General features: G+C 36.6%; 1 protein-coding gene across 1 annotated transcript; it reads left to right on the forward strand.

The window, feature by feature from the left end:
• Positions 1 to 34,981: 34,981 nt before the first annotated feature.
• Positions 34,982 to 50,197, forward strand: LOC145688486 (uncharacterized). Its single transcript, XM_081762794.1, has 6 exons — positions 34,982 to 35,517; positions 38,909 to 39,143; positions 40,462 to 40,686; positions 42,034 to 42,264; positions 44,804 to 45,043; positions 48,634 to 50,197. Exons 1-6 carry the CDS (start codon positions 35,410 to 35,412, stop codon positions 48,861 to 48,863), a joined length of 1,269 nt encoding a protein of 422 aa, XP_081618920.1. The 5' UTR covers positions 34,982 to 35,409; the 3' UTR covers positions 48,864 to 50,197.
• Positions 50,198 to 72,089: the final 21,892 nt, after the last annotated feature.

The raw sequence follows: 72,089 nt of genomic DNA on the forward strand, positions 1-72,089 counted from the left end.
CTTTGTACTATGTAGCTATGTTTTTATTCTTTTCTGGTGAGATTTTTTTTTTTTTACATTACAACTCCCTTTCTTCCATTGTTTCAACGAATACTTATAAACCTCTTCACTTGGCAACATTAAAACAACGCTATTCTTATGATGTTAATTCTCAACTGATTACTGCATATTTTGCAATTAATTAATTACTCTACAGAATACATGATCTTCATTTCTTAGAGACCCATTCAGAATTTTTTTTACCATTATTAAGTAGAAACGCTTTCGAAGTCTTGACTGGTAGACCCATAGGAAAACGTCCATTAGGAAGACCTAGGCGCAGATGGGAGGATAATATTAAGGTGGATCTCGCAGAGATAGGAATACAAAGTAGAAACTGGATCCAATTAGCTAAGAATAGAAGTCAGTGGAGAGCTTTTGTGAACGCGGCATTGAACCTCCAGGTTCCATAGGCCATAGAGTTAGTTAGTTAGTTATTATTATGTTTGGGAAGATCTATAAACCATAAAACAGGTTAAATGAGAAAGTTGTCCATTGAAAGACACTTATTCAAAAATACAGGGGGAAGACAGTGACTCAGTGGTACAACGCTCTCCTTTGGTGCATCGAGTCCCTGGTTCAATCCCCGGTCAACTATGTTTGTGGTGGATAGCATCGTGTCTGAGGATTTACTCGAGTATTCCTGTTTCCTCCCACATTCTGATTCCACTAATTCCCTGTTCCATCATCATTTACTTGCCTTAACCATCCATCTTCCTTAGCCTAAAGGATATAATCGTGGCACGTTAAACCAAAATATTTCATTTTCATCTTCAAAAGTACAGGAGAGGGGTAACGTTCTGTTTTTGTCTATTGTTGGCGAGTGTATGACGACATTAATCATTCCCATTCATAAAAGGTATTTGATAATCCAACCTAGACAAATTTATTCAGACGGTGACGAGTAGAAAGCGATGATCATAATCATGTTACAAAATACAATAAACAGATAACAAAGTAACAAATAAATAAATATAAAAGTAACATAACAGCATAAGAACTTATTTCATTACGCTCCTGGATGTTCAAAAGCCACTAGCAAGGTAAATGTAACTTTGTAAATCTACAAGTAAGGGCGACTTACAGTGCTTTACTGGTTAGATGGGTGAAATAGTTCTTGAACGTTTCAAGTATTTCCATGAGCTGATAGTCTTCGGCACCTGTTGCCATTGGTGGAAGAAAAAATAGGATTTAAAAAAAAATAAAGAGGCGTATTGAATATACGAAGGGGAACCGAATAGAAACCGGATTGAAAGAGCGCCACCGTTCCTAAGCGTAGTAGACAGTTCTCCCGCTAGTGATTTTAGTAGAGTCCTTTCCAAATCAGTTGGCCAAGCAGGGACTGCGTAGGAAGTTAACGTTTGATCGTATTATTCTTTTTCTCAACTGTTCTCGTTTGCCAGCTGCAAAATCGTTATTTCAGATTCAAAGGAACAAAGAGTGTGTTTGAAATTTTGCTTCCTACTTGAAAAGTTGGAAACGAAACTTACCAAATGCTTCAACAGGCTTTCAAGAAGGATACTATAAACCGCTCACAAATTTTTGAGTGGTTTGGATGCTTTAAGTGTGATGAGATGAGTGTTGAAGATCATGCTCGATCTTGGTGCTCTTCATCATTTCGAAACGACGAAAACATCGAAAAAATATGTCAAAAAATTAACGAGGATCGTCATTTTATGATCGATGTTATTTTCAAAACAGACAGGAATGAGTTGGAGCTCGTGCCAGCGTGAAGTTTCCCAAATGAAACTTGTTGTCGCTAAGTTTGTTTCTCGCCTGCTCACACAGGGTCAGAAGCATTTGTCTGAATTTGAGCCAGGACTTTAAAATCAGATTGAAAGTGATGTAAACTTTTTGACCAATGTGATGATAGTTTCCGAGGATTAAAAAAAATCTAAAAAGAAAGTGTTTTGATGGTGTAGAAGCCATAAAAAGAACTTCGCAGAGCGCACTGGACGATATAAAAATTGAGGAGTTCCAGAGATGCTTCAAACAGTGAGGAAGAAGACTGGAGAAATGAATCGCATTTCGTGAAGAGTACTTTGAAGGACACTGAAAGAACTTCGTAAAAAAAAAAAAAAAAAAAAAAACTTAATAAATTTTTTTAGAGCAAAAGTCCGGTTTCTTTTGGGTCCCCCTCGTATGCCGTTGCAATTTGAAGCTAAATAAAATGTTGAAATTACAATAATTTTATCGTATTATGCCTATGAGAAACTAAGATGGACATTTAGTACATGAAATGTTTTTATACTATAGAAATAATTTCCACTACTTATCATTTGAAAAGTACAAACTAATACGTAGGTAAATGCTATGCCAATTAAAATTAACATTCAACACACTTCTCTCCTTCCTTTAATAACTATCGTTTTCTGATGTTCTTCCAATTTCAGATTACATGCCAAACAGAAAATTTATTCGTCGGATTGTAACTTAGGTGCTGAACTTGGTTCTCGTGAATGCATACACACATTATCAGTCTGACCAACATTCATACCCCAAGCTATCTGCACAAAATATGTAAAAGAATCCACATTCATATTAATACGAGGGTTGTTACAAAAGTTCTAAGCCTACCTATGAACGGAGCTGCAGAGAGTTTATGATTGGTGTTACTTTATAACATAGTCCCCTGATGAGTCAACACATTTTGCCCATCGTTGTTCAAGTGCGTTAATACCGATGGTAAAAAATGATTTGTCAAAGGCGTGTAAAATTTCATCTGTAGGATGCATGACGTCATCAGTGTCAAAATAAGTACCTTCCAACTTCTTTTTGAGCTTTGGAAAGAGATGAAAGTCATAATGTGCCAAATCAGGTGAATGAGGTGGATGGAAAACTAATGCGTAGCCACAAACGTGAATTGCTACCATTGCGAAGACTGACTTGTGGGTAGGGGCGTTGTCTTGTTGGAGAACCATACCTGCTGTTAGTTTCCAGGTCGCTTCTGTAGAATATCATCATGCAGCTGTCCTAGAAGACCAGCATGGTACTCCCCAGTCACTGTTTCCCTCCTTGGAAAACAATCAACCATCACTATCCCTTTCGAATCCCAGAAAACTGTAGCCATCACTTTTCCACATTAGGACACTGACTTGGCCTTCTTCAGAGGAGGGATGAGGAGTATTTCCATTGCTTGGAAATATTTTTGGACTCTGGTAATGGTAGACCATGTTTTATCTACTGTTATGAATGAAGTGCGAAACACATCTGAATTTGTCCAAAAGAGAAGAAAATTGTCGATTGAAATATTGTATGTACTAATTTTGATCAGATGTCAGCGGTTTTGGTACCCATCTCGCGGAAACCTTGCTCATTCCCAGATGCTGGGTGATAATTCGTCAACGCTTGCAGTAGATAAATCCACTATTTCAGCAATCTGTCTGATGGTCATACCCGATCACTCATGATTTCATGCACTTTGCCAATGTTCTTCTAAGTTAGTACTTTCACGGCCTTCCTGATCGAGTGTCATCTTCAATGGAGGTTTTCTTTCCTCTGAAATTCGGCTGCCTATTTCTTCACTGTCGCATATGAAAGGGCACTATCATCTAAAGTAGAAACCCTGTTGGCGTGGATCTCCTGCGGATTTATACCTTTCTGTGGAGATATTCAATCATATTTTTCGCCTTTAATTTCTCCATTTGAAGCTACACTTCGCTCATTCTTCTGTTTTTCTAGACCTGTAACAACAAAATAAATGTCAATAATTATACCAAATTTGGTATGACATCATAGGAAGATTCAATAAATACAGCCTAAAAATATTAGATGTCTACTTCGAATATTCCTAGGTTAGGCTTAGCATTTATGTAACAATCCTCGTATTCTAAAATAGAATGAAACACTGCTTATCACGTAAATTTGATTTTAAATACATTAGCACTTTATAATCCGTGTTATAAGAATAAAATCGCTTATAAGTTAGACTATACTTTTGACTTATTCGATATAACAGCTAGTGTTCATGCTTTTTTTTTTTTTTTTTTAACTTCGACTGTGCCTTGCCTAGGAAGATAGATAAGCTACCCTTCGAGTCTCGCTAAGCAGGAGGTAACTAGGGTGGGAGGTAGGTAACACACTCCACAAGTAGTACATGCGAAGGGTGCTGAGGAGTTATCCTGAAACTTCTTAAAACTTTCCTAAAGAATTTAACTTTACTAATTTACTATATGCCCATTGGAACGTCAAACTTAATGCCTCCTTTTTACTTCTCTGCCGTAACTTTGCTTCGACACACCATGACGAACTACGTCTATACATCATACATCATACACACCTCAAGTTAACTGCAATAGACGTTCGTCAGGAGTCATAATAACCCTTGTTCCCTTAAGAAGGGCGTGGGAAAGAGACGAGTAAAAATAATAAAGAAAATTACATTGTAAGTGTCGAGTTCATCATTCTCGGTGTCACTGGGACGGATAGTGACACTCCAGATGCCTTAGAAACCCAAGTTCATCCCTTGTTAGCACCTCTAGGGCTGGTGGGAAGGCGGTGGAACGTAAAACAATAATCGGAAACAACTGACATTGTGTCGCTGAGATAAATAATGACTCTTCCGATGCCATTTGAGTTGAAGTTTACCCTCAGTGAGGTACGACTTCAGAGCACTCCCAGGAAGGGATTGGGAAGGGAAAATGTGTAAAAATAATAATAAGAAGACCGATATTAGTATTCGAATCCATGTTTGCGGGATTGCTTGATGAATAATGACACTCGCTTTTATGTTTAGCTTCAAGTTCAGTCCCATTTACATGAGAGCATTACTATGAGATCTTAATTTCAAGGTTCGACAAAGGGTGAAAAATAAAATGTTTAAAATCACTAGATTAGTGCCCTATTCATATTTCTCGGGATCACTATGCTGATTTGTGATATTTCCGATTATATTTAAGCCCAATTAAAGTTACGATGGGCAATTCAACTGACTCGGGAATTGACAGGAGCAACATCAAAGGCCCATATCAGGTTTAGACCACAAGTATATAAGGTAGTCGGGTATATAAGGTTTCTACTGAAAGGGTAGAACTCCGAGGAAATCCACGCACATAGTATTTGTCCGCTACAAAGCCCACTTGGTGCGAGTTGGGATCAAACCAGGGACCCATGCACCAGAGATGAACGCTCTACCACTGAGCCACCGTGGCCCCTAATTGTGCATTCGTGTTCCAAGTCCATAGTATATGAGTCACAGCGTGTCAAGCCTAACTTCGTTTGAAACTGACAACTGAAGTTTAGAGGTGTGCAAAAACTCGAGCCATTTCTGAAGTAGTGGTAAGCAGGGCTGAAAAGTAGATAACCTACTACAACAATGTGTAAAAGAAATCGTCAACAGAGAAGCTCCACAGTCTGTGGCAAAGCCAACATTAACACCCTGGGATATTTTGCTGTGTTTGGTGGGATTGGAATAGTATCGTGCATCACGAGCTTCTGCGTTGGACAGAAATATATACTCGGGCCAATACTGTTAACAATTAGAGCCAGTGCACCAAACAATTCAAAAGAAAATGCGGGAACTGATCAACAGAAAGGATGTCGTATACCAATCTGACAACGCCAGACCGCACATATATTTGACCTGTTAGAAATTGCGAGAACTTGGCAGAGATATTTTATGCATCCATCGTATAGCATTAACATAGCACTATCAGACTATCATTTATTTTGGTTTCTGTAGAACTTTCTAAATGGTGTTAAGGAGCTTGTGGAAACCACTTGTATACAATTTTTGATCAAAGAACACAGAAGTTGTATCGCGACGGAATTACGGCATTATCTGATAAATGGAAGATCATAGAACAAAATGGAGCATATGTGCTTTTATAGTGATATATTCAAATCAAAATAAATATATTTCCAACGCTGATTTCCAAAGACTGAATACTTTTAGACAACCTGATAAATGGATACGTGTGTGCTGCATTTTCCAGCATAACTGGAATACCAGGATCAATTTCAACGAAACTTGGCACATATACGAGTTGTTCAGATACAATCGTATTATTTACAATCTTAAAAAAATACTGTGGGAATAAGCTCTCCAAGGAGTGGGAGATGGGAAGAGGGTAACATGTAAAGATAATCGAAAACAGCCGGTATTAGCACCGGATTTTTTTTTTTTTTTTTTTTTTTTTGCAAAGGTGAACAGTGACATCCAGATACCGTTTAAATCGAAGTTCAACCCCAACCAACATTGATCTGAGAAGAGATGAGAAGTGAAATATCCGAAATGACAGATTAGTGTCGGATGTATCATTTTTGAGGTCGGGTAAAAGGCTGACCCGTTAGAAGTTACTTCGGAACTTGGTCACTACCTATCCCAGCTTTTTTTTTATGGCACTTTGATTAAAGAGATTATTCCAAGGGGTAAAATGTTTCAAAATTTATTACAAAATCTTATTCTAAGGAGGTAGAAGTGGGGGATTTTTAGCATTATACGTTCATTGAAATGTATATCCTAAGCGAAAAGAGGATTCAAATATTTTCCTTAAATCTATTCTCAACGCGTGAACAACGAGTGTTTCAGTTCATATATACTGTGTTTTGGTAAAATCGTCTTCTAGTGCCATAAAATTATGTTAGCAATTTTTCATTTATATTAGGTATACATAGATATTTCATTTATGTTAATCTGTTTCTTTTATACATCAGTGGGATTATTGGGAGTCCGAGGATATGGGGGCAGGAGAGTCCAACAGTTAGGGCGCCAGAAGCACAGCCGAGAATTTATTTGTGGCTTAGAGTATCATTGTGAAGTATATGTAAGGTATTGAAGTCTGTATACAGAGCCCAGGGATTCTTTTAAGAAATGTTGTAAAGTTGTAATCTTTACATCTTTGTTTTCTATCTTATTGCTTTAATTAGAAACACTTGTCCTGCATATATATGATCAATATGAATTGACCTTTCACAATAAAAATAGATGAAAATTTGGGGTTAATGTTTAGCAGAAGGGGTCCAGTAATTGTTTCTAAAAAAAAAATGTTACAATTTCGGTAATTTCCGTCGACATTAGGTTAGTTTAGGTGAGTTTAGGTTAGATTAGTTTATGTTAGATTATGTTAGTGTAGGGATCCAGCATAATTTTCCAAAAAATGATAGAATTTTGCTTATTTCTACGAATATTTGGTTAGTTTTTGTTAGCTTAGGATAGTTTAGGTTAGGTTAGATTATATTTGGTTACGTTATGTTAGGTCTAAGTACTTACATCATACATTTCTCCTCTAAATTTTGTGTTTTTTACGTTCTTCTGGACTCCTTCTGCTAAACATAACCCAACTTTCGTTATCTTGGTTGTTCAGCTACATTATTTTTTCATATGATATTCACACATTAATATAAATATTTGGTACACATATGGGAACAGATTTTCGAAATTTTACGGAGAAAAGTACATAAAAAATTCATCTTTACACCTTACACATTATGCGCTTCCCAAAGTGTTTTAAAATATGTTCACTCCAAATAATGGTATTTTCGGTACCATAAGCCTCTTGTTATATGCCTGTATTTATTTCAACGTGCTACGAAATTCCTATTTTAAATTTGCACTGTCGTTAATAGCGCCTGCAGTAGTGCCTTCGGCACCCTAATCTCAATGCTACTGGTCTCCAGTTGTATCATGAAGCATAACGTTGCGTGAGCATACCTAGTAAAAAATGGGAAGTTAGCAATTAATTGTTATCTTTTAGGTTATTAGTAGCTGAATTTGAGGATAATACGATACGTGCAGGAGTTAACACTTTTATGCTCTGCCATTCTTAGTGTGCACATAGGACACGCGAAATAACAAACAATTTTAGATGCGCTGATGGCATATACGCTCTGAAGCTGTTAGCAGAGAGGAAAATTCTATATTTTTAGTCAATATTCGGTTGCCACCACTTCTAAATATGCATGATTCTATACTTTGCAATTATGCTAATTTATCTTTAACATCTAGTATTTTTTTTTTTTTTTTTTTGCATTTGTTTTTATTGTTTTGACTAGAACACATAATACTCCTTTTTTTTTTTTGATTGATTCATGTTCCGTCACGGTGTGGCGCTGGAAGAGTATGGATCAAAGATTAATTTGTCGAATAGGCACTAGATGTCCTATACTACAGGCTTAGATAATTATATAGTTTAATTCATAATTTAGGACCCAATCACCTAATAACTTTAAAAAATGATAGCAGAAGTATACTTTTCGCATAATCCATTACTAAATCAGCTTGAAATGTATTGCTTTCACGCCATTTTCAAACACTAAATCCATACAACAGTAACGCTTCACCCTTTATTCTGATCTTTCTATAAGACATTATTATGGAAGTCTTCAGTATTTAAAGATAATATTAAGTTTCAAATTTTATATTTTCCTCTTCTCAATACATTTTACAACCAATAACATTTCCTCAAAATTACAAATTAGAAAACCATAGGCCTATGTATTTACTACAAATTAGTTCATAGATATATCAGACAAAATGAGCGCTTTGTCGGGGTGAGCCCCAGTTGAATGAATTCGCTCGCCCCCTGTCGGGAGCATTGTTTGGACAAAAAGGGGCCACTAATGAATTCAAAAGTCGCTCACATTTTTACTGTTACGTCCTTAAGTGTTTTTCTTTCGTTTTAAACTTATTCCCGCATAAACCACTACCAAATTAATTTTTTTACAGCCAGTTAATATGCGCACTCGTTCTGAAGCGATACATGTGTTTGTCATCGGTTCGAACCCATCCCAAGTATTGTATTATTTTTTTTATTGTCCGTTGTTAAGTACTGTGTCAATGGGACATAAGTAATTTTGTTTAATACTATAATAATAATAATAATAATAAGAAGAAGAAGAAGAATAAGAATAAGAATAATAATAATATAATCGTTTTCCATATGCTATCCATATGCTTTCAGTATTTGGTCGTAATTGGCTCAAAAAATAAATGAATTGACTTCCATTTAATAAGTGGAGTAGGCAAGGGTAGACTTCGGAGTTTAACCCTTTTAAATTTTATCTTAAATTTTTATGCGATAGGGTAGTATCTTCATTATTCGATTTAAAACGAAGTAGAAATAAAGTTTTTTAACCTTGTTTTTTTTTCTCAAGCTTGGAGGCATTGTAGAACGCGTTACGCAAACCTTCACGCCTTTCTGCCTCGAGACATAGGCTCTGATGACGTCATAATTTTAATAACTTTAATTTTTTGTTATGCCTATTTTTATTGCTTTTAGACGGGCTTACTTTTGTACTAGATGATTGAAATTTTCCACACACATTCAGAGCACCACTCAGTATTTTTCGGATTTTTTTTAGATCTCTGCGTTAAAACAGGGATCCATAGGGATAAAAATTGAAAAAAGAATATTTTTCACAAAAAAATCCTTTTTTTTTTTATTTTCCCACCTCAGATACACGATAGAGACATCCGAATGATGCAATTTGAAAGGATGTTTTATTCTCAAGAGAATGATGTAGGAACAATGATCGTAGGATAAATAGGAATGTTCCAGGAATTTTTTTTACCTGAGATCCTGTTTTATACGGGAATCTGGGATATTGTAGGAATGTTATTTTTTGACGGGATTAATTTTGCACCTAGAAGATTGAAATTCTGTACACACATTTCGTGCACCCTTTAGTATTTTTTAGATTTTTTTCAGAACTCTTCGTTAAAACAGGGGGTCCAGAGAGAAAAAGGTATATTTTTAAGAAAAAAATATCTTTTTTTCGCGATTTTTGAACCTGAAATACATGATGGAGACATCTCAAAGTATCGTTTGAAAGAATGTTCTATTCTGGAAAGAATGGTGTACGAACCATGATCCTAGGATAAATAGGGATGTCTCATTATTTTTTTTTTATACGGCAATCTGGGTCATTCTTGGAATATTATGTTTGGCGGGCTTACTTTTGCATCTAGAATAATTAAATTTAGGTTTAAGTTTCTCAGATCTCTGCGTTAAAACAGAGGGGTCTAAAGGGGCAAAATGTTACAAAAGAGGGATTTTTAACACAAATTCTTTTTTCGCAATTTTCCCGCCTCAGATACACTATGGAGACTTGTAAGTGGTACCATTTTAAAGAGTGTTCTATTTTGAAGAATATGACGTACAAACCATAATTCTAGTATAAATAAGCAAGTCTCAGGAAAATTTTACCTGAGACCCTGTTTTATACAGAAATCTGAGGTATAGTGGAATATTATTTTTTGGCGGCCTCACTTTGGCACCTAGAAGATTGAAAGTTTTTACACACATTCAGCTCAACGCTTAGTATTTTTTCAGATTTGCTTCAGATCTCTTTGTTAAACAGGGGTGTCCAGAGGAGCAAAAACGAAATGAAAGGGATAGTTTTAACAAACAAAATCCATTTTTCGCGATTTTCCCGCCAATGAGTGATGGAGACATGTGAATAGTACCGTTCGAAAAGCTGTTCTATTCTAAAGAAACTGATGTAAGAATCATGATCCTAGAATAAATACGGATGTTTCAGGAGATTTTTATATTACATCCGGTTCTTTTGGAGTAATCTTCGGCTTTGTGGAGCTCATTGATAAATATTTTTTTCCGCCCTTATTATTCAAGATAGAAACTTGAAATTTTGTGCACGTATTTAAAACGCACCTTAAAATTTTTCAGTTGATTTTGAGATCTGTGTGTTAACACAGAGGGTCCAGAGGGGTTCATTTTCTTTTTTTTTTCTTTTTTTTTTTTTTTTAGAAAAATCACGATTTCTCTCAAAATTTCCCGCCTCAGAGACATGATAGGGAAATTTCAATGATGCTATTTGAAAGACTGTTCTATTTAAAGAGAATGAGGTACGAACCATGATCCTAGGATAAATACGGATGATGCTGTAGCTGCTTGACTGAAAGTCTATAATTTACGTTAAAAAAGCAATAATTTTAAAGAGTTAAATCCCCTTGAGCAAAATACTATGCAAAAATAATCAATCCACACTTCCTTCACATTTACGAATTTAGGTATTTCACTTGAAGGAGTACGAGAATTGCAACAAACTCATTGTGGCAAGTACACGGGGAAGGGGAAGTATAATTTCTTGAAGAACTGGATTCTGAAGAGCGACTTTGAACGTGTTATTAAATTCCAGTCAGTTGCATATCCTGCTAACAAATTTATCGAGTCAGAAAGAAAAATATATTTTGCAGTTTTCAAACACTTTCCAGAATTATGCCTCCTGTTAGCAGGTAAGAAGTGGAAATTTATATTACGTTTGCTACTATAACACTAAATACAAAAAAAGTTATAATACTAAGAAGATATATGCATTACTGCTCAGGATTAGTATTATAAGGAATCAAAGGTCCCAGTACCAAATTGCCTTATAAATATCAATATCTGCAGCTCAAGCGCGTTGACAATCAGAGGAACGCAATGCCTGCTTCTTAACTGCAGTAAATTTCAGTTTTGTGGTAGACAACATGATTAGATTACAAATACTTTAATTTACAAGTACCAAAACAAAGATTGCGCATTTTGTTACTAAGCAATAATATATGCAAACAAAGTATAAATTCTAAAATAGCTCAGGCAAATCAGGAATTGTAAGAAAAGCAGGAAGTTCTAAGCAGAAACATCGACATATATTTTTTTTAAAGTTTAACGTCCCATGGTTTGCCGTTTTGGCGATTACCCCCTTGAAATTACGGCTTTTTTAAAGATAAATTATAGATTTGCAGTCAAGCAGCTACAGCATCATCCCTATTTATCATCGTTCGTACCTCATTCTTTTCAGAATAGAAGATTCTTTCAAACAGTACATCTACATTTCCCTTTCATGTACCTAAGGCCGGAAATTTTGATAGAAATCTGGATCTTTTCTGTTTTTTTTTTTTTTTAATTTTGAGCTTTTCTGGACCGCCTCTCTACGTTAACGCTTAAATCTCAAAATCAACTGAAAGATACTAAGGAGTGTACTAAATGTGTGTCTAGATTTATAAGCTCCCATCTTGAATAGTAAGGACGAGAAAAAAAATATTTACCAGTGAGCCAAGAACATCACCACAAAGAACCAGATGACCTTGAAGTAATATAAAAATTTCCTGAGACATTCCTATTTATCCTAGGATCATGGTTAGTACATCATTTGCTTTAGAATAAAACATAGTTTCAAACGATATCATTCACATTTCTCTATCGTGTATCTGAGGCGATAAAATTGCGAAAAAGGGATTTCTTGTTAAACATATATATATATATATATATATATATATATATATATATATATTATTTTTGTCCCTTTGAACCCCTTATTTTAACGCAGAGATCTGAAACAAATCTGAAAAATACTAAGGGTGCGCTGAATGTGTGTACAAAATTTTAATTTTCTGGGTGCAAAAATAAGCCCACCAAAAATAATTTTCTCACAATACCCCAGATTTCCGTATAAAACAAAATCACACGTTAAAATTTCCTGAGACATCCCTATTTATTCTAGGATCATGGTTCATACATCATTCTCTTTAGAATGGAACAGCCTTTCAAACGGTACCATTCACATGTCCTCATCATGTATCTGAAGCGGAAAAATCGCTGAAAAATTTATTTTTTGTTAAAAAATATTCCTTCTTTTCACGTTCTTGCCCCTCTGCCCCCGTTTTAAAGCAGAGATCTGAAAAATCTGTAAAATATTAATAGTACATTGAATGTGTGTGATATTTCAATCTTCTAGGTGCAAAAGTGATCTAAAAAAATAATAAAAATAGGCATAATAAAAATATTTTAAAAGTTGTGACGTCATCATGCAGAAAGGTGTGAAAGCATGCGTAACGTTTTCTACAATGCCTCCAGGCTTAAAAAACAGAAGAAAACGAAGTAAAAAGCTTTATTGGTACTTTTTAAATCGAATAATTAAGCTTCTACACTATCAGCTAAAAATATGTGATATAATTTAAAAGGGTTAATGGAAAGGAATGACTGTGAAATTATTTTTTGTGTGTGTGTTCTCCCACCGGGAATTGAACTCGATACCTCATTCGCTATAGAATTGAAGAAAATGATTATGAAAACATACGTATGGAGTGTGGCGTCATATAAATGTCATGCATGGACTCTACGAGAAGAGGAAAAACAAAGAATGAAAGTCCCTGAAATGTGGTTCTAGGGAAGAATGCTGAAAATTAGATTACCGGATAAGGCGCCAAGTGAAAGAGTAGTAGAAATGCCAGGAGAGAAAAATATCATATTGAAAAATATTTCCAAAACAAGAAAAAAGTTTAATTGGACATATTATGAGACATTGAGGAGTAGCTATGGAAGGAGTAACAAACCAAGTGGGACATGGACCAAATCTTACAATATTTAGGGGAGGAAGTACAGGGAAGTGAAAAGAGTGACTCATGGTAAGGAAGATCGCAAGGCTGTGTGAAACGAATCGAAAGTTTGCTGACCTCAGAGAAAGGCCCTTAGCCGAAAGGGGTCTAGGGAAGTCAGGGCCAATGTTAATTTTCGTTGCTCATAGAATTTTAATTAGGGAAGCTAGGTGGTCAAACGTTGGGACCACTAAAAACGCAAACTTTTTGTGTTCCTTTTCTCCACCGGGTAAACGTTTTCGTTTGGAACTTACGCTCATGTATCGTGTTCCATTTGACATCGATTCGCATCAATGACGTTCTAGAAATCCCAATCACCACAGACTGTTATGATCTTGAGTTTATAATATTTGTGTTCGTGGGAAAACAGATTCCATTCTATCACATTCTGGCGTGTATGACCAGAGTACATAACTTTCAGGGGCTATGGTGGAAAGATCATTCTACTTCCGGTTTGACGACGTTGCGAATCGTAAGAGTAAGCATATTTCCATCTTTCAATATGTTCTTACACTTGTGCAAGTTTCAATGCGATACTCGTCGAGGAGTTGGATAGCTTTCCTTGTAAGTCAAACGTCCTGGAAACGAAAATGCAGTCAGTTTTTTCGTATCACTCTTAGACTTTCTGCTATAAAAATAATGATGATAACAGCTGACACGAGTAAATGTAATTTGAGATATAAATAAAACAGGGGCGGATCTAGGACCGACTTCTGCGGAGGGGGGCGGTGGGTTGTCATACTCCTACTTTTAAGGGCTCCAAACTTGGGATGGGTTTTATTTATATATATAAAATAAGAAAGTTTCCTCTTCTGGAGGGCGATCGCCCCGTTCGCCCCCCTGGATCCGCCCCTGAAATAAAAGTTGTTTATGAAGATTCCATACGTTTTAATGAATACATGTATGTGATAGTAAACAATGCAAACCATCATTTACGAACTTATGTATATATCTTTATTACATATTCATCATAAACTTCGCATATGTGTTCAGAACCTCAATACAAGAAAAAAATGTAAACTCTTAATTACGGAGATAGGGATAATAAAAGGGTAAGAGGAATGACCAATTTCATTAATTACTTTTAATTAGCTCTGTCTCCGTAATTAAGCATTTCGAACCAAAGTCGCATTTTTTTTTCGTATTAGAATCCTGAACAGATATGGTAAATTTGTCAATTTATCACCGGAACACCCTGCATGCTCGCTTATAAGCTTGATTAAGAAAAATTATTAACGGCAAAGACAGTTTTGAAACATTTTCCCGTTTCTATGTTGTGGAGTAATCTTACAGGAGGAATTAACATTAATATCTCATCATGGAGGGGCCGCGGTGGCTCAGTGGTAGAGCGTTCACCTCTGGTGCTTGGGGTCCCGATCCCAGCCCCCGCCTATTGAACTTTGTGGTGGACAAACACTGTGTGCATGGGTTTTCTCGGGATTTTCCCACTTTCTTCATTCCACCATTTCAATCATTACTCATCATCACCGTCTCCTTTAGCCTAACCGGCAGAACCGTGGGACGTAAAACTCAAAGATTTCATTTTTTCTCATCATGGACAGGTCTCATTTCCCTTTACAACGTTTTTCCCTCTGCAAAATGTTTTGATAAAAACGCTCATTGCTTATAGCAACTAATTTTTCAGAAAAATAACTCAAATGGAAATGCAGAGAGTGAATGAAATTTTAAAATACATGCTTCATCCTTGTGGATCGCATTTTTTTTCAAGAAGTTTCTGTACCAGTATTTCATAGTTTTCTCCCCTTACAAGTAAACCAATCAATGTCGAAATCTAGTTTCTTTACCAAACTTGGCAGAGAAGTGTGAAATATCAAGAAACAAGCGAAAGCAAAATTTAAAGTGCTTCCTTACCTAAAGACGGCCGCAGCGGCCAAAAACATGATTGATCAGAATAATCCATAACAATGTGTTTCAAATTTCAAAATTTCATTTTATTTGTAAAGCGGATAAAGGAATAAAAACAAAAACACATTAACCGACACTGGGAGGGAGTAGATATGTATTTGAAGGTATGTTTATCATGACCGGCATCTTAAATTAGGTCATTTTGTATCTCGCTCGACTTTCTTAAATAGGAAGGGGGTCATGTAATATATTAAATTGGGCTAGAATTTTACGAGAAATACAATGGGGAAGTCCATGTTTCCATAAGTTTATATTTGTAAGTCACAATATAGCTATAATAAGAGAAACGATATGCAAAGAAGTCGCACTGAGGCTGATTTATATGATACCATCTCGGTATTCATGGCAGTATAACATGACAATCAGTAAGAACGCCAGGAACTTTCACTTAGTAGGGTGTTCAAAATAAAAGAGAGTGTGCACCCAGAATAATGATATACATTTTTACACAAACTCAAAGAAAACAATATTTTTACTCCCAGGGGTGTGTGTAAGAAAATTTGGGTGAGTGTTGGGGGTGCTGGGTGTTCAGAATACTCCCTGGACATAATCCGCCTTATGCAGAGTCGTTTTGACGTATGATTAGCGCCATACTAAAGGCTTGGCTACTGTAGGAAACATGTTAATCGAACTCTTTACTATGGCATTAATCATGCGTCAGAACGACTACACATAAGGTTCATTATCTATTTTTACAAGAGAAGCTGTAAACATAAAAAAAGTAAACTACTGCAGCATTAAATTCACAAAATATTTGTTTATGCCCGGAAGCTTAATACAAACTATTTATTTTCTTGTTACATTGAGAAAAAAATGTAGGTTGCGTACTTAAAAAGATAGGTTACCTGCGTAATTCCTGTAGTTTTTGGGCTTAACGTACAACAGACGTATAACTGAAAATGCACGTTTTATAATGCTTTCTGTATAAGTGTTGGCATCTATACGTACTTTCCGTATGAAACAATGTAAGCGGTCAGGATCTCACATACAAATGGACGTATATAACATATAGCTGACGAAGGTAACATAAGTATATGCATGTGATATACGGAAAACTCTTAGATGTCAGACATCCTGCAACGGCATAATGTATCATCTAAGAGCAGTGCCTCTGCAGCATACGGATAACGTATGCTCCGTACTGATTTCTATAGTAAGCAAGAGGATACCATATATTTGTACAATATACTGATGTCCGGAGAACGGATTTTTCTCTGTGTAGGGAGAGGCCATACCATCCCTTGTAGAGTCCATGGATGTAACTGTATTGAAATATGTTGTTGTGTGTACTTGACAACCGAGAATAGCAAAGCTATCTTAACGGTGTCATAGCCAGTTGGCCGGGGGCTCCGCACGTAAAATGGCATGTATTAATTACATGTAACTATTAGGAGCAAAATTTAGTTATAGGGACCACAACACACTTGTTTGCTCTGGGATGTAATATGCTGTTAAAACAGCATTGGAGAGTAGAGTAGACGATACTATCACGGGGCCCCCTTAGGCGCGGGGACCGATTGGAAGCAATCGGCTTAAGGCCGGCCCTGTTCTCTGCATTTAATTATTATTGCTTTTTAAATAATAGCAATAATATATCTACAAGATTAGGTCTTTTTTTAACATTGAAGCTATATGCTATATGAGACGTAGACTTAAAAAAATAAAATAAAATTCAGTTTACCTATGTTCTCTCCAGAAAGAGAACACAACTCTTTATAGATTGAACACACACCATAGATTGAACACAATTATATAACTTCAATTAAGTTTGTAATATTACTGTTGTTACAATCAAAAACAATAGTTTTCGTATGTAGGCCTATCATATAAGAACGTCACATCATTAGTTTTAGCTAAATATTTACTGCGTTAACTTGCATAATTAAATTGCGTAAAATGTATGTAAAAATAATACAATTGATATTACACATAAACACATCGTTACACAGGAGTATCTATTTTTCGCAATTAAGAAATCTGTTATTCCTTTTCACGTATAGAAACTAACGCCGCCTAGTAGCAAATGTATAAAACAGTCACATTTTAACAAATAACGCAAAATGCAGGCACAAGCCCTGCCGGATCCGGGATTGTCTGAGGTTGGTGCACCAATAACTACCAAAATAACCAATCATATTGAAACTCTTCAAAGTGACATGTGGCAATATTTTTTACGCCTGTCAACACTGATGCATAGAACGGAGGAAAGTATTTTGCAGAACGGACGGCTGCACGCAGGGGCGTCATTTAGGGGACAGGGTAGGGCAATTGCCCCCTTCCCCTGAGTTTGAGATTTATATAGATTTTATCAATAAAATTATAGTAAATCAGTGAAAAACGCGAAATTTTACTTATATCAAGGGGTCTTGCCCCCAAGCAAAATCTGAAATGACGCTCCTGGCTGCAAGTATTATGCAGGAAAAAAATGTTCTCTCCTGGGTTGTGTTTTCTTCCCTACTTAACAATGTTATATTGTTTTGATTGGTGAATTCTTTTCCTTATACCTTTAGAAAATCGACTTAAACTTTTGCTTTTGCAAAGTTCTGCTTTCTTTTAAGCCTCAAACGGAAATATGATGGCAGTAAGTTTCCGAAAGTGTTGCTATTTTCACTGCTAGCTTTTTATTTTAAATAGTGTATATTTACAATAGTGTATATTTTACCCCCCTAAATCCGGCCCTGGGCACAAGACAGTGCTGTCATCTTTGCTATTCTTTTTAGGTTCATATTAACGACGACAGCGCTACGCTGTGCATACATTTTCCATTATTAGTGTAAATGCGATTATTTTATACATTTGCTACTAGGCGGCGCTAATTATGTGAACAATAGTCTTATTAAGCACGAAGCGATTCTGATTCGATCTCTCGTGGCGCAACCTGAAGAATAAGGTATAAATTTGAATTCGAAGATTTTAAATCAAAACCTGATGGTCTAACTTCGTGGTTTAATTTCACCGATTGTCTATACCTACATTTTACCGGACTAACAGAAAGTCGTAACTGGCAAATTTTTCACTCCCAAAAATGTGTACTATGCACGTAGTCTATAAACAACATTTAGATTAGTTACTGAGGAACAATTGAATTGTTTAGAGTATTGATCATCACGTAATAAAGATAATGCCATTTTTTTCTCAGGAGCCGTCAAATTTGTCTATAATATGATAATACGCCTATTAGCTTTTCCTAACGGTGTACATAACAATGTGGTGAAATATGTACTGTGTTAGTCGTCATTCTGACTAAACAAACATGATAGAGAAGTCCCAGCCATTGTTCCTTTCAGAGATGTTTCTGGGGGCACTGCACCCCGGACCTCTGAGAGTGCCCCCCGGAGGAGACCAAAATAATACGTCTATAAATATAATAAATAGAATAGTGCCAGCAGTGCTCTTCGGAATCCTAAGTGTGCCTTCCCGGAACATTATTCCTGAAAGAGTCCCTCCCATTTATGTATGCATTCGATTATATATTTCAGATTCCCCGGAGAACTATAAATATTTAAATATATGGATGGTTAAGGTAGTACTGTAGAAGCACTGTTAAAACACATTGAGCATGATTGAATATATGCCTCAGGGAAAAATTCTCCCGTGTCACTCTCTGAAATCATCACTGATGATAACACTTCCAATTTATTCTCCAGACACCACGAAAAAGAAAATAAGTAATCTTATTTGGATAACCTTGGTATGGGTTAGTATTTCCTCTAGAGTTTAGCCAAAATCCAAACCCAAACCATTGAGTAAGTAGCACACGCCCCTGTATATTCGGTTCCCTAACCATCTTTTCTGCTTTGAATACTTCCAGGTGGATCACTTAAACCCCGTATTAAATAGCTAATAGAATACGAGTTTTTAAGACATTATTACTAAGTGTTCTGCCTTTTTTCAGGTCCTAGGACTAATGAGGCGGTTTCTTTTCTGTCTTTCTATTTTTTTAATTAGGTTTCTTCCACATTTCTCGATCTTCAATTTCCTCTTTTACCTTCCAATATTTTCTTCAATTTTTCAACTCATTGATCAGTTGTGATCTTTGTACTCTTCGCTTTCGTTCCAGCTTTCCTTCTATGGCGGTATGAAGAAGATAATTTCTTCGCAAGATATGTCCAATCCATTCGAAAGAGCTGGCTAAAAGCGTTCTCTTCTCTCCTATCTGTTTTAGAGTATCTTTGTTCGTTATTTTCTCTGTCCATTTTATCTTGTCCATTCCTCTATAACAGACGAAATTTCCAGAAATATCGAGTTTCTAACCTTACTTTATGATCCTTCCTCGTATTAAATGTTTATTTTCTACATCATGTTTCTCAAGGAAGGTTAAAGCCCGAAATCCCCTTAGGTGCGCCACTGGTTCCACCCACATGACAAATCGAACTAAGGACACTTTTGCTGTAGAGACAAGTCTTTTAGTTCTGAATGTGTATTAACAAAGAAAAAAATACGCAGGAAAAATAGGAAAAAAAGTATGACTGAAGAATGTCATTAAAGGTTGTTGTGTGTAAGAAGAAATCGAGAGCAAAAATGTTATAGTGATAATTCTAATGAATAAAGTGATAATTCTTGTGCTTAATGAATAGTTTATATACCAGTGGCGGACCCAGGGGGGCGATTGCCCCCAGAAGAGGAAACTTTTTTATTTTATATATATAAATAAAACCCTCCCAGAGTTTGAAGCTGTTAAAAGTAGTTCTAAGTAGCAGTATGACAACCCACCGCCCCCGCCCAGAGTCGGTCCTGGATCCGCCCCTGTTATATACCAAGTTCTATTCCCAAACTTGAAAGCTTCCTGGGATAGCCTATTTCCTGTAAAAAAAAAAAAAAAAAAAAAAAAAATATATTGATTCTCCACCCCCTAAAGAGAGGCAATTTAATGAAAATATCATGGTAAAAACCCAGCTGTAGATAGGTACTATGTTGAGAAATTTGTATCACACGGTCTAGCTGTTTTTCCATTATGATTTAACGTGTAACGTCTTTTTCATTATTGCAGTACGTATAGACTGCCTAAAATGCCCATTCTTTGCACTGGGACAATAGATTAATGATGACTATTTGAACTCTTTCTCTACCCTTAGAAGATGCATTTTAATGTAAGTGCAACGGTAAAAACCATGCGCGCCGACTACATGGGTGCTCCGGGGCTTCAGTACCCACAAAAAATAATCTTGTGGGTGCGTCGCATCCACAGGACTTTTAGATAGAATCAAAATAAAATAAATACTTCTCACTTGCCATTATCAAAAAATAAACAATTAAAACATTGAGATGCAAGTTAAAAATTCTAACTTTTAAACCATAATTGTTTCAAATGTGTGTGTGCAAAGGCAACCAAGCAAGACACTTCCTCCTTCCTTCCCTGTCTCTGGCCTGGTCAAAGGCAGTCTATACAATGAAAAGTGGAACTATATTGTGAATAGAATCGAGCACAGCCCTTTATGACAGTGTTCATAAAAGATTTTAACTTAAAGGAAATAATAAAACAAAATATCGAGAGTCCCCTGGAAACAAATAACACGCTCCGCCATTGATATGCACCCACATAAATTTTGGAAAGTTGGCGCCGTTGATAAAAACCCGTAATGTTCTAACTACCACTAACCCTTCTCACCTCCCATGGAAAAGAATGCCCCTATTCATCACAGCAACTCCAGAAACTATAGACTGCACACTAATATAAGTCCTTTTCAATTATTTTAAGTTTCACGCCCTTCCCTCATTCTCCATGCCAATGCAGGACGAAATTTGATTTAAAGGGTATTGCTCACTATCAATCTGAACGATCCAGAAAACAATGGATATGACACTATTATCGGTCCTTTTCGATTATTTTTACATGTATGCGCCCTCAACATGACTAAAATGTAACGGAAACCTGAATCAGGTCAGGGTTCATTCATATATATATATATATAAATTCTCACAATTGATTCAGTTGTCTAGGCAGGATTAGAAGCCAAATATACATATTTTAACATGTCAACCACCTCAACCGTCCTTGCCGGAAATGTACTAAACATTTAAATTAAATGAAATGAAATTTTTGAGTTTTACGTCCCACGATTATGCCAGTTAGGCTAAAGAAGACGTTGATTATGAGAAATGAATGAAATGGTGGAATGAAGAAAGTGGGAGGAAACGGGAGAATCCCGAGGAAACTTACGCACAGGGTGTTTGTCCACCACAAAGTTCACTTGGCGCGAGCTGGGATCAAACCAGGAACCCGAAGCACCAGAGGTGAACGCTCTACCACTGCTGAACGTTTAAGTTAGGCCACGGTGCACTTATACCAAACGTAGTCAAAATCGGTGAGTGATCTAAGAGTAGTTCCTCCCCCCAAAAAAATAGTTACATTTATTTTAATTTATATGAATATAAATGGAATTGTGGCAGATTTCCAAAAGGATTTACTCAAAAGATGTCCAAACTTTGAAGCAAATGTCTCTCTTTAATTAATACTGTTGAAATTTTGTTTATTAACAGTGAAAAACAATAACCTAACCTCTGCTGTAATTGTCTTCAAGATATAATTTCATTTGCTTTTAATTCAAATTATGTACTCACTACAACAGCATCTATCGATTGTAAATTGTAACAAAATCTCATCATGTTACATCAGTAGCTTTCAGCAAATGCTCTTAGGTGGCGCCTGTATCGTGTCTGTTAGTTATTATAAAATTTCAAACCATCAACACGGTACATTCAATTTTCGTTATATGTATTTCACCTACCACATCATCTGTTGTCTGTAATTTGTAACAATGGTTCGTCATGTTGTTTGAGTAGCTTACAGTAAATGCAATTAGGTGGCGCCTATATAAGTAATTACTAATAAATGAAGGCGTACATATTACACACTTACTATTCTGTGTGTGGGGGAAGAAAACTTTGAAGCAATTGTCTCTCCTAAATTCATACTGTTGATTTTTTTTATTGTCAGTGAAAAATAACCTGATCTCTGCTGTAATTGTCTTCAAGGTATAACAGCTATTTGCGTTTAATTTTCCTTGTGCATCTCAACACAACAGTATCAATTGATTGTAATTTGTAATGTTACTTCAGTAGCTTGCAACAAATGCTCCTAGGTGGCGCATATGTTGTTAATATTAAACCATCAAAACAGTAACTTTATTTTAAATCTCAAATATTATTGTTGTATTTGTGATGTTAGAAGCAATTACTGACAAATGAGAATTAGAAAATGTACAATTCTGTGAGTAGGGGAAGGAAAATTGAGCACTCTGGTCAAATGGGTATACACGTGTAATCACAAACAAAATAATGGCAAAATATAAATTAAAATACGACTATATTTTGTTTACAATTACATTTTTGTTGCATGCAATTAAAAATAAATATGGCTTCAGTTGTATGTAAACTGGATGCAACGCAAAACGTAGAAATGTTTAATGTTAGTTTTAAATTAAATTATACTATTTTCTTTAAAAAAAAAAAAAAGACCTTAGCTTTCATCTGAAACTTAAATTGAGCAAATTGCAAATTAAAAAAAAAAATGCATATCCTAGCATGGTTTGAACTTTCGACCTTGTCCGTGGGAAAAAGAAAGCGGTTGGTGGTAGTGGCTCACATAGGTGGAGTAAGTTGTCCCTGCTAAAGGCAGCATTAGGTAGGGGGAGGCAGGGACCTCATGCAGCACCTCATGAGACTCCGGACGCTATGTGCACCTGATCTCCCCCAGGGAACCGGAGGTGATCTTACCATTTCCGATTCCCAGGCTCCATGCACGCTGGATTACAGGTGTTCGCCACAACACCCAGCCACCAAACAACAATCAAATTCCTCTACTTAAGTAGATTTGATTTGGTGTAAGAAGCGATGATAGTAATTTCCATACCAGTAGGCTTACATATCGCTATAAATGAAACAATGGTCGCATAATGAGCAGATAAGACTGCTAGAAACTCTAGCGACCGAAGCTATAGGCCTACTGTAGATAATTGTTCGTGTACATAGAATGAAAGTCAAATTTTATTGCTACAACAAATGTGTGCAGATTAACAATACATCGGCCAACATATGACTACAAATTCATTGTTTTCTTGAAAGATAAACTTGGAGATGAAGATATAAGGCCAACAAATAATAATTATAAATACACTTTTTAAAGGCTTTGGTTATTTAAAAAAAAAAAAGATTAGAAATAATTCCTCAAAAAATTAGTGTTCTTTTATGAAATATTTCGGCATACTGCTACTTTTGGATTTGGGGGGGGGGAGAATATTTTGCTTAAATTCCGTGCTTTCTTGTTATATTTTCTGTATTTTTTGATGGTTTAGGTTAGTTTAGGTTAGGATTTTTGAATTTTTAGGGCTAGAATTCTTTGCTTAAAATTCGTACTTTCTTCCTATATTTTCTGTTTTTGATGGTTTAGGCTAGTTTAGGTTAGATTATGTTATTTAGGTTAGGTTAGGTACTTAGTACTTAGTAATTACATAGTAGTAATGTTAGTACTTAGTTATTACATTTACATAACATCAACTAATTTTTCCTATAAACATGATGATTTTACCTGATTTTGGCCTCCCAGTTCCAAAAATTATCTCAATATTTCTCATTACATTTAGGAAAGAAAAGAAACTGATTTTTTTTTTCGGTTTAATGTCACAATTATACCCTTAGGCTAAGTGAGACGATATTTAATGCAAATGAGTGATGATGGAAAAATTAGTAGAATAAGAATGTGGGAGGAAACTGTAGTACCTAGGGAAAACTCACAGACACGATGTTCTCCACTGCGAACTTACTTGGATGGGGATCGAACGAATTACCCTCCCATTGCAGAAGATATGCACAGTTTAATATGGTATTACTTTTATAGGTGGGTGTGATGTTTAACTGCTACTACAGTTGTGCATAGTTTTTAGCAACATAGTATATACTAATGCATTATAACCTGGTACCCAACTAACGTCTTTTATTTGTAGCGGTAGAGTTGAAAATGGCTATATATGATTAATGTAGAAATAAAATGTTTGAAAAAATAGTTGTTTATTACCTTAAAAGCTCGTGTTCTACAAATAAATTTCTATTTGTGTTAGATATACTAGCATTAGAGGATTTGTTTCGTGACGCACCATAAGGTGTAATGGTCGGACGTCGCGAAGGTAGGCGAGTAACTCATGCAGTTTGGGCGCCAAAGGCAGCTGGTGAAGCATTATTAGAAGTCTTGGTTGTTCCTCCCTAAAGTAAAATTTTGCATCTTTAAATTGGTGCAGGTTTACAATACGTCATTCTAAATTTCGTTATTTTACAGTTAAAATGAGTGAGTGAATGCATATCAGAGAGAACTGTCTAGGATATAAAATTCCTCTGGCAGAGCACTTCTGTACAATATGGGAAACCGGTATTTTACAAGTGTGAAACAATTACAAGTGCTATAACCATTATAACGGTTAAAATGAATGAGTGCCTATGAAAGACGACTGTATAACATTAATTGCCAGCTCAGAGTGTTTCTGCACGATGTATGGAACGTGTATTTTATGGTCACAAGTACACAGTTACTAGTGTGAAAATATGACAAGTGATATAACCTATACCAGGGTTGCTACTGCTCAAGGAAGTCAGGAAAGAAGACTGAAAATCAGGGAAAGTCAGAGATTTTATAAAATATTTTTTTTTAACATTGATTGTACACCAATTTCAGCTTAGCCAACAATTAATGATCACAGTATGGAACGTTGCTCAGCTTTTTATGGGTGGTAAGTGGAATGTACGTATGAGCAATTGATTACTATAGAATAAACGTTCTCATATATAAATATTAACCGTTATTTATTCCTTATTTATATGTCAATGTCATCCGACATCTGTCATGAAATTCAGGGAATTTCGTACCAGAAGTCAGGGAAATAGATTTCTCCAGATCACTAGGAGCCCTGTATAAAAGTACGCTGTAGGTGTAAAATGTTTTTTCCACTATCCTCATTTATGCGCCTACCTTTGTCGCTGACGCGCTCACTCCCTACTGACCTCCTCCCCCGCGGACTCCCTTCTGATTCTATCGTTAAGAATTTCATGTTGACAGCAGTGAAATCGCCAACAATGATGTTGCTCTTTGACCGGTTCAGTGGTCTGTAACTTCTGTTCAATTAACATCCAAGCTAATGCTACGAGCTTTGTGTTCCGTGTTTTTTGTTTAAGTTTATTGCAATTTTTATTCACGAATAAATGCACCTCTTCCTACAATATTGGGCTTAATAAATTGTTCCCTGCAAACACTGGTCGAAGAACCGTTGATTTGCACATGTGCAACAGGTGTATCCCGCTTTATGCTTATCGAAAGGTAGCAACCCTAGATTTGAATCACTGTAGTGCGTTATACTCTTTCCCACCAGGAATCGAACTGGGGTTCTTATGCACTAAGAGTACGCGCCTAGGCCATAAGGCGAGGAAGGAGACCTTTTTTTTCCTTTTCAAAAATAGATATGAAACGTGTGAGAACCTAAGTTGTAAGACATGCGTATTCAGAGAGTCGTAAAAGAAGAATGGATTGCCATTGCTATTCTTCGGCTCGTAGAACACGAAACGTGAGTTGTGGAAGGAACTGAGGCAGCAGTAATCTTGGGAGGACAGCTACACGAAATGAGGAACAAAAGGTATTGCTTTTTCTAACAAGTCCAATATTGTGGTTTATGAATTATCATGTTTAAAAAATATGTTTCTATAAATGATGAAAAACAAAAACAAATAATAATAATAAATATAATAATAATAATAATAATAATAATAATAATAATAATAATAAAATAAACATATTAAAACAATTAGGTAAAAACACAAAGGCGCATATCACGATGGCAGAGCCTTTTTATTTCAAGTGTGCCCTCGGAAAATATCTGAAACATACTTCGGCCCCACCCCACCATCCTCTTACGAAGGAAACCTCCCCTTTGCTTAGAGAAAAGAAGTGAATGACCTCAGCTGTGTTGTCTATTTGTCATTCAGTCGTGTGGTCTTGGCTAGTGAAGATCGTAGAATACTTAGAATTGCTAACAAAACGGTGCACACTGAAGTCCGTGAAGTAATTGAATGTGGCAACCCTGTCCGCATCCAACCATTGAAGGATATCGGCCACAGCAATTTGTTCCTCCTCTTTCAAAGGAGGTACGGGAGAACACACAATGACAGCAGCTTCTGCAGGGGCACAGTTGAAATAGAAAGGCTCTAGTTGATACGCCAATCTATTGTGTTCACACAGAGTTTTTTTTTTTTTTTTTTTTTTTTTTATTCGCAGCGACCAAGTCGGAAGCCGACGCTACGAACAAATGAACAAGGATATTCCTAGCGTAGAACTGGATTCAGCACAGTTGAAAATGGATTTTGATTATATTGATAAATACTTGATATTGGCCTTACTAATACACTGAAGATGGAATAGACAAAAAAAAAAAAGTGTGTTTCTAGATTTACTGATTAGGAATATATCATATAATACGCAATTAGTTAGAATCTCGCAAGTCAATTTTTGAAATAAAGTAGTTTAAGACTTCGAAATATGGCACGCAAAAGTACGGAAAGCCTAGAACCACCCTCTCCGTTCATTCGTCTATCAACAGGTATGGCAGTGAAAACTATTAGAGATAACAATATTAAAAAGTAAAAATAGATTTAGTGTGTAAAGAACAAGTTCTATATTAGTTTTATTCCTCTATGGAAACCGGAAGTGATAGATTTAACCAGTTCCGGTTTCAATATTGGATCCGTATAGAGCAAAAATGGTATGAGATAGCAGGGCAATGCATTTAGAGTTCCAAGAGCAGCTTCCACCATGGCCGGCTCTACCATATGTGCAAAGCGGCAAAATCTGTCATAACTATATTATTTAAAATAAATATTTCTTGTTGGAAACAGATTTCATGATGGTGGTTGTTAAATTTACTAAGCTGGCCTTCTATTTGAATACTACATTCATAAATCACGTTTAGGTCGCATTAGTTTAAGGTCACCTGGACAGTACTAAAGCAAATGGTCGAACAAATTCCAGCATCAATTGCTTGATTGTTGTCAAATACAAGAACTCAATTCTCGAACAGTAACGAACACCTGTTCCATTTAGTTAGTTATCACAGTTTTGATATGAAAACTAGTCTTATCTTTGTCACAAACAAGTTCCTTATCATTAAAGATGGAAACAAGATTTTTTAAAAACCTTTTAACAAATGTAGAAAGAAAACCATGAAATAAAGATAAAAGAGATAGTTGAACTGCAATTGCAAACTGATATATTGAAATTGAAGTATGATATTGAATTCTATAAAAAAGATTATCATCTTTCCTCTGCAGGTGTATTTGCTTTACTTTTTACTAACATAATAGATTATTATTTAAAGAAAAAAAGCAGACACGGCGACGTTGTATTTGTAGTGTATAGACCTTTCTAAGTGCGAGTTCCTTCGCTCTCTTATTTGCTCATGATGGGGTAACATACTTAAAATCGTGATTTTTAAGATTTGTTCTTTCTGGAGAAAGGGGGAGGTAACAAATGATGCCATTGTACGGGGCGGTAAATTACCTAGGGCCGGCCCTGGCTTCCATCTCCTCCTTTATTCTTGTATTGAATTGACTTGATTTTGAGTTTAACGTGCCGTTCAGCAGCGAGGCTATATGAGACGTAGACCTACTGGAATCCGAACCACATGAGCTCCCGCCGGGAATCAAACCCGGGCCTCCCACGCCAAAGGCGCGTACGCTAACCGCTTAGCCATGGAGGAGCCCACTTTATTCCTGTATTGAAACAAGCAAGATCATATCTTTCTTATTCTAATGAAACTGTCTTCCCTTCACTCTTATCAAAGTCCATTATACTGATTCTGCAATACTTCTATAAAAAATTGAAAAATCCATAGTGATCGACTTAAAGTTCCCTCTACAGATCTCGGATATTAAGACGACAACTTGAAAGCCATCTGGTGAGGGATTTTGGAAACCTGACTTATGTTTCTTCACAAAAAAAAAAAAGAAAAAAAAATGCATAGTAGATCTATTAATCCAATATTTTTAGTAATATAGTAATATTAATATTTCAGTAAATATAAATTTACTTTCTTAATTTCTATCTTCCTGGTGAACATAGCTTGTCTACAAAGCACATCTGAGAAGACTGTTCGCACACTTTGTTGGTTTCCTTCCAGCTTTTCACGTTTCTGTTCCTCCTCTTAATATATATATTATTTTTGATGCGAGTTTTGGTCTACTTGCTCTTCGATTTTCCTGATTATTTGAATCCAATATTTGCTTGACTAGGTCCTTTTTTTCTGTATTGTTTTTACTCCCCATACATCCCTCTGGACCTTGATGTTTGTTACAACACTACTGCATGATTAGAATAGTGTTTCTCGTGGAAATTTGCGATTTTGAAGAATAAATAGTTTCCAGCGAAAGCATGCACACGATCTCAGGAATATTACCATTAAATTTAATTATAAAAGTTCAAACAAGTATTTTAATCTACAAAATTATAAATTCCCAGACACACATTAATCTGAAGCTTTAAAAAAAATAACGATATTCATGAATAAAATACAAGACGTAGATATGCATTACATATAAGAAGAACGAACTCAACTATTTATGGCACAGAGAGTGTCAATCAAAACGTATAACAAACTTTCAGATAAATTTTAAAAATATTGTAGTGAGTATATATTTAAGGAACATTTAAATCAGTATTACTGGGAGTACTATAAAGCTGATTGTGAGTAACTACCACGCTATATGACATTTTCCTAAGTTTTGTTCTTAGTGTAAATTACATATATATATAATCCATAACTATGTTACGTTCCGGTTCATATATTTCATATATTTTTATTCTAGTTAATATTTTATGCAATATTCTAAATTTCTATTATTTTTTTGTGTATTTTATTGTGTATATGGAATATATCCTATTCATGTTTTTCCTACTTATTTACATTATGTAGCTAATTATTCTGTATTTCAATTAGTGTTTCTGCATTTATGTATCTGTTTGCTTAGTACATTGATGGGTATTTAGTGATGACCATTTCTTTCCTTTTCTAATATACAGGGTGTTAATGAACTATACCGACAAACTGTAAGAGGTGATTCCTCACATTAAAATAACAAAAAAATTCATATGGACCTATGGCTAAAACTGCATAGTTTCAGAGCTAGGGGTTTCCAAACTCGCGAAAAAGCTAAATTTCAACAGGCCCTATTTCGAATTCCAGAAACTGTGGATGGTCGTCCTTATCAGCGTAAAGCAAGCCCCATATACACAATCCAAAGTGCATATTTCATCAATTTTCAATAAGTGTACAGGGTATTCCCTACAAGGTGTAATCTCAGATATGCTCTCAATAGAGTCTTCAGATATACCCTGATTTCAAGGAGGGTCCAAAGTAGGCAGGAGGTAAGCCTTGACAACAATGGACATCTAATGCTTCGGAGGGGAGTTGGAAGTGTTAAGAACCGGCAGCTCCATTTTTTTTTCGGAATAACGTGTGATGCGATGTATTTCGTCATGGTATAATTTACTTTCCTCCACTTGAATTATAAGCGTAAAAGAAAACATCCCAGCATGCGTTTTCCCGAGTACGAGAGACCGTGCTGCTGAAGATCCCTAACACTTCCGACATCGTGCTAAATGATTCCGTGTTCACTGCTATCAAGGCTTATCATTTGCCTAGTTTGGACCAATCATAAAGTCAGAGCATATCTCAAAATTCGGTTGATGACATGTTTGGGAAGTTCACCCTACAGAGAATACTCTGTACACCAATTGAACGTTAATGAAATATGTATTTTTGGATCGCGTGTGCGTGACTTCCTTTACGCTGATAAGGAACACCATCATATGGTTCTCCTTGAAATTTGGCTTTTTTTTTTTTTTGCGATTTTGGACAGCCCTATCTCTGAAACTATGGACTTTTCCATACAGGCCCATATGAATTTTTCTTTTATTTCGATGTAAGTAATCACCTCTTACAGTTTGTCGGTATAGTTCATTGTACTTATTTCCATTATTGTTTGTAGTAGTGTTTCTTTATATATATATATATATATATATATATATATATATATATATATATATGTATATATATATACAGGGCCGGAGCACGTGCACCCCCTTCTGTTCTGAATATACACTATCTAAAATGAGAAACTGGCGGTGGAAATAGCAATACTTTCCTAAAATTTCATGTCATGTTTCCGTTTCAGGCTTAAAAGAAAGCGGTTTTGCTAAACACAATAGTTTAAGTCAGTTCCTCATACACATCACAGATGCCTAAATGCATTTAAAAAAAGTTAAATTTGATTCAAATGTACTGATAGTTATTGGTGCACACCCCTCAGAAAATCCTCGATCCGGTCATGTATATAGCTCGTTGGGGCCAATGAAAAGTGCATAAATAAATTTTAAAAAGTAATGAAATGTACTAGTATTTAACAAAGCTGTAAATCAATATAAGAGTGCTCTTGTCTGTCAAGGGCTGCAATATATCTGTGCGGAGGGAATATCGACACCACTATTCTCGCACGATGTGTTGAGCGCAGCTTGGCTGCTGATGGAAGATTGTTAAAATTCTCTGACTGACGACCGTCCTGGAGAAATCGCCGAGTTAACACACCTTCTTTCATCACCAGGAGTTTCCATGAAGGATATAATGCATGAGAGAGCAAGGGCTACCTCGGATATCTTCACTGTGGAAATAAGTATCGATAACTCATTAGATCCGCCTAAAACGCCGCAATTCTGAAACAGTTATGAAGTAATAACAGAAATCCCATTAGATAGCCCCGAATATGATTTTAGAGTATATTATTCTGATTGAGGTTAGTTTCTTCAAATGTTATAATATTTTAACATTTGTTTAGAATGATTTTCACCTCAATTTTAGACAGATCAAAATAAAAAAAATATATAGTTTTGTAAACTGGTTTCTTTGTGGAGATCCATACCAAAAAATCCAGCGGGTGTTCGATTGAGAAACCTATGAGAGTATTCTATTTCTCACAGTGAGATATGAGATGGGAAACATCTAACCAGATGCTTACTATAGCGGAAGAAAGTGGAGCGATTCTCAGTTCCTATGTCAAACGGAAACTTCAGTTAGAAATTATTCTTCCAGCACTAACATGTAATTATCTTCCAACAGTTCCACTACTTTTGGCTCATCTTATATTTCAATCAATGAAATTAAATATAAATCTTTAGTTCCACATCCCACGCTTCTGTCTTATTGATTAAATGACACTGACTATAAACGAAAGTGAATGTATGGAAGAATTGATGGACAGGGTGCGAAATCGTAAAAGTTGAAGCGGGGGGTGGGGTAGTAGTAAAAATTTCGCACTGGAATGTTTCGACATAGAGAGTTTACATATTTAAACATCTAAGACTATGTAACCTCTAATTCGCGCATTACATATGGATTAATGTAATTAACTTTGAAACTTATAATAAAGTGTCACTTTTTTTTTCAACTCCCAATAAGTTATTTTATGTCAGTTCATGTAGTTTTATATATAGTTAGGATTATGGACACAATACTTCGTGTTTTTATTACTTTCGAGCATCTAGGCCAGCCATGTGCAACAGCCGGCCCTAGGGCCTCATCCAGCACACTGATTCCTTTCATGCGTCCCGTCTGAACCATTATTTAAACTGTAAGTCTCCCTAATATTTAAAACTGAATTGAAAATGCAACCCTTGAACACGCAGGGAGACTTACAACATGAGAAAACAATCCAGGAGCTCGTATTTTTCTTCAGCACCACCCCTTCCCACTCACCTTTGTGATTCAAAACTCGTCATAAGTAAGTTTTTATATATATATTTTTTTCTTTAGTAAGTAAATATTTTTGGTAATCAACAAAATAGTTTTACGTTCGTGTGATGTTAGTGTACGAGGATAAGATTCTCCATTGAATATAGCTATTCAATTCTTGTGGAAATTTTATACATTGTCTTGTACGTCCCTCGACGCCAGTAAAAGTCCTCTGTGATTGGCCCACCACGTATTCCAACTTGCACATGCCTGATCTGGGACTAGGCATGAACTAGGAGATACGTGGAAATGCTTGGCTCTCACTAGGGATGTACCGGTACTTGAACCTGAACCACAAAGTGGAAGTGATGTATATATTTCCTGAAAGCTTGAGTCAAGGTAAGATCAAAACCGTTTACCAAAATTGGGGAGGTCACAAGCATTCCGCTTAAGGGCAGCACGTTACTCATTTCTATTAAAATCTTTAGGCATGTCCATAAAATCCGTTGCAACTCCAAAAAAATCTGAAACGGTGAGACAGATATGAAAACAGAAAAACATGTCTCATCATTTCAAAAGCACAACGTATCAAAGTAAAATAAATTGTCTCAGGGTCCCCCCAGGGTGCCAGACGGGCTCCAACTCAAAATTTTTAAATGGAGAGGAGGTTCAACTTGCATATGGTGTGAAAGTTGGTGTTAAATAAAAGAAGATAAATCAAGTCTCGACTCTCTACGATACGCCTGTGCAAAAGAGAGGTGGATCAAAATATCAACACAATCTTCATTGCAAAGTCTATGGCCACTCGTATGAATCTGAAACGGTAAGATAGGTGTAAAAAAATGTTTCGAAATAAAAAAATTAATGTCCCAGTTTCAACCGCAGGATCCCAGACGGGGTCCAACTCAAAAGTTTCAAATTCCAAGGGGGGAAAATAAGCACATCATGTGAAAGCTCGTGTTAAATGATACAGAATTGGACACTGGATAAATCTCGACTGTCGATAAGCATTGCAAAATGGCAGCGGGTCATTTCCTTCGATACATTCTAGTATTTTTGTTTTGTTTTTACACCTGTCTCGCCGTTTCAGATTAACATGAGTGGAAATAGACTTTTCCATCAAGAGTCGAGACTTGTTTCGTCTTCTTTCACTTAACATAAGCTTTCATACGACACTCAACTTGAGCCCCTTTTCATTTCAACATTTTGAGTTGGACCCCGTCTGAGACCATGCGAGGTACACTGAACATTTTTTTTTTTTTTACTTTGGATCATTATACTTTTGAAATAATGACGTATCCGTGTTTTGGTTTCTACACCTATTCCACCGTTTCAGATTCATACGAGTGACTTTGCAATGAAGATTGTGTTGATATTTTGACCCACCTCTCTTTTGCACAGGCTTATTGTAGAGAGTCAAGACTTGATTTATCCTCTTTCATTTAACACCAAATTTACAATTTGACCCCTTTCCTATTTAAAAATTTTGAGTTGGACCCCGTCTGGGACCCTGCGGGGGACGCTGAGACAATTTATTTTACTTTGATACGTTGTACTTTTGAAATGATGAAAGACATGTTCTTTTGTTTTCATTTCTGTCTCACCCCTTTCAGTTTTTCGGGGTTGCAACGGACTTTATGGACATGTTTAAAGATTTTAATAAAAATGAGTAACGTGCTGCCCTCAAGCGGAATACTTGAGACCTCCCCAATTTTGGTAACCGGTTTTGATCTTACCTTGACCCAAGCTTTCAGGAAATATATACATCACCCCCACTTTGTGGGTTCAGGTTCAAGTACATCCCGGGTCAGTGCTAAGCAACAGCTTCCCAATTTACCGAAATTAAAGTAAAGTTTTAAGCATTTAGTTAGGAACGTTTATTGGCATGATCTGTGACAAAACTTGCTCTTCCCACTGTTATTCGCTGGCGCGCGCACTTTCGGTGTACATGGTCTCGGGTTAGATTTTCGGTGGGAGGGCATTGAAATCTCAACGCATTATGATTTGGATTTCACTTTAAATTGTTAGATCCACGTCTCACATAGCCTCGGTGAAAATAAAGCTAACCTACAATTAATAAGTATATATGATTTAACTTAAAAAAACTCCTTCCACATCTTATAAAGCATGAACACTTAAAAGTCAAATCGTAGCATTTGCGTTGTTTATGATTGCTTTCCTGCAAAGAGTGGCTAACTAACATTCTTCAAGTGTGCGTGCAATCCTAGTTGGGGAGTAGATTGATATGTGTTTAGTTTGCATCGTGATGCAATTGAGGAGTTAGTCGTATTTAAAGTCTCCCCTCAATAAAGCCAATATATATATATGTTCGTTTACTTGTCCCAAAGCACACAACAGTACGTTTCATCACATCATCTGGTTTGGATTCTCAAACTCCCTCTCGCACGATCTTTAAAGCCCGTCAGAAAAAAAAAAAAAATGGAAAGACACTTACACTATCATCCTATCCGCAATCTTTCCATTATTTCCTCTACATATTCTTCATTCAGTATTTATCTCACTATTAATATTATTATTCTTGGCTTTTATAATTTTATATTATACTTCGTATATTCTCCTTTCTCCAATATCCATATTGATCTACGCTCCACTGGTTTTACCTTTCTCTACTTTAACCATGAAAACACAATTATGCGTCTCTGCACTTCAACATGGCTTTTACCTGAATACTTCACAATCACTTTTGTCTTTGATATTTATTTTGTTCATATTCCTATCTGATAAAATATTCAGCGAAAGTGCAAGTAGTGTACATTTTTAGTATGCGTAATTTCGTTGATTTAGAATGAAGGAGGATCATAGACTAAGGTTACAAGACCGATATTTCTGGAGTTTCGTCTCTCATAGAGGAATGAGGAGCGTGCAGTGATTTTTATACATGGAGTTGTTTTCAGTTCAACTGCATATAGGTAACTACCCCAGTAGCACGCCGACGTGGGACCCATATTTGTGCGACATCGGCCAATGTCGGCGTCGTGGATCTAAACTGGCCCACAATAACCCACCAAGTTCCCATATGGGTCCCACATGGGAACTTGGTGGGCTTGCCGAGGTTGATTTACTGATATGGGTCCCACGTGGGAACTTGGTGGGCTTGCCGATGTTGATTTACCGATATAGGTCCCACGTGGGATATAAATAGGCTTGCCCACCAAAAAGAAAAAAGCATGGAAACATTTCCTTTTTACAATGAATAAATTTGAAACACATGAAATTAACATTTTGATGGTTCTGTGGCAATTATTTGAAAAAGTAATTTTTCGATTCGGCCTCGATCTATGTCGAATCGATGTCGATCGGAGTACGCAGATTGTTTGTCAACTGTTCACAGTTTTAAAACCATAACACCGTATGGCGCCACAAGCGGTGCGAAGCGAGGGAAAAGCAGGAAATATACTTATGACTGTTGTTTGTTTTGGTTTTACCATCAATTCGACGAAATCGTATTTATTATTGAAGGTGAGTATTAAAATTATTTTTCTTCCATTAATAGAATGCATATTTTATCTTTGATTTGCATGAACGATGTCGACTATAGATAAAGAGATCCACATAAACTGTTCCAAATAAATTTTGGCTAGTTTATAGTCCGCGCTCGATGCAAGAAATCTGGTACTGGTTTTGTTGTTACAGGTGCAAACATGTGTAGATATCACTATACTTAGTCGTGAATAATTTTGATTTATGGTCTTCAGGCATAGGAGGCTCAGGCCGAGACGGCCAAATATTGGAACAAGTTTATTTACTACTTAAAAAAATGCGTTAAAAAGTACTTTAAATTGAGAGATTATGACAAATGGAGGTACTATCGAGTTATTCACTACCGAATTGGCACATTCTTGCATAGTTTCAGGTTAGGTTAAGATCAGCAAGATTTTACTTTTTATAAAACAGTGGTAGATGCACACGCATCACAACTGATTTGTGTTAAGTACAAGGGACACAGTGTTGATAAATATAACTTGTAACTCCATTTTAAGTAAGTTAATTTACTATTTTGCTCCTTGTACTTAATAAACTTTAGGTGAGCGCATACTTTCGCTGTTTTGCGCAACGTAGGATCTTGAACCCAGCTGTTGGTGTAGGGGAAGAGCATCCGCCTGTCACGCAGCGCTTGGGTAGTTCGAGCGTGGGTTGGAATCCCGCGCAGGCCTGACTGAGGCTTTCCTCCGCCCCACAATGCGAATGCCGGGATAGTACGTTCTCTTGAAAGGCCAGGGCCACTTCCTGTCCAAATCCTAGTTTTACCTGAAGGATCGATCCCTTCTTTTTGTCCTTCCCATGAGTAAATAAATAATCAAAATAAGGTCTTGCCGGTTAGGTCATATTAGGTTAATTTATGTCTGCCACTACGTTGGTTTGCCTGTAATCGCCATTTGAAAACTAGAATTGGCCATGAAAATACAGATTCACACGTAGGTTACTTAGCCTGTGATTGTCACTCAGAAACTAGATTTGCCTAAAAACTAGCTAGGTTGGTTAGATCTCTTCTGAAATAACTTACAGGATGAAGTGCCAACCATGAAACAAGTTAAGAAAACAGTACAGTGAAGTTCTGGGTAGTGACGTGTAAAACTTGGAAAAGTCATTGAATTTGATCTTGGCAAATAAGTGAGAAAACTGTTTGAATAGTGGACCATGGTAATTGAGTGTGAGTGGATTCAAGTTAACGTTTTGAACGAGTTGTTGAGCTTCCAAGGACGGGACCTACAGTTTTACGTGGGATACAAATTACCTTTATCCCCACAGGAATCTAACCCGGAATCATGGATTATAAGGTAGCAAGTGTTACCACTTATCTAAGGGGAACAACCCCTGGGATCAAGCCCAGAACCTCCTGAATGCTACCCACGCTCTACCATTGAGCTACGGTGCTTCAGTGGTTACCGCAAACCTTTTATACACCATGTACAGGTAGCAAACATATTCCAGATATTGTATGAGAGAAACAGTAGGCCCTATAAATACATTGTTAAGGTCGAAACACAGTTAATATAGTGTATAAGGGTTAGATACTAGAGATGCTATATTTTTTATGCGAATAAAAAGCGGGGCAAGTCTGGTCACAACAATTTTAGACGTTCGATGTCGTTGAATTAAAATTTACTTCATTGCCTAAGAAGGGAAGATAAGGAGTAGAGTGGATATATCACATGGATAAAAAGGGAGCGTAATGACAAAAATGGTCCAAAATAAGGAAAATAGGAAAGGTACTCACGAATAGACAATCAGATTATCTTAAATAATAAGCATCCTCGACGTTATGATTGGAAAATGCACATAGATGAAACAGTAGAGAAGAAAAACAAACTGGTGACTTTTTTTTTTATTACTATTTCATCTATGTGCATTTTCCGTCCACAGCGCTGCGGATGTTTAAGCGAAAGCTACGAAGATAATATGATTGTGTCTATTCCAGCGTTGGCTGGTTTAAACCAAAAAACGAAAAATGTTCGTAAAAGTGTAAGTGTTTGTAAAATCTTGATGAACACACATTTGTGGGTTATTACGTTTCACTCCCGTATATTATTCGTATTATATTCAGACCTAAATTCCCCATTCATTACTCAAAAAGATTATACTACAAAAGCAACTTTTTTAAAGTAAGTTTATGTATGTTTGTTTTGTGATTTTTTTTGTAGTTGTTGTTATTGTTATGTAATTGCAATCAAAGAAAAATTCTAAATATTGTTTCAATTCAATGTTTACTATTGGTAAAATACATCGAAATGCCGTACTTTGTGTGTGTGTGTGGGAGGGGGGTCATACAGACCTCACGAGAGGCATTTAGTGAAATGAGAAGTATCTTTGATATCTATTTATGTATAAATGAGTCTGAGCCAAAGTGGACTCAAATAATTCGTATCTTTAATCACTTTTCGTACTGATATGCAAATTAAGTCGTCGTATTTCTTTAATTTCGACCAATAAAAGTCGTTGTTAACTAACTTGAACTAAATTAGTTCTTCTGTACTCCGTAGTACTTTGAAATTGTCCATATGTAATTCTGTATAATGGTTTCACTTGTGCAACTGTTTATCTTTTTGTTCTTCTGAAATGACTCTTGACAGTTATATTAAGAAGCATGTAAAGATCAGTACAACGTATTTTTATCAGGATTCCTTCGTGAGTGCGTCGGCAGACGTATTGCATTTGTGGCCAATTAGTCCTGGTACCGAGTTCAAATGGAGGACAATTTCTCTCGGATGTAACTCGAGAAGCGGTTTTTATTCCGCTTTAAGCTTATGTGACCCCTTCCAGTATAACCCGGTTGTTGCATAATAACATCAAGGCGAAACAAACTTATTTCTGTCCATACATGATATGAATATATAGAGCAAATTATTTAAACCAAAAAAACCTGGTTTAAACCAAAAAAACAGTTTTTTCCAATAAAAACCATGGTTTTTGCCAACCCTGATCTATTCGTGAGTTCACTTCCAGGACATACCGCAAATTAGCTTTGAATAAACCGTATAGCGGAGGACCATATGTTTAGCGGTTGTGGGTGAAGAATATAGAGCAGTGAGTAATAGTGGGTTCATGATTGGTATCTCTGTTGATAAGGACAGTTTTGTTCAAGTCACTACAGGGAAAATAGGCAAAGTTACTAATATTATTGAGACAAATAGTTCGAATGATCACCCATCCATTTGGTTGATATATTTGGATGTTACGATAGAAGGTGACTATTATTCCTTCCCATGCAGTTCGCAGTTGGTATTTGTTTATGTGTGGCAAACTGTCGAATAAGATATCCCGTGCTTCCCTTACCTCTGTGACATCAAAATGTATTTTGTGTTTGGAAGAGAAATACGCTGCAGTGTTTTCTTATTCAGTTTTTTTTAAGAGCATATCTGTAGACAGAATCAACATGACCTCAGGAAGAAAAAAGTTTTGCGTAGCAGCTTTCACTGACGAGGACGGAGCATTAGAAGTTATACCTAGTAAATGGCTTAAAAACGAAAATGAATGCCTTTGGCCTAAGACATCATCCGTTAGGCGTATTCAAAATTTTATCAGGGACTGTAAGGAGCCATCTGCTGATTGGACAGTTGTGAACATAAAAATCTATGGACAATCCAGTGAGTACTATTTGTATTTTCTTTTTATCTGTCTCGTTGTGTTTTTGAGTATTTATACCTCAATTTTGAGTCAAAATGTAATATTATTTCACTATTTTCTGCATTGAATAGCAAGATCTATCATACGGAGCAGCCGTGATTCAGTTGGTAGCGCGTTATCTTAGTATTTGGTAGGTCGCAGATTTCAGCCCGGTGGCTGGCCATCCTGACTAGACACCATGTCCGCATTCTGGAAAATCAGGAAAACAAGAAATAAACATAAATGCCAGGGAAATTGCAAGAGGTTGTTTCGGATTACGTTTGTTCCTGTTTTATTCGTTTATAACGGTTACTAACGGTGGACTCACCTGTTCGACGCTCCAGCGTTACAGGTCGAAATTTGTGAGAATATTTTCGTCAAAACAAGGAAAAGTTTAAAGGTTTAATTCCATTGTAATTTGTATACTTGTGACTACAGTTCGAGAAGCTTAGTTGGTAAAAAAACTCATAAAGTAAGCTTGTTCAAATTCGTAGCTTCCTGTCACCAGTTGTTTCGTGACAAATATGCTTAAAAAGTGTCTTCTATTTTAATACATTGCTGGAATACAGTCTTATTGAAGAAAAAAGAAAAATTGTTGTCCTCTACATTACAAGTTGGTATGAGTTGATATATATTTGTATGACCTAAAATGAACTTTTTATGTTAGGACCTCATATACTAAATTAGCTTTTAGAATCCATTACGTTTCTTATAGGATTTGATAGGATAGTGCTTTTGAAATAACGTTAAATGAAGTAAATAGTATATGGAAGAAAATAAAGAAGTCAGGGAAAAGTAGCAACTCCAGTCAGAGAAATAAGAAGGATTTTTTCTTTGTGTGTGTGTGTGTGTGTGTGTGTGTTTGTGTTTGTGTTGGTGTTAACTATGCTAGAGTTTTTTTCCGGGATCTTATACTCAGTCAAATCCAGCCTTGCACTATCTTATCGTGAGCAGGAAATGTGAAAGGTACGTTAAATAAAGTTAAAAAATAAATAAATAAAATAAAAATGCTAGTATTCTTAGGCCTTCTATTCTTAGTTCTGTTACAGGCTTTCTTACTCTCGAATTTCAGTCGTGAATAACTTTACATAAGCAAGAGTATTTAGTTCGTAAACAGATTTGTTTTATTTGGGATATTCTAATATTTAATGTTTTACAGTTAGCAAAGAAATCACAACTGAGGGTAGATCCATAACCATGTTGCTTTCTTATCGTGTATGGTTTTCATGCCAAGAATAATTTCGCAGCTACTTTCCCTTATCAGTAACTGTAGAATATATGTATTTTTTAACATTTCAGATTCATTTCAAAAAGCTGCAGCAAAGGCTGACAAAGCTTTACTGACTTCAAACGTTAGTAGTGATTCTTCTGACGAAGAAATTTATTCAAGAAGATGTCGCAGAAAGCCACAAAGATATTTGTCTGAAGAGGACAGTGATGACTCATATCCAGGAACTAAGAGAAGACCATATGAAACTTTTAACGAATGTTGTGTTCCAAGTCCCCCAGCACCTATTCGGAAAGGTAATTATGCTAAATATATTTTATATTCATAATTTCGTTCAAGAACACTGCTTGTCTCCTCATATATATCTCTCTTGATAGTAATTTCAACGCAAATTAAAAGTTTAGCTCGTAGCTGATTTGTTTCATAGGACTATGTATTGAATCGCGTTTTAAATATATATTTTTTTAAATGTGTGAAAGTTAAAATTATCAAGATTTCGTGGGCGATTCTTTATTGCCAGAGAGTTGACCTTCTTTCGCAGTGTTTGTTTCAGAAAAAAATGTTCCGGGGGTTACTCTTAGTATTCGGAGGGACTGAAACCATATATTTCCCTCTGCTGGTTCTATTCCAGTACGTTTTAACCATTTCGTCCGGGGGGGGGGGAACAGGCCTGAAAGAAACACTGTTCTTTCGTATTACTATGCCAGTGCAGCCGTTACTTAAATGTGAAACTATATACTATTTTGGAGAAAGTTTATTGCTACTTCGTCTGAAAAACATTCAAAAGTAAGGCTGGCTGAAATAGTAGACAGATAGAAGTAACCCACAATGTTTTATGAACCTGTTGAAAACAATTTATTCGTTAGATGTGCAGAGTAGTTGTTGTAATGTGTACAACAAGCTTGGAGTGAGAAGCCTTAACAACTAAAAATAAGATGTCTAGTTTGTTGATTTTTATAAACAAGTTTTTCAATTTGGCGTCCAAAATTGGCTACTTGCTATATTCAAGCAAGTCTTACGTAACAAATCATTCAGACTCAGATCTAGTCTCAAGTAATTTATTTCTATGAAAAGGCTTGCTAGTTGTTTTTCTTCTTTTTTTTTAACGAGGTTGTTAATACTTTCCCCTTTTATCGGATAAATGCTATCTTCTCATGATGGTTAACTACAGAAAAACCTGGCTCGTAATGCAAACTGTGTCGTTAAATTGGTTCTATTATGAGTATACATCAATAAATAAATAAATAAATGAATGAAAAATAACGTACACATTAAATATTCATTTAATTATGATAGGGAGTCTATTTAGGACAAGATCAAACAAGCAGATAAACAGCTTTAGTATCTTTTAACGTTGTGAGTTAATGTAATCAGTGTACGATTTCTGCGATTTCCGGAGAGGGGGATAAATTCGTCAATAGCTCAAAAAAGTGGGTTTTATTTCCATCATATCCAAGGTTGAGAGGTATTTCGAGAAACAGAGAGGAGGAAGTTCCAGCCATCCCCCTACAGATAGAATACTGGATGTAATCATTGTAACATTTTAAACATGCTTTTAAAACCATAAGTTGTCACCTGCTTATTGTATACCTAACAGTCTAGTAAAAACTGGATGTTTGTATAATTTCATTACTTGCTTTCAGAGTCGCTTGGAGTATCTATAGGAGGAACTGCGGAGGTAAACGTATCATCTATGGTGCACAATTCAAACGGAGGTTGCTCGTCTGCATCACATCGTAAAAGTACAAACGGACCTTCACCATCCCACTCCCAAATCCAAACTCCATGCAGAATGTCAGCGTCGTCAGTTGCCACTACTTCATGTGCAGATACAGACAGTACCTTCACATCAGCTCGTTTAGGAATTGGCAGTAGTAAGTATCCAAAGATTAAACTGTATTGCTAAGCTTAGTTACGTGTGTCGTCATTATTAAATAACCAAACAAAATGAAGACTATATTGCTTCTTTAGAGACATTTTGAACCCTGCTAGCACGTAGTCAATGCATCGATTTTCCCCGACCACTTAGTGTGGCCGCCTTGACCTAGTAGTCTCCGAGATTATCACCAATTTTTGTTAATGAAAAACGAAATTATGGTAAAAGTTATGCTTGGAAATTGAAATTGTTATGTTCCAAGCCGTGCGAAGGAAGGGAGGGGGGGGGGGGAGTCCGGATCCTTCTCTTCCTCAAAAATAGATTTTTGTGTAACTAATATAAATTTCGTACTAATTACATTTTAAAACATATATATCATGCTAAGATTTACTTTTTACAGTGAAACCTTTAGTGTTTAAGATCTCCTCCGAAAGTATTTCTAGATCCGGCGTTCCTTTCGTAATGGAAGTACTTCTTGGCTTTAAAATTCAGAACATATAATCTGTAATTCTAGTTTTATCACATTTTGTTTTGCAGCGCATCCTGTTGGAATGGTTGCTTTGGAACTATTCTGTTCCATATTAGAGGAGGCTTGTGGGCAAGCGTATGTTAGGAGCGATTAAACTCCCAACCTTTTGAATGCTAAACCGACGGGCTGACGATATAAAGTTTGTACTATGAAACAGAAAAATTTATATTTTTGTACAAAACAGCGTCTTGTTAGTCATTTGTTTTTTCTTACTGCCTGTGCGCAGGTAGCAGACAAAATTGTTAAGTCGACACCGATACGCCCCAGTGTTGCCAGAGTTACTGATTTTGCAGGAGATCTCCTGCTTTTTCTACGTTCTACTGATCTACTGCGAAAGAAAATTAAAAGTGAACAATCTCCTGCTTTTTCCTTATTTCGAGAAGTTAAAGAAATATATTATTATTAATATAGATTTTTCATTTTTTTCCTTATATGAAAGGAGGAAATTTTTCTGTATGCATCCACAAAGCTCTGTAGAGCATATAGTTATTGGGCTTTGCTCATCTTCTATATGCATGATGGTAGGCGTTCTTTATTTCTTACTGTAAGATTTACGAGTACGTGCTGTTTAGATTGGTACTTGGGTTGGAAGTGTTTGGACGTCGTTACTCCAATTCCAAAAAATATCTATAGCGTCCCCCCATTTCCTAAAAAAATTATAATAGGCAAAGATAGGCACAAGGGATGATGCGTCACCCTACCTTTTCAGAACCACTTTTACCCCTGGTTGGAAAAGTAGCTTAGATCACCTCTCCACGATCGTCAGCGAAACACCGTCTTATGTTACGTTTACGTGTGACTGTATCAAATAGCTATACTATAGTTAGGTGTATGATAAGACATTTTCCCACCCCATTTTGTTCTTACACTACGTCTTACTTCACACACGTTTGTATCAAACATTATTAATATATCTAAAGGGGGCATGAGGGTCTTTCTATCTCCAAAAGATTACCTTATCATTGGAAAACATTTTCTTTATGAAACATTTTGAAGTAATTACAATTCAAATTTATGTTTTGCATGTATTGTTTTATTTTGAAATGGAAGTAATAATGAATTCTGGACTGCTTGTTTTGACCACTGTCCCCTTAATAATGACAAAATTTTTCTCTCCCTGGATTTGAACTCAAATGCCGCCGCTTTATTTGTCTACTGCTTTCTCCTGTTTTTTATCTTCGAGTCTTCTGCTTTTCCAACTGATCGGTCTGGCAACACTGATACGCCCTCTCGTGGCGCTTCTGGTTTCTTTGCTTGCTTACCAACACACACTCAAGTTTTTATTGTTGCTCTGGCTGAGATTCGAACGAACCCAAATTAGGCAAATTCCGTTCAGGTGTCTTAATTGTCACACCACAGAGACGCGATCAACGTTCTTTGAATGTTAAGCATTCCTCGCACCCCATTTGAAACCGTTACTCTGCTAGTATCGATATTTAGACATTGTTCCATATACGGAGGCTCTGCAGAGAAACATTGGAGCATATCATTCTTATACTACATTAATTTGAAAGTTGAAATATCAAATGTAACTGCATTCTCTCGCAACAGGAGTTTTTGCAGTAACCTTTCTCAGCAGAAGACGGTAGAATGCCTAGATATTGACACAAGCAGGCTATTTTATTCCATTAGGACACTTGAAATGCTCTACAGACATATAAAATTGACCCGAATGTGGTGTAATGATTAGGAAAGCCCTCAAACAGCAATTAGTAATTTTCTTGCAATAGACTTAAAAAAAAATAAAAAATAAAAATAAAACTGCTTATGCATTAATTATGAAGCTTTATCAATATGTGATTTAAAATTCATCCCGTATGTTGCTGTGGGTATCGACTTCAGGGTCAATATGAGATATGTGCCGGTCAGAACCTAGATGACTTTTGTTAATGGTAGTTGCGGCACACACGATCTTAAGGTAGAATAAAAAATATTTCAAACAATGTGTACCATTGCCTCCTTGGTCTTGTATTAATTTAGTATTTTTTTCTTTCTTTTGATATTTCAGCCGTTGAAAAAATATTCCAGTTACTGCAGAGAATCCAGCTAGATATGAAACATCTCAAATGTAAAGTTGATAAAATGGAAGCCAAAATATATGAGCTGCACCAAGTTCCCTGTAGTGGTAAAGAAGCTTTGCAATCTATAGAAAATGCAAACCTGCTAGCTGACAAGCTCCCTTTACGCAGTTTGTCTGTGGTTCATAATTTAGAAGAAGATTTAAGACAGAGAGATGGCTTCAAAATTGGTGAGTGGTATTCTTAAGTTCGTATTGACACGAAGTATTTGTAAATATCCTTCAGGTATTGTTTAAAAAGAAAACTTTTATTCTTTAAAAATAGATCTCGTGTGGCCAGATGCTTTTTCGGATGTACAGCGGGGGACACTTCTAAATGGTACACCTTAGCCGTAAATCTCCATATGGCTGTACCATTTAGAAGTGTCCCCCGCTGTACAGGTTGTTAAATTAATGCGTACCAAACAATGTAGGGGTGGGTACCTGACATGGAAACAAGAAAATGCTTTGTGACATGTGCATACCGATCAATAGGTTGGGAGATGCAGGCCGTCGAAAGCGTGGGAAAATAAATTTCAGAAGCCTAAAATTCAAACACTGTCCAACCAACATAGAGAGTGCAGCTTCATTATCTCATAAAGGAAGTCGTTGGTGTTCTATTGCAAAAATGCATGTTTCAAAATTCAGCAATGCATACAAAATTAATTTTACAAGGTGATGGTAAGCCAACAATGACTTACACTTCGGCTTTTCGGTGCCTTTGAAGAGTCCTTTCGCACGCAATGCACATTCTTTTAACATACATTTTTATATAGAACAGGTATGACTTCTTTTATGAGATATGTCATGAGCCTATAATATATTGCTGCGTACATGTACACTCATGTCCAAAATAATTGTCGCATATCTATAACTGTCTTCTTGTAAGAATATAATTTGATAATGATTTTGCAGGGTACTTTTAATACTATGTGTATAATCGGAAAACGTATATTTGAGGTAAATTTCACAGGAAACAAATTACAAATACGAAAATTAGAATGAGTAAAACAAAATGTTGCTAAATGGACAAGAAAGTTTTATTTTCGTTTTATTGTTCTTATTTAATGCTCTTTTGACATGAAGTTTGCCACATACATGTCTTTGCCGATTATACACATACTAGCATTATAAGAAATACCGGGCGAATGCGTTATCAAATTATATTCCTACAACAACATTTATAGACATGCGACAATAATTTTGGACATGAGTGTACATCAGCCAAACTGGATTGGAGATGACGTATTTTTTATTTTTATGTATTTTATTTATTTTTTAATCTAAAGCTGATTGTGACGTATTCTTAATAATGCAGTTTCAAATAAAATAAAATCGAATCAACTATTTCTCTAGCGTTAGCAGTTTGGACTGTGAATTCTTAGGACTTATAATTTAGGTGTCCATATTGGATCTTAAATACTACTACTACTACTACCAATAATAATGCAATCCAATACTAGTTCGAAAATCTTGCTTTCACTGTATAGCACCTTCGTGTTTCAACAACAAAATCATAAGGTGGGATGGTTTACGGTTTCCTCGTGTCGTAGACATGTCTACAGTTATGCCTTGTTTGGCAATACCGGTACCATCTTCTACAACCTTTCCAACCATCCGCGGGTTCTCATAAAAATTAAGTGTTTAAGGGCAACTTCCACAGGTGCATGGATTCTCCAAGCCTTCGCTTTGCAAATAATTGAGAAGTCCCTTCACTTTTCGGGAATTCGGGAAGTCCTGGATACTTTCTTTGAAGTTCTCTAGCACCCATCTCCACCTTGGTAAGCGGAATCAGTGACTATGATGATGTCACGGTTTTGCAGGAAGCGAACTTGTAAGACAAACGGGCAATACGATCTCAGCAATTCTCGATCTCAGCATGTCGACGTACGACATGGTTATACAATGATTTAAACCAGCCTGTTCCTGTGCATTTGATTACGATTAGGGATCGAACGACACTGACAGAAGAATTATTTTTAAAAAAATCTACAGTATAAACTTAACGTACTACTCGTATAAGCAACATAACGTAGGCAAAATGTCTTTCTGTTTAATAATGAGCTAATACAGTGTTTTTTTTTTTCCTATGGTATTATGTTCGGACAAAATACTCTTTCTCTTCGAAATTAACAACTTGCAGCAAGGCAAACAGACAAAGATTAAATAAACTTTTGCTGAAAATGGATACTAAACTAAATGCATGTCGAAAACAAATAAATGGAGACATTTGCGTTCAATTATCACATCCAACAATGCGCGGTACATTAACGATCCTGCCTATTATTGCTTGAAATTCAAGAAAATAACAAAGTTTTATTTCAGGCTGTCCGTTAGTTGGAAGTTCTACATAGACGCTGGGGAATAGTTTTCAGTATCCGCGTCCGTTATTGAGAATGTCAGCTATTCAGAAGTAATTTTCACATTGCACCCAATGTATTTCTGCCAGGAAATTGAAAACTGTCCGTTATTTTGAGATGTCCGTTAGAAGTTTTACTGTAAATATAATTTCTATGCGTCGTACAAAAGTCTAATGAAGTCGAAACAACACATTTATCCTTCGATTTTTGTCGTGCGACGAATATGGAATGGTTTAAACAGGTAGTAAAGTGACCTCACTTCAAGATATGTGCACTAGATTCACGCCACGATGTAGTTCGGGGCCCCTAATAATTTTAGGTCCTAGCATTCTGCCGTTTACGGATGAGACTGAGGAAAAGCCCCATTCGCGATGGTGTCGCTGATTCGCCTGTGTAGGATCTGAGTTCCTAAAGAATTTTGTTATATATATATACTAGAGTCTAATTTCATCTTTCGGATGTATGGCGTTTTTTAGTATATATTTTTAGGAATCTTGGAGGGGGATTACTACCAGTGAAATCCTTTGTTTAGGTGCCATTCTCGCATTATCCTAGTAAAAGTAAAGCTTGCGGTAATATCTCCCAAACAATACCAGAGTTACGAGGACAAGTTCCTCTTCGGATCGAATCGAATTCCTTAACAATATGTAGTAAGGGAACTGGAAGTGTTATTGTTCGTTGTGATCATTTTACTACAGGAATATGAAAAAAATTTTGAATCACCATCAGAGTAAAAGGTCATTCTAGAGGACAAAACATAATTCAATAATACGTTAGATACTCTCCTTTCATATGGATCCGTATCTGCTATGCTATACGCGTTCCTTGTCATATTCATTCATCAGTTTCTATTACTGCAGTTCGTGTTTGGAGATTTTTTTTCTGTCATATATCGAGGGTTCAGAGACCAATATGTGTTAATCTAGAAAAATGAAACTAAGAAAATTAGAGTTTTTTGGCATTTGTAGACATTTTAGGGCATTGGTAACGCTGTTATTCGCAGGTAAATAAAATCATTGCTTTCCTTGTTTTTGCCTCTGAAAGAAGTTGTAATTTTCTGTTAATCGCACCGTGCAAGTAAATTTTTAATTTTTGACTTGAAACGAGTGGATATTCTGAGCCATCCACATATCGTTTTCCACTCCCTACTTCCTCTGTTTGACACCGAACGACAATGTCCTGTTAGATTAGCCTTTCGGGCACGTAATAATGCGCTCATGCGTACAATGGATGTTTTTTGTGCAATGTATAAAAGGTTTCTTTGTATTTTAGGAGAAAGTTATATTTTCGTTCGAATTTTATTTATGTAACTTCAAAATTAATCTGTTATTTCTCAATGATGACATTTGCTATTTAAATGTGTAGTCCCTTCTGGTGATACAGTATTATTGCATTGAGTTTTTACAATTTTTTCTTCTTCAGGAGCAGTACAACTCCGATTTCCTGATATACAAACTAGCGACATTGTCCGACGGATTGGGAAAGTCTTAAGTGGTTCGCGAGATTGGGATGGCTACAGATGTAATCGGAGAAGAGAACAGGCTCAAGACTTAGGGGAAGATGCACAGTCGTTCCGCGGGGAACCCGCAAGAGTCCAAGGACCACTTGAATTCACCTTGCAGAGTCACCCCGAAGGGAAAGCCGTGGGGTGATCGGTCCCGCGGCTAGTTGTGATCAACCCTCAGCAGCGTGTCTGATATAAACAAACTTATATGAACGAAATGTCTTATTGTAAATAAAATAGTAGACAATAATATGTTAAAGTACAAGAGAATTATAAACTTCATGAAAGTAACCGTTATTAATAGTTTTTTTTTTTTAATTTATCACAGTAACTTTCAGTTCGCTAATTTGCAGAAATATTTCCTAGTGATACATTTTTATAAGTTTTATGTTGTATTTTACTGCAAAGAACCTATCCAAATTAAAACTTTATAGTGGCATCCATATTTTACTGAATATAATGAGCTTTCCGAACTTCCGTGCTGTCTGTGTAAGTGTAAGGGATGAGTCCACACTACAGACCAGTGTGCGAATTAACGGATATTTTACAGTGGGATTTAAAAAAAAAAAAAAAACTTTTGAGAAGTTAAAATTTATGGGAAACTAATAATTTACAGAAGAAAAGAACTTCCTAAATTTTCTCTAAATTATTTCAGGTTAAGTAGAAAGATAAATATTATCTGCATAGTTTCTTTGATTATATATTAGTTTCCCTAGTCGGGATGTGTAGCGGAAAAATTCGATGTTTGAAATAAATTTATTTACAGTGGCTTTCGTTGACGTAGAGTGTATATGATTTTTACGTGTTTAATTTTATTATACATATGATATATTGACATAAGGGTCAGGAAAATGGCCACTTATCAGTGAACCCTTTTTTGAATAAACTAAATAGTTTCCACACGTTGCGGAACAAGAGCTGGTTCCTTCTTCAGTGGAAGGAAACAATGATGTATATGAAGAGTACGCGTTAAGAACAGTGAAGGTCACATTTTGAATATGCTCAAAAAATATTTTCTCCACACCAAAAGATGCAAAATAGTTGGTGAAAATAGGGCGTAGTCCACTCGCGAATGTACACGTGAGCGAATTACGACGTGTTTTCACCATCTTAATTATACATTTTGGTGCTGAGAAAGAATTTTCTGAGCATTTTAAAACGTGCCCTTCATAGTCCTTCCTGCGAACTCTTCATATGGAATGAAATAAAATGGTGAAGACAGTGTCAACGTTTGGTAACTATTAAGTTGATGCAAGAGAAGATTCACTCATTTTTTATGTTGTTTCTATATTAATGATAATAAGTTACGTGTTTAAAAGTATTTATTTCCATTCGTTATGTTGGAAACAGCAAAACAATTGTACAATATATACCTCTATGCAATGAGTGAAGTTCACGAAAAAAAAAAAAAAAGTTAGGGAATATGTTTTGTGTAAATTTTATTTTAATTATTTAAAAAAAATAAAAATGTGAATACTTCAATCTGAAAATGTTTTTATTATATACTGTTTTGTTTAGTCTAAATACTGCATCTCTGAAACACGCTAAATGTCCGACCGCCCTCTTGGATCCGCCATAGATAGAAGTGCGGCAAAACTACTTGCACCAGTGACATTTTGAAAAAATGTCTGATGTATCCGATGTCATTTTCTTCTATTTTCATTAGAAAAACATAACTTGAATCCAAAATGGTAGACAAGCATGTAGCGTGCGCCAGAGATGCAGTACATGGCCCTATTCAAATCTGATATGTTGACATATCCATCTGGTGTTAAATCTGTAAAAATTATATGGTCACATCTGGTTTACCGATGTGGGTGGGATCTCCCACCCAGATCTTCCCCATACCCACATTGTCATTTTAGCTTCCATGGTTAACCGATGTAGCTCTATATGGGTCCAACCCAGATCTACAACATGCAATACAAAAGAACATATCCGCACTCAGGTTTGAATAAAACTTTCATATTTAATCATTTAGTGTGAAAAGAAGTAGGCTGAGCTCGTACGTTTCGCTATTGTGTATAGAAGCTGGAAGATCAGAAATGTCGCCTATTCTATGTTCCTTGTGAAAAGTACTGGGCGATTCAAATACATTTGAATAGCTCCGTTCTTTTTACAAGGAACATATAGAGCTACATCGATTAAGCATGGGAGCTAGAACGACGATGTGGGTATGGAGAAGATCTGGGTGGTTCAACATAGATTCCACATCGGTCAACCAGGGAGCTAGAACGACGATGTGGGTATAAAGAAGGTCTAGATGGGCCGACATGGATCCCACATAGATCCACATCGATCAACTATGGGAGCTAGAACGAAGATATGGGTTCAGGGAAGATCTGGGTGGTTCAACATAGATCCCACATAGGTCAACTAGGGAGCTCGAACGACGATGTGGGTATGGGGCAGATCTAGATGGGCCGACATTGATCCCACATAGGCCGGTATTGTTCAACCAGGGACCAAGATCGATTATGTTGATATAAGGCAGATCTAGATGGGGCTACATGGATTAATGTGGGGCCAACATTGATCTGGAAGAATCCACATGGGACCCACATAGATCAACATCGACGCCGATGTCGATCGACATAGATTTGCCGATATTGGCCAATGTCGAAAAAATGTTTGCCATTCTGCATCGATCGTCATCGACAGCGACATCGATCCCACCAAAAATTCCCATGTTGATCGACATCGGCCCATCAACTGTGCTACTGGGGTATAGTTAGTATTGATTGATGGTTTGGTGGTGAGTATGTTCATAATAATGAATAGGTAATTAAATCAAGTACCAAGGTGAAAGTTAGGACTAAGAATAGAATTTTTAGTTTTCTGGGCTTTCGGCATCTATGGCCATGATAGCCCGTCAAGTTTGAGGGATGACATAACTCGGCGAGCACACTATCCGGGGAAACGGAAGGAAGAAAGGATTGAGGAAGGAAGGAAACGGCCTGGGACCTGCGTGCTAGGTACCATCCCGGCATTTTCCTGGTATGAATGAGGAAAACCTAGGTAAACCTCATTCAGAATGGCGGGCCTGAAAAAGCTTTTTAACACTTTTCTGACCGAGTGTCCCCACCGGGAATCGAACCCGGGTTGGCTCGCACCTCGTTAGCGACTACGCTATGCGGGGCCACCAAGGTGGAAATATATATATATATATATATATATATATATATATATATATATATATATATATATATATATATCCAATATCAATAAGCAGCCTTATTGTTTTTATTCCTGTTATTCCCAGTCATGTTAAAAAGTCTACTAATTTTATTTATTATTATTATTTTAATAGTAATACTAATAATAATAAATGAAGGATGATTATTCAAAATGAATGATTCTGTAACAATTAATGGAATGAAAGGGGTGAATGGATTAATTATTATGATTTAATATGGGCGCCAGCAGTGAGGTTATTTGCCCCCTTGATAAGTGAAATGAAAATGTGGAACAAAACAGGAATACACCAAGAAAACCCTCGGACACGATGCTCTCTACCTCAAAACTTACGTGGCCTGGAATAAACTCGAGAATCCTTGTACAAGACTTGAGCGCTTTATCACTTCCTCACCATGTCCTCATTATCCATCTTTAAAAAGCCTTGTAGATTTATCGAAGGGTAATATTACAAAAGAACAAGATCATATTCTTTATTCTATGAAACCCAACTATTTAAGGTTCGTTTCTACTTTCTTTCTTCCTTTTTGTAAATCACGCAATAACAATAAGCAATAGGGCAATTTTGTGCAGTGGACTAATTCATTAGTCGCTTTTAAGGCCTTTCATATTGCACATAAATTTGAGTATCCCACCCTTGTAATAAACTCCGCAACCAAATTTCTGGTTTCAGAGGAAAGACTTCCAAACAGTTATTTGCATTTTCTAGTTTCTATCACCTCATTCTCAAAATTTACTATATTTTTATTGTCTTTAAGTTATCCAACAAGATTTAGAGAAGTGAGATATTAAATATATAAATTGCCTATTGTTATGAATACAGCCTTTTGCAGAAGATGGAAACCATAGTTTAATGAATTTTACTCAATAAATTAATTGAAACACGCTAGACACATACAGCACTAGTTCATGCCTGGAGATCTTAGAATTCGACCTATATGAGAGGATTTATTTTAAATAGCCACATATCTCCAACATGTACATGTACTCCATTGAAATCATTCTATATTTTAAGGCAATGTGGCATGGCGGAAGTTTGGAATTTCAGTTCTTACAACGGGCTAGTCAGGAACGTACACAGGGGGTGGGTCCTGGAAGTCCGGACCCCCCCCCCCCGGTATTCCGAATTTTTGTAAATGTAGTGTACTTTTAGGGGCAATTTTAGAAATTTTCATATAATTTAGCCTAAAACTGTATTTGGACCCCTCCCGAAATAAATTCCTGCGTACGTCCCTGGGGCTAGTTGTCCACTAAATTTAGTTGAGATCCAACCAGTAGTTATTTAATTCGAGAAAAGAGGCCAGAAGACAGTAGGAGAGTACCACAGCGAAGAGGATTGTCCACCGGAGAGCACGAGACTACCGATAGTGATCAGTGTCAAGCATCAGTGACTGTGAAAATTAAATATACAGTAAATTCAATAATAATAATAATAATAATAATAATAATAATAATCCGCATTTTTTTATTTATATATATATTTGAAAATATCAGTTTTGTCTGTATATGATAAAGTGTATGGCATCTTTAATGAAGTTAGTGTTCAATAAAATTGTTATTCGTAATTCTATCTTGGAGCTGTGATCTTTTAGATGTTTATGTTCCCGGAGGCAAAGGTGAGTACTCTTGAGTATTTGCTTCTCTCTCCTTCAGATGTGCCACTTGGCTGGGTCCAGAGGACGCTGTGAGCACTCTTTCTGTGTTCATTTAAATTTTATCTGATGATGGCAGAGAAAATTGTGTTATAAAGACCATACTAAGGGAAGTCATCAAAGGGGTAAGGCAACTATAAACTCTGAACTCACGTGGGAGGAGGATATTGATTTATATAAGGGAAATATATTAAGATTAGTTATCTAGAAAACTTCATTTTGGCTTACCTGTGACAAATTTCTTATCAAATCTAATTATAGTCTGTTTTGTTAATCGTTTATACAGCTTATACAAGAGCTATTAAGTGAATTACAGGTATCGATATTTCGTCCACCCATCTTTCATGTGCTGGAAAGTCGATAATCCATTCATTGTGATGACTTTAGGTGACTACTCAACCACAGACGTCCAGTTTAGAGCGTGAGAGAGCCCTTTACATTAAGTTTTCGAGGACATAGTCCACAAGTAAGCTCACCTAAACAGTAAACTATGGCTTTTTAGATTTTTTTACGAAAGATTATTTATTTCACATTGATAGTTATTAATGAAACACGTACTTATGGAATATGAACAAAATTACCTGAAATTTTGACAAAATCATTTGTGAATTAAAAAAAAGTCAACCCCAAGAGTAGTGTTCCTTGTGGATTTTTTCATGAAAAATGAGTTAAACCATGGATAGTGTTGTTATAAAATCGTTGCAGTAGTTTTATAGGATTTTCTTTTCACGCTTCAGGAAACTGCCCTTATTTTCGAGGGTAGGAAGAAAATTTGAAAAGCGCCCCTAGAAATTCTTATAAAAATTATGTTTAGAATTTGGTCGTCATACGTATAACTGTATTGTTCCTATGGGGTGAATATATTTACATCTGAACGAACGGACATCCAAAAATCCAAAAACCTGTTTTTCGGCATGTAGGGCCATTAAACATGTAAATTCATTGTAATCTCGAATTCAATTTTTTCATGAGCACCAATCTTTCTTCCCTCCTACAGTCACTCAAAAATGACTTTTTTTTTCTTCTTTGAAAGCTTTAGCTGAAATCACGTAGCAATCTATTGTATCCCACTTTCGAAATAAGCTGGGAATTCTAAGGTGGCTAAATAGTAAGCTGTGGGAAAAAAATACAAAGAACGATACAACTACTCTGAAAATTCCAAACATGACCTTGGTAATTTAAATATGTAGGTATATATGCTTATACATATCCTGTGAAGATCACCTTTGCTTTCATACACATTACCGAAGTAAATCCGCAAGATAACGCGATTCCAATAGAGAAATGAGCAGTCGCAAGGAAATGCGAGCCTTTCTTGGATATAACATATGACATCTAACTTATGAAAATATTCACCAAGTTTATAAGCTCTTCCTCTTTGAAAGTTCATTGATTTGCTGTTGATAAGACAAGATGCGTGATAAGTCTCCGCTCCTTGGTCCCTGAGCCATGAGGAGCCTTTACCCGGCTAGGGTAAAGGAGACGGTGGTGAGAAATGAATGGAATGGTGGAATGAATAAAGCGGGAGGAAACGGGGGAACCCGAGGAAGCCCACGCGCACGGTGTTTGTCCACCGCGAAGTTCACTTGGCGCGAGCTAGAATCGAACCAGGGACCCCATGCACCAGAGGTGAACGCTCTACCACTGAGACACTGCGGCCCTCCCGCAAAAAACGAATGACTGCTTAGAACTCCAAGTGAGACCTCTCACTCAGTGCTAGAGTGCTTACCTCTGGTGTGTGGGGTTCCTGGTTTGACCCCCGGGCCAAGTAAGTTTGAGGTGGACGACATTGTTCTCATGAATTTTCTCGGGATACTCACGTCTCCTCCCACTTCCTCATTCCATCATCAATCACTTGCTTTAATCATCGTCTCCCTTAGTCTAACAGGCATTATCATGGGACTTTAAATTCAAAGATTTCCTTTTTTGCAAGCGAGACCATTTTTCTCAACGTCTTGATGTTTCAGTCTCTCTGACGTGTCTGCGAGCTCACAATAGCTACCCGCACAACCGCTGACAGATAACTAGCGCCATCTTCTTCAACCCTCGGGAAACAATATTCCCTCCACAATGCTTGCTTTTGCAATGCTGCTGCTTATAACTTTGTTTTTTCTTTCTTATTGATCCATCCGCATAGCTACTGTCTTCAATCGTGTTTTCCCACATGTCTATAGTTTCAAAATTGCCTTAAAATATGTATTTATCAACACGAGATCTCAAGAACAGAATACCATCGGAAGAGAACATATGTTTGGGAATCTTGATAACAAATTTTGTCCACGTTTGGTCAAATTCAGTGTAACAATGTTCAACTGTAATCTGAGACAAGAAGCAAACTATATTTCGTTTGCTTTTGTAGTACATATTCGTGTATTAGTACAAATAAATAATAAAGTGTCTTTCTCCATGTGTCAATTAATTACAAATCGAAAACCCTTCACTTGAAGAAGGTAATCACTAAAGGTATATTTCTATTTACTGAACACTATACTTGGATAATGTTGGCCTTGTGATATTATCCCAGTATTTGCCTCGCGTGTTTTGAGATAAACTAAAGGAATGTTCAGTCAGGACTGCTGGCCAATGTATTTGAATCCCGATGGGATTTTATTTCTATTCTACGAGCATCTTATAAGGTGTTTGGCTTACCAAAACTCCCTTATATATTTACGTTGCCCGTGTGTCTATCCGGAAGACAAATTTAATGAATCAGCCATCAGTTTGGGGCATCAAAAGGTAGGACTAAAGTTTGTTGACAGCGGTGATATTCAAGCCAGAATAGGGTTTTCAACCGGACGGTAATTTACTAGCAGGCCAATATTTTTATCAGACTCAACAATATGTTTCAAGATTTAAAATATATTCCTTATTAGTTTTGGGGATTATGAGAGTGTACCGGTAATTTTATTTTCTAGAGTTGGAAACCCTAAGGCGATCATTTCTTTTTTCTTTTTTTTTTTTTGTAGTTGAACACTATTGAGAGAAAAAGGTAACGGTAATACAGATACCGAGAAGCGGTTTCTTGCAAGCGATTAAACGTCCTAAGAATTCATTTCATCTGCACCCTTTAGCTTTTATTAAAACCTGAAGTCATAGAAATGCATTTCTACTTCCCGTTTCAAGATTTATCTACATAAAATAAAAACGATAATAGATAGCGAGATACAGCAGAAATGATAGATATTGGTTTTTCTTCCTTGTATGTGTGAGTGTGAATCGACTTAGCATTTTAAGAATAGGTATCATCATCTCTCTGAACCCTCTATTCAAACCTAAAGTGGTCAAAATCAACCGTCATAGAGTAAAAAAATGTAATAGATAGCAAGAAGCGGTTTTCTGCAATCAAATACACGTCCTAAGAATACGTTTTATCTCTCTGCTAATACTGAAAGTGGTAGAAATCTACTCTAACTTGCGGTTTCAATATTAATTGAGAACATATATCACCATACAAACCAAACTCCATATCGTGGTGTACATATAACACTGCTACTTGTATAGAATTGCCCATTTCCTTGTTACTCTACAGAATTATCTACATCCTACTTTCTAGAAATGAAATATAAGCTAGTGTCAAGGGTGCAAAATGCACCTCACGAAATGCGAATGGGGCTTCAGAGATTCCCTTTGTGCGACAAAGGAATTCCATATGTGTATAACAGAACATTAATAAATAAATGGTATTTTAAGTAGAAGTACGCCTTTAAATGTACGTACAAAATTTAATTTAATTCAGTTTTGCCTGATAAAAGCCAATTCTACTCAATAAAACGCACTGGGATATTTTTTTTTTTTAATCCGAGTTTTTCACAACTCTATCCTATGCACAATATGTTAAAGGTTTACCTATTGTCACTTACACATTGTCCCTCAAATCTTATAGTTTTCCTTTTTTAATGTAACGTCCCTTTCTATCACTGAAGGTATACCGGGAAGAGAAGACGGCGATTTGCAGCTTAAAGTGGGATTCGAAAACTCTCACCGAAACTTCTGTGCAAATATGTGTAGAAATAAAGTTTAGTGGCCATTAAACAAAATGAGCAGTAATGATGCGAATTATTTCTACTTAACTCTAAGAAATACACACTAACTTCTATTGTGTTCACTATTTTTCACGAACCCAGATTTTACAAGGGGTGGCAAGGGACTTATGGCCCACCCTGTATATATATTTCTGCTTGCAAGTGCAGATAAATTATACGGTTTCAGAACAAATTAATATGAATAACATCAAACAAAACCTAACAAAATAACTATTAACCAAAGAAACAAGTGATAGATCCCGTTATGGGTATGCTTAAAGAAAAGAACTTTCCCCTTGGCTGATGGAGGCTGAATTTGAACGTAAACACTATCGGGTGTGTCACTATACATCATTTCCTACAAATATTGATCATTTTCTACTACTTTTACATGTCCCGGTAAGCGCCCTCCTGAAACCCACCTTGTTCGAATTTGGAAAATTCACCTCTGGGCCCCAGCCGATACCACGAAAACTATGAATGTGACATTAATATTTGTCTTTTTCTACTACTTTTATATATCCCAGTAAACGCCCTCTGAGACCCCCTGGTTCCAATTTAAAAAAAAAAAAGCATTTAGCCTCTACCTGATGGGGGCTGTATTTAGAAGGCAACGCCTGTGGAAGTATCGCCATTTATCTCAGCGACAGCAAAAACTATGGATTTGACTCTAATATTGGTCATTTTGGATTACTTTTACCTGTCTTGCTGACCCCTTTATTATGGCCCCATTCCTTAAGTGATAAAGCTAAATTTGAAAGTAAACACGATCTTGAGTTTTCACCATTGAGCTCAGCGATCCCGAAAGCTATGGATTTCACCCTAATGTCGGTCATTTTCGATTACTTTTACATGTCTCGGTACCCCCCGCCCCCGTCGCAGGTTAACCTTGGACCGTATCGGGCTGAATTTGAAACTCATTATTAATGGAAGTGTCACCATTGGTCTCATCGACGGCGAAAACTACGGATTTGACACTAATATCGGTTATTTTGGATTACTTCTACATGTCTCGAAGACCCCTCTATTATAGCCCGCGTTCCTTAGCTAATGGGGCTAAATTTGAAAGTAAGCGCGATCTAGGGTTTCACCATTGAACTAGGCGACCCCGGAAACTATGGATTTCACACTAATATTGGTCACTTTCCATTATTTTTATATGTCTCGGTACTCCCTCGCCCCCCGCAGGTAACGTCCGGCCCGCATACAATGGTGGCTAAATTTCAGTCATCGCTAATGGAAGTATCACCATTGATCTCAGCGACCGCAAAAACTATGAATTTGACACTAATATCGGCCATTTTCTACTATTTTTACATGTCCCGGTAAAGGTCCTTCTGGTTCGAATTTTGAAAAATAAAAACTCTTCGTCTGGGTCTGGACCAAGGTATCCGTGACGAAAATTTGGTAACTCTTGGTCCAGTCGTCTGGTTCCCAGGCGCACACAGACACAAAACAAACTCTTTATTTTATTTATATTAGAAGAAAATGTAAAGAACTCTCAAATTCTGGTTACAATGGACCACTTGCGTCCCCACTGAAGTGACTCTTAAGAACACACACACAGAGATATTGAACAAATTTATGCCATGCAAGTTCCAAGAGTTCTGTTGAAATTACCTGTTTCCTCATATTCATTGTGATAATTTCGGTCAACAAATATAATTTCTTCAAAAGATGGTGCAAAATCCCAAAATTAATTAAATGACTATTATTCCTATCCAAAAGTATTTTTGTTAATTTTTGCATTCCTAATAAAGTTAAGATTTGGATTTTGGTTGGCGAGTTTGAAGTTCTTTCCTTGTACTCTAATAAATAATATGAAATGAGAAGAATATTTTAAAAATGTACGCAAGTGTTTATTTGAACTAGCAACGTTTATTCCTACTTCATGTGTGCATTAATATCTCGAACTGTGTTTGGAACGCATTATGCACTTTTTTGAAAAAGCACTAATGGACGCAATATGTCCGTGACTCTGTAAATAAATTCTAAAATAATCTTAATGGAGAAATCCATGTAGTAGTGAGTCGAGTGGTATGGAGCATAGTTATTATCATTAATGGGCGCTAGCCTGGAACACGTTGGTTGTTAGAGATATTCTATCATGTGAAGAGGCAAAATTACTGTAGTTAAAATATCAGAGAGGGATTGTAACAGTTAAAAGTCATTAACATATCAAACCATGGGTGAATCCAGGGGGGAGCGATCGGGGCGATTGCCCCCAGAATAAGATTTTTTTATTTTAAAAATGAAACCTATCCTTAAAACATTCACCTTTGTATTATAAAAATAAAAGAAAACCTATTGTCTTCGAACGGCCGCCCCCCAAACATTCGGTCTGAATCCGCCCCTGTATCAAACTCTCTTTGTTTTCCATGCTAAATAAGGGACTTCCTTCAACTGAACAGAATTATTGTAAGAAATGTGAAACCGTGTAATAACATACACAAATTAACAATTATGGGATTTATGGTACTTTTGTTACCATAGCGTAGTGTTGTCTTTGACCGCTAATTTAGATCTTATAACAGATATTTAAGACGTTTTTTTCTATTGGTGAAGTCAAGCATGGACCAAAGATCACCCCAGATGCATTTTAGAACCGGATGATTAACTTGGCGGTGCTCTTTTACTTCAATTATTGTTGTACTTCAAGCTACGAGCATATGACCGTAGCCAAACCTCCTCTATAAAAGTTGTTGCGTGAGTACCGCAGGATTCTGAAACATGGATTTTTGGATAGGGCACATACTAGTTTCTAAATGAAGTCTTGACCCGACTACGATAGGTCCCATAGTTCTTGAGCCATGGTCTTTTAAAGTTCATTTTTTCTTCATGTTTTCGCCAGTCTATAACTTCGAAAGGAAGCATTTTTGCACCCAGGTTGGTTTATATTTTTGTCTTATCTTGATGTCAGGAATCACCTCCCAAGCGTTGTTGGTGTTGTTTTGAAACAAACACCCAGAATACCAAATTTCAGATCTCCAGCTTATGCGAATACTTACACTAATCAATTTGGGAAAAGAAGTGAAATTTCAAATTATACAAGCGGCCCTCCTTTTCCGTCTTAGATATGGATTTCGAAATACTTATTCCTTATTTTTTATTTAGGGGGGCCGCGGTGGTTCAGTGGTATAGCGTTCACCTCTGGTGCTTGGGGTCCCTGGTTTGATCCCAGCTCGCACCGTGTGGAGTTTGTGGTGGACAAACATAGTGGTCGTGGGTTTTCTCGGAGTTCTCCCGATTTCATTTATTTCTCATCGTCACCGTCTCCTTTAGCCTAACCGTGGGACATAAAACTCAAAGATTTCATTTTCCTTATTTTTATTTAAAATTTTCTAAACCAAATTTCACATCTTCAGCTTAAACGTATTCTCACACCAGATACTTTCTTAAAATATGGAAAGTGAAATTTTGGATTCCCTTATTTTTATTGAAGAGTTTATATGCCTAGTATAATCTCTATAACTTCAGAGATTAATGAGATACACAATTATTGGCAAAATATTTTATTTCCTTGTACATACTCTTAGGATACATACTTCCTAAACTTATTCCTTGTTTGAGCTCTATCATGGCTAAGCGGTTAGCGTACGTGCCTTTGTCCTGGGAGAACTGCGTTCGATTCCCGGTGGGAGCTCATGTGGCTCGGATTCCATGTTAAGCTGTAGACCCACGTCTCGTATAGCCTCGCTGCTAAAAGGGACGCTAAGCTGAAAATCAGATCCAATCAAATTCCTTGCTTTAGTGCCTAAAGAAATATTCTTTCCCAATTTGACATTTATACCTATACTATTATGGCCTGGTAGTAAAGGGTCAGTCACTTCTAGGGATGGCCACATTTTCCGGAAAAACGGAAAATATTTTTCCGGAAACCGGAAAATTGAAAACGGAAGACGGAAAATTTCCGGAAAATCGGAAGACGGAAAGTTTTCCGGAAAAACGGAAACGGAAAGTTTTCCGGAAAATGGAAGACGGAAAATTTTCCGGAAAAACGGAAGACTGAATATTTTCCGGAAGAACGGAAAACGGAAAATGTATTTTCCGGACACCGCAAAACTCTTTTTCCGGAAATGGCTATCCCACTCCTTTTTTTTAAATCAAAAGACCAAATATGTTTCAATCAAAAAATTTCTTGTAGGCCTTATATCTGGAGAACTAAATACAGTGTATCCAAACCCAAACTATCACTTAATTCAGTATAATGTGCTTATTCCGTAAAGCATAAGCAAAAACGAAACGAAACTCGATTTACGGGCCGTTCAAAAATTTTTGTGGCCCCTGATCCAAAAACTAATTATTGGCCAAGATCACAATCTTTTGATGTATTTTTTGAATCATTCCTAAAATTCTTGTTATAATAGTGTAGATTTTATTAGCAATCCTATAATTCAACTAATTTTTACTTCTTACATAAGTTGCAAAATAGTTTACTTGTATTGATATTCTTTTTAGTTTACATTCTAGAAAGTGATTTAAAGTTTTCTTATAGTTTCCAATAAGTATTTCACTATTAATCTCAGACAATGTCTTAATTAATTTATTTCTACAGAACTTGGAAGTGATCTTTGGAACGAGTAAGGTTAATTCAGTATCTTATGCCTTTTATTTTATTTTGTACTAGCATTAATTACCCGTTTTGCTGGGAAAAATTAGAAAAAAACAGTAATATAATCCGTTAGTTAGTCACTTTTTAATGTTACTGAAGTTCTCTGATATCCGTCATTTTCGATCATTTTTATATATAGGTATATCCCCCTTTCTACCCTAAGTTTCTGGGTTGAATTTGATTTACACGGCATTGGAAGTGTCATTGTTCATCTCAGCGACCCCGAAAAGTATGGATTCGACACTAATATTGGTAATTTTTGATCATTTTTTATATATATCTTCTCCACCCCTCCCCCAAGATGCGCCGTCAAGATAATATGACAATAACCGTGCCAGGTCGGAACCTCATTTATGTTGAAAATTTGATCGAGATCGGTCAGGTGGTTCAAAAGTTATGAAGTCATAAACATAGTCATTTACAATTTTATAATATAGACTAGCCTTTAGCTAGCTGGGGGCTCCGTCCCCAAACCTCCGTCTTTTCTCGACCTACGGCCTCACGTCTCATATATCAGAATCGGCATTAAGAGTGAATTTCGTGCATTTGCCCTTAACATTTCCTGAATTTGGGCCAGCTGGAGGCTTAGCCATCTGACGCATGTGTTTACTTGCCCTACGGCCTGGCAACTTTTAAACCGACAATTCTGCCAAATTTCAAGTTTCCTTTTGTATTTCAACTATCTGAAAGATAAGTTTTTGTATCCTAACGAAACGCCCATTTAAATAACATACGAATTTCTTCTTCCATCTTATAGTCTCCTTAGAAACTAAAACTATATACTTTTCGCAATTTTCCTGTGAATTAGTCCCGGAAATCTACAATCATGCCAAATTTCAACTTTCCACGTCAACCGTCAACCTTTAATTTGTGTCACCTAATGTAGTTTTATATATAGATAGGATTTTTATATTGTTTCTTAGTTATTTCTCCGAGTGCTGCCTCAGTGTGTGGTAGGACTATTTTTTTCCTATTATTGTATTATATAATCAGGGAAAACTTCAGATCCCTTGCAAAAAGAATAGGCGAAGACACCCTTGTTATTACTTACCTAGCACTTCTACCTCAAAGTGCAACTAATATCCAAACACGTAAACATATCCCTGTGAAATGTTTCAAATACATTAATGAATGTAAGATAGTGAACAGTTTGCAAGAATAAAAAATATTAAGACACGAACAACCCATTCCTTAACCGTTATTTCTTATTTGATAACTAACTATTGGCATTAGAATAAGTAGGAAAACAAACGCTAAGTATTTCTCATTTTAAATAGACACCTAGTGGGTTTCTAGGAAAGCTTTAAGCTTCTTTGATTGTATTAAATCGTCCAGCTCAAGGGATTGTTTAGTTTTTCATTTTTTGGTGTTTGAAAGTACAAACAAATATTGTGTTTAAATAATCATAACATTTCTTCCAGTAAGATGATGCTAAGGAAGTCTGTATTTTTAGAAACTGTATTTTATATAAAACGAACTACTGAATGAGTGACTGGCATATCAGCATCAGGACCAAAGCGCTTAACCTAGAAATTTTAACAGTGAACAGGATTTGTGACGGAAAGTTCCCCTAAAGAAATTTTTAGAAGTTCGACAGGCAAGAGAGATGTTTTCGTTCCTTCCTTTTTTTTATTCCTATTTAGAGGAAATATTTTTAACAGAATAATGAAACACGTGTTTATTTTTTTAATAGAAAGTCCTTATAGCAGAGGGTAAAATTATGGGCAATGGAATGATTCTGGCGGGGATTCTTTGGGATTCTTGGGGGGCGCGGTGGCTCAGAGGTAAAGCAGGTTCGATCCCAGCCTTCGCCAAGTGAACTTTGTGGTGGACAAACACCGTGCTCGCGGGTTTTCTCGGGGTTCTCCCACTTTCTTCATTCACCATTTCACTCATCTCTCATCATCACCGTCTCCTTTAGTCTAACCGGCATAAACGTGGGACGTAAAACTCAAAGATTTCATTTCATTTTTCTTTGGGTTTCTTCTTCTTCTTTTCTTCGTTCAGTTTTTGAATTAAGTCCAGTCATTGATAATAATGAAATATTGAGTATGTATGTATGTTATCAGATTGCCACAGGGAATGGAGTCAAAGCCACCAAATTGTGTGAGGATAGATGTTTACCATATCTAATCGAGTACGAAGCTGTGTTTTCGATTTTGGAGTGGAGAAAGAATTGGAGAGGTTAAAAATTTACTATTGAGTATGTCACGCAAAAAAAAAAAAAAAAAATCTGAGCCCGTAAAGATAGAAACTTGAAAGTCGGTATATGAGCTGTTTATTACAAGAAAAAAAAAGAGAACATTTGTCCCAATTCCTTTTTAAATCTGTTTTGCGGAGGAAGAGGTAGGGTGAACTGTAAAAATAATATAAAACGACGGATATTATTGTCAAATCGAGAGTTTTTTGGGGTGCTTTGATGAATAGACCACTCCAGACACCGTTTAAGTTCAAGTTTATCACCATCGTCGTGTGAGATGGGTGAAGAATATGTCCAAGTTGGTGGATGGTAGTGTTTAATCCATAATTTTCAGAATCCTTAACATGTTTAGTGACAGTCACGATGATATCTAAGCCCAAGCTTAAGCAAAAAGGGACATCAGATGGACAGAAATTGGCCAGGAGCAACATCAAAGTACTTGCTCTTCGCTATTTATTTCATTCTGATCGACAAAGACAACGTCGAAGGTTTGCTATATGTTATTTATTTTGTTCACTTATATTGACAAAGGCAAAATAAAGTCGTTGCTCTTGATTTTTCTATTTTCACTACTTCAAAGATTTTGCCTAAACCTTATCCAGCGCGTGAAAACAACGAGTATTTTAGTTAGCACAAAATAATGTATGTGTGTCCTCTGTTCTTTGCGTAGAATGTAGGAATGGAAAATGAACCAGTTCTTGTGAAAATGCTCCGGAAGGTTCCTATTTTTAGCATGGGCTCTTAGTGCCTGAACCGGTTCAAAAGCGTGTCGGAACCGGTTTCTTTCATCCCTGATAGAAAACAGTCACCCAGCGTCAGCAAATTTTGTACACATAGATCGCCATTACATCTAATTCCTTTACGAAGTCGTTTGTTTGTTTTCAACGAATTAAAAAAGTTCGTTACTAAATTCTCTATGTCTGTCTGTCTGTCTGTTATTTGCGATTCTTTCAGTTTTGAGCCCTCCATTCGATAGAACATCAAAAACTATCTGACGGTGAGATAGGGATAGAATGTTTTGCCTCACTCTTACCGTTCCCGAGATATTGGACTAAAAAGTTCCGAATACGGGAGATTTAAGGAACTATATCTCAGGACCCGGAAGTCATAGAGAGATGATATTGGTGTTGATCAATACCTAAGAGGACGGTAAACATTTTGGTACCAAATTTAAAAATAACCGTGAAAGTTCTATCGCCTTTTTGTGGAGGTGTGTGTTCCATTGGCCCTCACATCGTGAGTTGAATGCGAATGGAGATAGGGCGAAAGTCAGTTGTTGATGTGGGTATATCCACACCCTACTTGGTTGTGGCAGTTCAGTTACATCGTGAACTTGTGTAAGGGCAGAGTGAACATGGGACCTCCACGGAGCGTCATAAGGGCGTGTATGCTGTAGGAGTTCAAACTGGTGCCAAGCGCCACTGCAGCGGGGCGGAAGATATGCCAGGTCTTTGACAAGGGTGTCGTGGCTACGTGGACAGTGCAGCAGTGGTTTAACAAGTTTAAGAACAGTGACTAAACACTAGAAAACGCAAGACGTGCCGGAAGACCAACGCATGTACAAAGCGAAGATCTTCGGAGTAATTGAAGCGAACAGTGGATGGACAGACATGCGAGGAACTAGGACTACAAATTAGTGTGAGTGGAGAAGCCATTCGGCAGCATCTCCATCAACTTGGGAAGCACTACAAGTTGTGTCGATGGGTCCCACACGATTTGACTCCGAGCCAGAAGGCCACGCGAGCAGACACCTGTGTTGGTTTGCTGTCTCGTCTAAGGAAAGATACATTTCTGGACAGGGTATTGACATGTGATGAGAAATGGGTCCTGTGCGAAGCTGCACGGCGCCGTCATCATTGTTTAGCATCCCTTGAACCGGTTCCGAAACAGCCGAAACGAGCACTGCAACAGAAGGTCCTCCTGTGTGTTTGGTAGACTGCTCGCGGCATCGTGCATCGGGAACTACTACCAGCTGCTCAGAGAATAAATGCAACTGTGTACTGTCAGTAGTTGAGCCGACTTCAAGAAAAACTCAAAACTCTGGACCAGCACTTCTGAATCGCAAAGGGGTTCTCCTGTTACAGGACAACGTTAAGCCTCATGTGGCTAGGATGACCTGAGTCAGCATTCTACGCCTTGTATGGGAAACACTATTGCATCCACCATACTCCCCGGACATTGCACAGTCCGATTATCACCTGTTACATTCCTTGCACAATCACCTTAGAGGACGCCAGTTCAAATCCATAGTAGAGGTGCAAACTGGAAAATGCAACGAGAAGAAACATTTAGGGACATTCCTCTATCTCTCTTTTTATCTAGGTTCTCAATTGAAATCCCGTTTACAGATAGCAATAGCTATTTCTCGTTATTTGAAAGGCGGCCGAGGCCGGACATCATATATAGTAATCTTTATTTCCTAGGCGATTGGCTATTTGCACTGAATTTTGTTCAGAGCTGACCAGCAGTTACCGAGAATTAAAGTACCACATACAAGACGAGACAAGCCAAACCAAACATGTCTCTAGGCGAACCCGGCCACCAAATTTAGCTCGTCATGGGTTATGTTTCAGCTAATGTGTTTTATATCTGGTTAGTAGTTAGCGAGAAAGAAAGCATTACACACAAACACATACTCACTGACGCACGCACGCACACACACACACACAGAGAGAGAGAGAAAGAGAGAGAGAGAGAGAGAGAGAGAGAGAAAGAGACACATACACACATACATAACCTGAAGTAAAGGTATGAGCAACCGCATACTTAAGCCGGGAGCTAAAAAATACAATCCATTATAGTTGTAAGTCAATTGCAGTTGAATAAATGCAATAAAATCCGCGTAAACGTAAATCACGAAATTAATGAAACAAATAATCCTCTTGATATTGTAGCTCTCGGGATAAGAAATGAAGTTTTCTGGTCTTCTCTTCTTGTTTTAATTTTTTCTCCTTTGGTTTTGGCCAATATCACGGAAACGGTAAGTCATAGTCAGATGATATTGGTGATAGTTAATACTTAAGAGGATGGTAAAAATTTTGGTACCGATACTAGTTGATGGCCACTGGCCAACTGGGCTTGGCCAAACAAGTGGTGAGTTGGACAGTGGTCACCGGTTACTATTTGGTACCAAAATATTTTTCATCTTCTTAGATATTGATCAACATCAATATCATCTCTCTATAACTTATGGTTCCCGAGCTATGGCTCCTTAAATATCTAGAAATTGGCCATTTTGGAAAATTTCATGGAAACAGTAAGTCATAGAGAGATGGTATTGGTGTTAATCGATATATAAGAGGATGGTAAACACTTTACCGATATTTAAAAAATGAAATCTTTGTTTTACGTCCCACGGTTATGCCGGTTAGGCTAAAGGAGACGGTGATGGTGAGAGATGAGTGAAATGACGGAATGAAGAGAGTGGGAGGGAACGGGAGAACCCCGAGAAAACCCGGGAGGGAACGGAAGAACCCCGAGAAAACCCACGATCACGGTGTTTGTCCACCACAAAGTCCACACGGCGCGAGCTGGGATCGAACCAGGGACCTACCGATAGTAATTAGTGACCACTGTTCAACTGGTTGGACAGTGGCCACTGGTTACTATTTGGTACTAAAATATTTACCATCCTTTTAGATATTGATTAACATCAATATGATCTCTGTATGACTTATGGTTCGCGAGAGATGGTTCCTTAAATCTCTGGTAATCGGCCAATTTTGGCCAATATCTCGGGAACAGTAAGAGTGACGCAAAACATTTAATCACTTTCTCTGATAGTTTTTGATGCCCTATCGAATGTAGGATTCAAAATTGAAAAAAAATCGCAAATAACAGACAGACAGACACAGACACACAGACATAGAGAACTCAGTAACGAACTTTCTAAGTTCGTTGATATGAAATTCAGGTGAACAAGTTAGATAAATATACCTGTACAGAAAGAATATGGTGAGCTAGGATCTAGTGACGAGGCCCAGTGAGATAAAAAAAAAATATATCATGTTTCGAAGGAAGTCTAGGACGCAAACGGCCGGGAAATATCATAAATTGACTCACAAGTTTTCGACTTTTGCCAGGTAGCAAACCTGTAGCATATAGCCATGACCCGAACGAGAAACTTTGATTGTAGAGCAAATTTTGGTATGTTACAAACCAAAATTATATTCATACTGACAGTAATTTCGTTAGTCTTTCCAAAGCATCTTATTGTTCTGGCTTAAGTAGGAGAATTAGATTCTCCTGTTCGTAAAAGATCTGTAATTTCTCCAAGTTTCACCATACTCTTTATGGCGGAGAGGTTTCTTTTCAGCCGTGTCTAGAAGCACTCTAACTACTCCTACCTCATTTTCTTGAGTTGAGTTGATTTGGGGTTTAACGTCCTTTTCAGCAACGAGGCTATGTAAGACGGAACCTACTGATTAACGTGCAATTCGAACCACATGAGCTCCTACCGGGAATCGAACCCGGGTCTCCCACGCTAAAGGCGCGTACGCTAACCGGTTAGCCACGAAGGAGCTCTCCCTCATTTTCTATGACCTGTTCTTCCTTTTTACTCTCACTTATCTTTCTTTTCCTTATTTTCTCAGTCGCCAGACAGCTCTTGCAGTCAGGTATTTTTGCCAAGTCTAGGATATGTCTGTTGCATTTGTGTGAAATTCACGGTAATCCCCACACAAGCTATTGACTGAAAGTATAACATTGACCTTAAAATACAGTATTTGAGTAAAGGACCAGGAATGGCTATTGATATACGTGACTTTTTCCTTAAAAAAAAAAAAAATCCATCTATGGACACAAACTTTCTTTTTGAAAGGAAAAATGATCAAGATATTGCTGAATACCAGTCTGAACTACAAGATCTTTTTTAAAAATGCGAGACAAGAAAAGAAAATTCTTGAAGCAATTGCCTAAGACTGAAATAATTATATATGTTAATTTTGTTGTTAAGACACTTTAATTAATATCAATTTTAATCATTATTCATTTGTAATTTCGAAAATACGCCTGAATAAGGAGCTTTTTCTTCTTCTTTTATTATTATTATTATTATTATTATTATTATTATTATTATTATTATTATTATTATTATTATTATTATTATTATTATTATTACTGTCATCTGTTTTAGCTGGGAAATATTTTAATGAACAGTAGATGCACGTTGTCATGAAACCCTCCATACATTCACGTATTCTTGGTTGCATAACAAATGCCGTTCACGACAGTCTTTGCTGATAACGTTTTGAGAAACGTTACAACGGATAAACATTTCCATAGAAAAACATTTAAACGTTTCCATATTAATATTTTAAAACGTTTGTAAACAGAAGTTTGACATCTTTAAATATTTGATTAAAAACGTTTCGTACCACGAGCCCGTTTAACAATTCGCCGTTTGAAACTACATGATTTAAAACGCACGTTAATAACAAAGTAATAAAGTAGCTTGTAACATTTTCAAACATCTGGTGAAAACCTTTTCTGTTCATCATAAATGTGTGGAAATATAATGTTCACTACTAAAAAGTAGAACCAACTTTTCACAAACAATCTTGAGTGAGTTGATTTTAACGTCCCATTCAGCAGCGAGGCTATATGAGACGGGACATACTGATTAACGAGGAATCCAAACCCCAAGAGCTCCCGCCGGAAATCAAACTCTGGTCTCCCATTCCAAAGGCGCGTATGCTAACCGCTTAGCCACAAAGAATCTCCAGAAACAATCTTATTTAAAAAGCACTTAATCCCTTCATATGTGTCATATCAACGTAGGCCCTTATAGGCGTCTTTAGCAAGCTGCATATAATGTGGTATTAACGTATATATGTTTTATAAACTCCGCCTTGTGCGATAAAGTTGTATACGTAAGTTACGTTCCATCAGGCTTTTCACAGTGTGGTAGTCATATTTTGGCGTATTTTCTCCACCTTTACCTTTAATAGAAGTCCCGTATGTTTTTGAAAGCTAGTGAATTTTACAAAATTTAAGACAGTGGTTCGTAGGAAAAGATGTGTAATTTATCCTGATGAAATCAAGTAAATTCTATGTATTTTTTGAATAGCATGATGCCAACAAAATAAGGGCTGATTTTATTGTTGGTTGTATACTGAGTTGCCTTCCTACAAAATAAAAAAAAATGTCACGTCCAGGGTCGTTAGCGACCAAGCTTAACACTTGAAACTATACTAATTCGCACCAGATTCTCATTTAGGTACGTACTGCTTAAATGGTTTTCAATTAACCCATGACAATCATTGGCAAGTCAAAAGTTGATATTACACTTCCAGAACAATCTGAAATGGTCTATCCAGACCGGAAGTCAAAATTTGTAAAATGGAAAACGGTAATTTTTAGTTGAAATTTGGAATGTGCTGAAGAAAATAAGGAAGTCCCGTTTCAAGTATTAAAAATAGTTTTCTTTGCCCTAAAAAATGGCATTAAAAATTTAACGTTAATAAGCTTACCTATACATATAATTTCCATCGTTCACCTCTTCTCAAGTTAAAGAAGGTAAATTTCGTTAGATACTAAATAGTGTGATAATTTGTCTATTATGTATGTTCTGTTAGATGATATAATCTTGAACTATCACAGTAAACTAAAAGACTATTTTTAAACAAAATGTACAAAGCTATTCGCTTTTCTCACAAATATTTAGTTTATTCAGGCAGGAAAACGTGCCCGAAAGAAAAATCGGAGATTATAAATATTAAATTTTAAAAAATTGAAAATAAGTTGAACTGTAAGTTTATTCTGCGTTAACTTAAGAGCCTCTAGGAAAGAGTTCTAAATCTTCCATCCCCTTTGATATGACCTCGGAAAGCTGTAATTTTGTTTGTTCCATTAGTTTATTTTTATTTTAAGAAATTAGGACAAAAAAGAAATGTAGATAACTGATTGTAAGAGTAAACTATATACAACTAGGCCTATATTCTTCCAGTTTCAAAAGTTTATTCGTTGCTTGTGTTGATCACATTACTGAAAGTTAGTCAATGACAGCTGTCAACACTGCATGATCAAATCTTCTTTTGAAGTGGGTTGGTTGCAGTTCTTCTGGCCCCACTTATCTTTCCGTCGAGGAGCGGCGATTAGGGGGAAAGAGGGACAATTGGCCCCCACTTTTTGGAGTGACCCATTAATGTAATGTATATAGTTTTTCAGTTGGAAATGTAAAGTTTTTGTATGTATTTAGTTCGTTCAATAATGATTGGCACCCCTCCTATAACTGGTGCCAAGTAGGAGTTTAAAATATTTTTTATGTATGCATTAAGATAGACTATAGTACTATCAAACCCCACTAAATGGTTTTGTTTCTTTCCGTAGGTAGCACATTGTAGCAGCAGTTGTTCCAATTTGCCAGGCCGCTGGTGGACAGCGAAAAGACAGCATGGAAGCAGACACACATGTTCAACGGTGGACAGTGTGGTTTCTCTGGAGGGAAGGAGTGAATACTTCAGACATCCACAACAGACATCCATTATTAACCGTATGTGGGGACACAGCACCAAGTCGCAGATCCGTGTTTCGTTGGGTATCCGAATCCAAAGAAGGCAAAGACAGTGCTGCAAAAAGCAAAAGCACTGGGCGTCCTGCAACTGCACGCAGAGCAAGCAATGCCGCGCGAGTGAACGAGTTGATAATGAAGCACAGGTGAATCATGTTTGATGAACTAGAGAAAGAAACAGGT

The sequence above is a fragment of the Thermobia domestica genome, chromosome 6 (genome assembly GCF_964235325.1).
Source record: "Thermobia domestica chromosome 6, izTheDome1.hap1.1, whole genome shotgun sequence".
In the NCBI taxonomy this organism is placed as follows: Eukaryota; Metazoa; Arthropoda; class Insecta; order Zygentoma; family Lepismatidae; genus Thermobia; species Thermobia domestica.

Bases quoted from the DNA above. Each gene is read 5' to 3' on its own strand.
- LOC145688486 (XM_081762794.1), top strand. From the start codon at position 35,410: ATGGCGCCACAAGCGGTGCGAAGCGAGGGAAAAGCAGGAAATATACTT. The intron at 35,518-38,908 runs GTGAGTATTAAA...GTTTTTTTTAAG, and splicing joins AATCGTATTTATTATTGAAG to AGCATATCTGTAGACAGAAT. The intron at 39,144-40,461 runs GTGAGTACTATT...TTAACATTTCAG, and splicing joins AAAAATCTATGGACAATCCA to ATTCATTTCAAAAAGCTGCA.